Source organism: Sander lucioperca, chromosome 2 (genome assembly GCF_008315115.2).
Source record: "Sander lucioperca isolate FBNREF2018 chromosome 2, SLUC_FBN_1.2, whole genome shotgun sequence".
Classification (NCBI taxonomy): Eukaryota; Metazoa; Chordata; class Actinopteri; order Perciformes; family Percidae; genus Sander; species Sander lucioperca.
In genome coordinates this window covers 20,843,701-20,910,510 of record NC_050174.1, presented here as the reverse complement: position 1 = coordinate 20,910,510, position 66,810 = coordinate 20,843,701, and the positions used below count along the sequence as shown (strand labels likewise).

Sequence of the window (66,810 nt, the reverse complement as noted above, 5' to 3'; positions counted from 1 at the left end):
TATTTTTTTATTAATTTCCTTCAAAGGTAATCATAATCCATCAAAAATAATTACATTTATGTGATTGGATTTCACACTTTGCAGTGGAAACTGATATCTAATATCTGATTGAGTTTTTCTCTACTACTTTAGTTTTGGAATGGTTTTGTATTACATATGTCAAACTTTGCACATCTACCTTCAGTGTGTGTGTGTGTGTGTGTGTGTGTGTGTGTGTGTGTGTGTGTGTGCTTGCTTAAATAGCCCAAGGTTTTATGTTATCCCCACACAGTAATGAGAGTCATATGACAATGATGATTATTAATACCCTTCATATTAGTTATATTATGCAGATATGTGACGCCTCTTCCTATTATCACATCATTATCATATTATATAGCATCCCGATATAAAACTATGCTAACTGCACCAGCCCTTACAGCAGGTGTATATTCATGTTCTGTCTGTGTACCATAAGTCACACTGACTACGAGTTAAATGGAAGTGAAAGGATTCGTCGAATCAGCAACGCCAGCTTCAACTACCCAAAGAACTGCATACAGATGGAGGACTAAAGGGTTCGCAAATGCAGCAGCTCTGTGAGGCTGTAACAGCAGTGCTTTGATGCTAAATGCTAATCTCAGCATGCTAACATGCTTAAGTAAGTATTACAGGTATTTGGCCATACATCAAATAAATATTGGACAAATTAAAATTTGAGCTGATGATATCGGGGTTTGAGTCCTGTTAAAGAAATTAAAAAAAATACAGAACAAAGAGAGCCACCCCAACCCTGACCCAAACCACAATCTTTTTCTAAACATAACTAAGTAGTTTTTGTGCCTCAACTTAACCAAACTGCGGCCATTTCACAATGTTTACAACAGTTGTGTTCTCTGGTTTATACATATGAGGTTGAGGACCGCTAATTTATGAAACGCTCCTGTGGATTGTATTAGAGTAGGAATAGTCTATTACGAAGACGTTTAATTTCCAGGATTGTTCCGATGCCGCCCGAAAGTCCGCCGGATGGCCCTCATTTTCGGCCGGATGTCCGTCACCTTCCTCTTTCTTTGTGTTGGCGTTCTAAACTCCGGTGGATTTCTGAGGACTATGGTTAACTGCTCCTCAGATCTCTGCAGGGTAAATCCAGACAGCTAGCTAGACTATCTGTCCAATCTGAGTTTTCTGTTGGACGACTAAAACAACTTTTGAACGTACGCACACACACACTAAAACAAGTTCCTTCCCGAGGTTATTTTGGAGAGGCACTGTGGCTCCGTCTGATGCTTAGCTCCGCCCAAGACGATTGTGATTTGTGTAAAGAAATGCCAATAAACCAGAGCACGTTTTCTTCCATCCAGTAATGCTGTGTGGACTAGCCAGACCCTCCTGGCAATGCGAGACAGATAATGCCATATGGTTTGGAGAACTTCTTGGCCGGAACGCTGTTCTCAATTGTTCTGGCCCATTTAAACCCAGGGGCTTCCTGTTTCTCCCCCACAAGCCCATTGGCTTTGCTGGTATTGGGCTTCAAGTGATTGACGTTGCACCATATGACGAGGCTCTCTAGCAGTCCTCTGTAAAAACTCTCTCTAAGTGAAGACAGAATGTTTCTCACTGGAAATGGTTCACTGGAATCATACATATATATACATACAATATATTTCACCAAAAAATGCACTTCATACCTTTCATTAAATTCCTTCAAAGTCTTTGCTACAGTATACTATTTGAGTCTAGACACTCAGGGGCTTTTTCACATTGTACTTCCTCACACGTTCTTCTTTGTCCTTATCTGAGATGAAACCAGCGACATTGGTTAGGCCTAGATTAGGGCCTCTTGGTAATTTTTTAGGCCTGGATTAGAGCCTCCTGGTAATAATTTAGGCCGGGATTAGAGCCTCTTGGTAATGTTTTAGGCCTGGATTAGAGCCTCTTGTTAATGTTTTAGGCCTGGATTAGAGCCTCTTGGTAATGTTTTAGGCCTGGATTAGAGCCTCTTGGTAATGTTTTAGCCCTGGATTAGAGCCTCTTGTTAATGTTTTAGGCCTGGATTAGAGCCTCTTGGTAATGTTTTAGGCCTGGATTAGAGCCTCTTGGTAATGTTTTAGGCTGGATTAGAGCATTTTGGTAACATTTAAGGCCTGGATTAGAGCCTCTTGATAATGTTTAGAGTGAAAACCCATACAGTCCAGTATGTCCACGATGTTTGAAAACCATCACATGGGCATACAGCAATTAGCCTTTCAGCCCCACTCTGTGTCTAGCTCTCTAAACACTTTTGACTTTATTCTGTTTATATACCTCACTCCCATGTGCATTGTTTCTGTTAAGACTTAGGATCAACTTAATTGGTACAATAATTACTCCCCACTAGCTTCTATGCAGAGATGAGAATCAATATGTGTTATTGATCGATGTTCAGCTCGAGCATGTTTATCTGATTTGCCCTTTTTTCATTAGGCAAGGCAAGGCAGCTTTCTTTGTATAGCACATTTCAGCAACAGGGCAATTCAAAGTGATTTACATAAAACATTAAAGAGCATTTAAAGGTGCAGTAGATAAGACTTATAAATAGGGTTGGGTACCGAAACGCGGTGCCAATAGGGCACCGGTTCCGACCTAAACGGTAGTAATGAGACCGAATAAGAACGAAAATTTCGGTGCCTTATTTCGGTGCCTGACTTTACACTACACTCAACAGCAGCTAACGTTAGCCTACCTTTAGCTAGCAGCTGGATTAAACACGGTTAAAATGCTGACAACTAACGTTAAACAGTGCAAAGTGTGACTGTATTTCAACACCGGGAAACAACAGTCTGCTCTGCAGCGCAGCAGATGCCGACGTCGGAAAAACACAGACGTGCGTTCACTGAAACTGGTAACCTACAGCTTCGCGGTGCATTCAAAGTTATTGTAAAATACCCTTTTCCCATCTAGTGGTTGTTTTTGTCATTCAACAGCAATTTACTGGTGAAATAAGTTATTGTTTATTATAAGTTATAGTTATTACATTACTATTAAATCATTTAATTTTGACCATATGGCCGTAGTAATTCTGGCATGAAGATACACATATGGATAAATTTATCATATTTCTGTTGAAAACCTTTTGTAAACCAGATTGCTATGGGATCCCAAATGAAGAAAAGGAGACATATTTGGGATCAATGAAAATGTTCTATCCATGGTAGGGTTGACTGTTCGCTAAACCCCTCCCCTGAACAACTAATAACCAATAACAGCTTAGCAACTGTGATGGTGTCCACTTGCAACCGTCATTTCCACGCTTCCTATTCAATGTCTATGTAAGCGGCCGTGTAATGCATTCTGGTAACGTTGCAGCAACTTTCGAGGGTGCCGAGATGCCCGCTCCACATTTGCATAAAGTTGAATCCAGGCTGCTTTATGCAAATTTAGAGGCGTCCAGCTTAACTCGCTGCCTTTCAAAAACTCACGAAAATCTTTAAAACTGACCGTTGTCGATCTAAAATGAAGACAGATTCAGCGAGTAGTTAAGTCACTTTTGCCATGCCAAGTTAATGGGAAAAAAGTCTTTTTGGGCCAGAGGGCATCACATGACGAACACGGAAGTTGTAATTCAACTGTTTGGCCACTATGTTGAATTTTGCTTCAAAGCTTGGCACAGTTCCTGGGTGCCTGGCATCACTGCTCTTCCCCCCAAAGGAAAACAGTGGCACCACCAGCACAGAGCTGTTTTACCGCTAATCATGTGTGGGCTGCTTTACACATGGGTGCCCCTGTGTCTACACCCAGACCCTCTGGGGATGGCTGGCCATTTGGGAGGGATGCCATGTAACCCAAATCGGATATATTAACTTTATTTTTATTTATATAGACTTCCTTCCCGACCCCATGCTCTCAAGGAAACCCAGCAAATCTCCATAGCACCCTGGAGTTTGAGCTGAATGGTGTGACGTGGTTATTCTCAAAGTGACAAAAGTCAAATGATGCGTAAAGCCACGTAGTACACCTGTGTTTGTGTGTCAAAGCTTCGGAGAGCTGAGGCTTTGAATCACCACAACTACTTTCAATTGAAATGCCTTTATGTCTGTCTGTCTGCCTGCCTGCCTGTCTGTCTGTCTGTCTGTCTGCCTACCTGCCTGCCTGCCTGCCTGTATGTATGTTTGTCTGTCTGTCTGTCTGTCTGTCTGTCTGTCTGCCAGCCTGCCTGCCTGCCTGTCTGTCTGTCTGTCTGTCTGTCTGTCTGCCTACCTGCCTGCCTGCCTGCCTGTATGTATGTTTGTCTGTCTGTCTGTCTGTCTGTCTGTCTGTCTGCCAGCCTGCCTGCCTGCCTGTCTGTCTGTCTGTCTGTCTGTCTGTCTGCCTGCCTGCCTGTCTGTCTGTCTGCCTGCCTGCCTGCCTGCCTGTATGTATGTTTGTCTATCTGTCTGTCTGCCTGCCTGCCTGCCTGCCTGTCTGTCTGCCTGTCTGTCTGTCTGTCAGTCTGTCATTGATAGGCCTGTAATAATTATTACATAATTTAATTCTTTTCCATAATCGCTAACATTAGCTAAGGCCTTAAGGCGTATGACACAATGGTAATTGTTTATTTTGTTTACATATGCCCAACTGTTATTATATAAGTGATTATTGTGTTTTTATTATTATTATTTATATATATATATATATATATATATATATATATATATATATATATATATATAGCGGTAATATGATAAGGGGGGATACAGTTAGAAAATATGTTTTATGATAATAAAGAGGCGTTGTTTACTTCATAGGCTGTGAGACAATTATATTGTTAATTGTTTAGCAAAATTTGGAATTGTTAAGCTCTAGTCATCGAGCCTCTCTGTTGCCGAGTAAACACCGGAGCTCCGCCTGGTGGCGGGACCCAGACCAGTTCGGTTCAACAACCTGCAAATCGTCTCTGCCAAATGAAGTGGGAGCATGGCAGAGAAAGTACATTCAACTTCTATATAGTTATGTGCCATTATTTTAAATCAAATATTCAAATTCAGGCACTTTAAGTACAGAAGCTAAAGTCTCCACATCTAATCCAATGAAAATTAAATGAACAGATACTCATGAAATACTCATATTCATGTAACACAAACACTACACAGTCAAGTTGTTGCTCTATTGTTCAAATTGTCTCGAATGAGAATCCAAGGGACGCCTAAACCATAATGATAGTCTGTGGTTGAAGCTGTATTCTACATAGAAAGCAAGTCTAGAAACACGTTCAACCAGTCATATGTGCAGTATAATGTGCGCGTTTTCCAAATTATGAGTATAGTCCTCTTTACGGAGAGAAAAGCTAGCGCAACTATAAGTTATACAGGTCTTGCTTGTATATTTTCCAATACAAATACAATAGGGCATTTAGGAATATGAACATAACAGAAATGTGTTTAAAACAAGGTCCATTTTCTTTCTTCTCCATATTGAAACGTTCAACATCAATGTCCCATTGTGCAAGTATAAAGTTATACGATTGGAGATCATACATAGGGCTTATATTACACCACATAAGTTTCCAAAACGACTAGTTAAGATTAATAAAAAAAATAAAATAAAAAAAAAGATTACGGTTTGGATTAAAACACAAACACGCATTTTTACTGGGCGAAAGTCTTGCGTTTTTCAACGGGACATGAACTCCGCTCCCCCGCATGAAAGCGCTGTTACGCGGTGTTTTGCGCTCTTATACTGCGCATCAGCAGTCACTGTGGTACACCCAGCAATAAATACGTGGAATACTACGAATTACAGTGCATTACTTTTCTTAGCTACACGTATGCCCTACGAATGGTTCATGAGAACAGCCTGAACTAGTAAACGGTCTGTCATAACAACCTTACGCCACAGGATATTTCACATTTTTCTTTTCCATGTAGATACTGTTTTTTTCCTACTTTCTTATTATTAGGGAGGCCATAGGCTATCGTGCTGCTAGAGGTGGTAGGGATTTTGCAGTCTTGCTGTAAAAGGACAATTCAGCAAGTGGGCATGATGTTCGGGACCCACTTTGGGTGTTCAGGAGGAAGCAGATTGAAATCCACACTAAACTTCTTTTTTTTCCCCCCACCGCTGATGCATCTTTTGAGCGTCATATGGCCCGAAATGTCATCTGTTAACTCTATCAAACACACAGGACTGACTGTTTGATGCGTAATATCTCCATCAGCATCACCATCTGACGCATTCGGCCTCTTCACCCACCCTTTTGCTTCACACACAGACACACACACACACACACACGCGCGCAGCACCAAATAGCGCACGCGCTATGGTGTGACCCCCCCCTCCTCCGGTGCTGCTAAACTATATAAATCAGCTGTGTCGGAGTTTGAAAGCAAAAGGTGCAGCGACCTGCAGAGAAACAAGTGATCCGAGAACAGAGAAGAATAAGCACCGTCGACCTCTGCTGCTGTGAGAGAATCACTCGTGGTCCCGACTCCCACCTGTTGCCTCCAAAGTCTTCTCAAAGTAAGTCTGCACACTTCTCACTCTTATTCACGTACCCATTTTAACAATGTCTTCACTAAGGGTGAGAAAGACGCAACGCTTTCTGTACTGTATTTGTAGATAAACACATGTAGACCGAATAACGTAAGACGCGTTTTAACTTCTATGATCAATAGGCTACTTTCTAAATAAATAAAAAGGCCCTCCTGCTATGTCGACATGTTTTCCTTAGCCAAAAAAAATGTCTTTTTTCTTTCAACTTTTGCACACAATAAAATGCAGCCCGCTCTACTGTTTTAGTACCGACTTCAAAAAGTTCACATCTTTGCAGACAGACTAATGACGTTTTTGTGTCAGGATGCGCAGTTTGTCATTTAAAACTGAACCAAAAAATAGCACTTTTTTTAAAAAACTACCACTCCCAATGTTATGCTCGGCCTCGTGTTTCTTAATCCTGGCTTTACTGTAATACGCCGGTGCTAAATGGCCATTGGTTCACAGCAGCAGAGGTCGTGTTTGTGCATTCCGTTCCAAAAGTAAGATCCCTCTCCATCTCCGCGAGGCGCAGCTGGGCTGCGTTCAGCACCACGGACAGCGCCGCGCACCACATCCGCCCACACATGGCTGATAGAAGAGCAGCGGTGGAAGAAGTATTCAGATCCTTTATTTTAAGAAGAAGTACTAGAACCACACTGTAAAAAAATACTCTGTTACAAGTAAAAGTCCTGCATTGAAAATGAGTATAAGTATCCTCGGTGAAATGTACTTAAAGTATTCAAAGTAACTCAATGCAGAATAATCCTCATTTTAGAAACTGGAGACCATCCAAACAGTTCTGCCAATCAACTAAATGTTTAATCTGCTAATCATTTCAGTTGGACATGTCGGCCGTTATATTGTTGTTTAATTTATGATAAAACATCAGATTTTATAAACTACATGTGTTTTGTGTGCAAACATCTTAATTTGTAAAGTAACTAGTAACTAAAACTGTCAGATGAACGTAGTGGAGTAAAAACGTTCAATATTTCTCTCTGAAATGTAGAGTAGAAGTAGAAAGTGGCAGGAAAAGAAAAGACTCAAGTCAAGTACAAGTACCTCAACATTTGTACTTAAGTACAGTAGGCTACTTGAGTAAAGTAGTTATATTCCAGCATGGATATTTAGCAAGTCTTGATAGTCGCTCCTCCTTGTTTTATATTGTCATTAGGCTACATTATTGCATACATGTACAGTAGCTGCTCCTCTTTTTCGGTCAAACATCCATTTCGTACTTTAAACATCCCCGGCAGCAGTAGAAATACACGCAAAGTGAACGTGGAATAGCTCTGCATTAGGAGAAAGATCGTTATTGTAAGAGTTCATTGGAGCAGATAGCGATGCAGCCAAACAATGACGTAGGCCTACACCTGTTACTCATTATAATCATTTGAAATTAAAAACGCGTGCAGCAGTTTTTGTTATTGCCTGAGGGTTTGATTAATAAAATGAGGAGCTTTATCTACGCAGCGGTAGAAGTATACAGATATTCTACTTAAGACACATGCAGATATCACCATGAAACTTCCCCAGTTTATTACTGACATTAGGCCAATTCTTTTGTAATTACAAAAGATTATTTAATTAATTTAATTAATGAAAATTAATTACGTTTTCTTAAATGGTATGTTTAAATATGCAAAGATGCATTATCTTGTTAAAAACGCACTCATTTGCATTGACTTCCAGATCAGAAATGTCAACATCAGATAAAGCCGGGTTCAAAATTCTTTCTCTCTCTACTCGTTTCTTTTTGTTGACTTGTTAAACCATACGTTTTTTTTTGCCCCCAGAGATTACAGTTGTTTGATTACTACATATGTCAGAAAATAATGTCTACAGGCATATTAAAAAAAAAATCTAATTTTGCCATGTTTTTGGACATAAAATGTCCTATAAATTGAGGGCTGGGAATGATGAACAAGCCCCCTGTAAAAACCTGCGGAAGATAGATAGGAATGAAATTGGAAGGTTTGGTGTAAGTGCTGCTGAAGTAGAGATTTCTGGCTCAGAGTATGAGAAAAAACTTTGGAGATAACGGCATTTAAGATTTTGTATTGTCAGTGAAATCTACAGATGCAAAGAGACACATTTGAGGAAAAGAATGTTTTCTTTCCACTAGTCTCAAAGAAGACATGTTATGGAAGAAATATAGCAAACCTTTAACCTTATAATTGGCCAGAGCATGAAAACCCTAATTTGATGTTTTTGCAACTGCAGCGCAGTCAGCCCAGTGATTCTGAGATTATCTTTCAGTTGACTTTTATTATTGGGTGTCATGTTTTCTTATTGATTTGGAAAAAGCCTCAAATTATGGGTTTTATTGCCTCCTGCACTAAGATTTTAGCAGACAACAAAGTTTTAATCCCAAACATTATTATTCATATTTTTATTTTTATTTTTGATATGTTTTAATTTCTATTATTTCGAAAATAATATTATTATGTAGGCCTATTGTGTATATTTTTATTATTTTGTTATTTAATTGTGCTATTATTTCTATTATTAATATAATGTCTTTCATTATTTTATTATTGTTTTGATTATTATTATTTTTCATTAATTTATTATTTTAATTTTTAATCTCGTTTTATTTATTCATATTATTGTTTTTTATTATACATATGAATTTATAATAAAAATATGTTTTTTTTATTTTTTAAATGTTTACATTTTTTTCATTCTTTTGCTTTTTTAATTTTTTAATTTTTATTATTTTGTTATTATTATAATAATTACTATTAAGTAATACTGGTGGTAATTACCATTAAGGCTCACGTTAAAGAAAATATAAACTGCCAGATACACAAAGTACACTAAAAATGATAATAACAGTGTGTTTATTACTAAATGTTTTAGTAATAAAGTAATAATGCACTAGAATGTAAATCCAGCTGCAGCAGCAGGAGACAGAGTATTGTCAACACAGCTGGCATGTGCAGCATACTGCCGTAATTTATGTCTGTTTCGTGACAACCTCCCAACTCCCTGATGATGTGTGAAATGAGTTTCCTCCGCCGGAGTCGATCCATTTCCTCCATCCTCCTCAGGAACCAATCAGCACTCGTCAGTCTGCAGCCTGTAGAGGGTGATACATATCGACTTGTTTAGCTGCTTCACACACCTTTATTCAGTCGTCAGTCAACGTAAGCCTGAGCAGACATTTCCTAGTGAACCAAATCCCCCCCCAAGCGCCCTTCAGGAGACATTCGATACGCACCGATGTTTCTTTCATTAGAAAAGAAAGAGAAAATGTCTTTATGCGCCCTTTGTGCCTCCATCGCTCTCAATTTCCCTTATTCGTTTTCTAAAGGTGTAATGGATTCATTCAAGCAAACATCTGTGTGAGGAGGTGATCTTTTCTTTTAGGTATTGGTTTTTCAACAACACTTTGTCACAACTTTTCCGTCATCTTGATCAGTGATACAAATGGGAAATAGGGAAGTAACGATACACTCAACCCACGATTCGATACAATTCAACCATTTCTTGAACAGAATGAGCAGCAGATGAATGACTGAAAAACATTCCTTTATTTATATAAAACTGTGCAAAACAACCGATGTGTCCACTTATCAAAAGTGCAACTGAAATTGTATTTTATCTTAAATAACAAAATAGAAGACGTAGTGACGTCTGAAGTCAAACAAGTGAAATCAAAAGTAGATTACACAGAGGCCGTTTAAAAAACATTGCATTGCGATTCATTTTATTATCTCAACCGGATGTAATCTTTACACATTTAAATTGATTTTTCACTGATTCACGATTTATCACTACATGCCTAATGGAAAAAAATAAGCCCTTGGCACACGGCAATTACCACAAATCCTAAATGGGCGTGCTAATTGTTGTATTGGCGTTCATTCAAAACTTTGGATCTCTATCTTCCATTCCTGGGCTCCAGATGGCCGTGATGCTGAAGCCGTGGACCGTGCTGGTGGCCGTAGTGCTGTGTGTGCTGGTGTGTCTGGGAACGCTCGCAGACGCCTACCCCCCCAAACCCGAGAACCCCGGGGAGGACGCCCCCCCCGAAGAGCTGGCCAAGTACTACACCGCCCTGAGACACTACATCAATCTAATCACCAGGCAGAGGTATGGACACTCACACATGCACGCACGCACACACACACACACACACACACACACACACACACACACACACACACACAGATCACACAGGTCTTCTGTTAAGTCTTGTATTTCTGTAGTTTGGACAGCTACTGCCTACCATAAACTGGAAAAGACTTTGAAAGACTGAAAGTCTGATCCCATCTCACTTCTAAAGACAATCTGTCGTAATGTCACTAAGTTTTTAGGCACAGATAAGAAGTTTTTGCAAAGACTGGGGATCTTGCAGGGTCACTATTTGCAAGACTATTTAAATACACTACCAAGACTTAAATCAACAATATCAAACACATTTGATTTTGTCAGAACATCAAGACGGGAAAAAGACTGAGACTGGGACTGAGTTTTATGACCATCTTACACCAAACAATTGAGACGACGGGAGCGCTCCCTAACTCTAGCAAGACTCTCAGGATTTCATTCCGATATTGAGAATGTGTCTGCAGCGGAATCATTTGAACAGTCGTTTTGGTGTAAGATCGGCATAAATGACAATAGGGACAGGAGCAATTCATCCAAAATGAGAAAATTGCCGTTAAAACGGTGTAGCTCTCGGGTTAGGTTTAGGGACTGTACAAAAATAATGAGGCTACGTGGGAAGGGCTAAATCCTATTTAATGTTATATTTTAGATCTTCTTATAATATCATTATGCTATGATATTTTTGATAAAGCAAGGCAAATATGTTTGTTCTGATCCTCCAAATGTTTTGACTTACCAAATCTAAAAATGACCATGAATTTAAGATAATGTACCCCATTTTAGATCTCAGCATCTAAATGGAATCATCACTTTCACTATGGCCGCCACGGCACACATTAGAAGTGAAATTAGAAATTGCAGAATTCATGACAAACGTAACAAAATTCATTTAAAAGCTAATAAACGTGTAACAGCAGCTGAACTGAGTTAGCCTTTTGTGCTCCTTTAGTCCAGATTTCATTTTTGTTTGATTGAAGTCATTAAAGCAACTGAGCTCTATGAGTATCCCGCTTGTACTGAAGCCCAAAGCTCTGTCGATCCACCCCCTCAAACTCCTCACACGGCAGCTCAGTAGATTAGATTACAGGCCACTCTCCAAAACCTGCAGGCCTCCAAATCAAACGGGACCAGAGCAATAAAACCGGTACAGACGGACCCAAGAAGGAATCACAAATCCAGTTAGCGGGGGCCTGAGCCGAGGCCTGCTGCTCTCAGGTATAAAAGTCGCTGGAACGTAAATTGTCAGAGTGGAATATTTTTTGATTTGAAGCAGTCTGGACCAACGACCTATTTGGCTTTCATGAGTAAGAACTTCTTACTCATGAAAGCCAAATAGGTCGTTGGTATTTAGATCCTTGGTTTAAAGAAGTCTCATAATGCCATGGGAAGTCAATTGGTTCAGAGTAGAAGGTTTTTACATTTCCCTGGGGAGTTGCAGATGAAGACATATCACATGCGATAAAGGTAACTAATGGTTATATGAAGGTTTGGCTCTATCAAATCAAATGCCGGGGAATGTGATGGCTGTCAGCTTTAGGCTGTGCACTCTATTAAAACTGATGGATCTGGGCAGTCAGGTGCCTTTGGTGCATAACTATATACTGCAGTTCATAGCATTGTAGAACTGGACGAATATAACAAACAATGTCTTTACTAATGACAGGAGAATCAGAGCTGTGGCTGCCATTGAGCCATCCTCTGTATTTCTCCTAGAAGTCCGAAAACTGGGGGAGTTTACTATATATTCTACAAGTTTTTGATTTGTACATTTTTAAGCTGATTGTAGTATTTTTATTGATTTCAGTTGCTTTCAACTATAGACTGTGTATAAAGATGGACGACATGTCTCCACTCTCTCCCACTGAACAAAAGTGAAGCCAAAATATTCCAGATACCATCTTGTAAATTTTGGAGCCAGAGTCTGCGCAGTAGTGATTGGGGGGTGGAGCCGTGGTATCAAAATCCCATACACCCACCCGACCAATCACGAGTCAATCACAGCTGTCAATCACGATGTTTCACCCCGTTTTTATAGCATCAAATAACTAATAAAAACTAAACTTACAAAAAAGTGAACTACAATGACAGAAACCATCTTGGGGGGAAATGTATTTGACATTTTTTTAGTTTGGCCCATGTCCCATCTACTCACATGGAGAGGGCTGGGTTTATGACCTATACTGCAGCCAGCCACCAGGGGCAATCCAGATGTTTTGGCTTCACTTATACATACAGTCTCTATCTATGCACTAGTCTTGCATTTCCAGACCGACCTCCACAGTGCTGCGGAGGAGTGTCTGGCCAGTCCGCACAGCATTCCTTTAAACCAATCACAATCGTCTTGGGCGGTGCTAAGCGCCGGACGGAGCCACAGTGACTCTGCAAAATAGCCTCGGGAAGGAACTTGTTTTGGTGGAACACGTTTACTTTCAAAAGTAGTTTAGTCGTGCAACAGAAAACTCAGATTGAACAGATAGTCTAGCTAGCTGTCTGGATTTACCCTGCAGAGATCTGAGGAGCAGTTAACCATAGTCCTCAGAAATCCACCAGAGTTTAGAATTACAACACAAAGAAAGGAAAAGGTAACAGACATGCAGCCGAAATGAGGGAGTTTCAACTCTTACACTTACACAAAACACTTCAACTAAGACTTGATCCGCTTTAGCTCCCATCTCGCATGTAAGCAGTTTAAATTTGATGACATTTGAACCTGTATTTCGTCGCTGTCGGGTGAAAAGCTTGTATGTCCAAAATCGTTGCTTTTCAGGAAATGAAAAAAAAGATAATTTGAAAACATTAAATTGAGCTATTTACCTTCGACAAAGTCAGATGAAATTGCCTTGTCACTGTTTACTTATTTGTAAAACCCACAGACAGACATAAAAGGTGACCAATAGCATTGATTTATGAAAAAGAAAAATTTAAATGACGAAGTATGGAGATACAAGGTTTGTGCCCAACAGCCATGATTTGCTCCTGTTATTTTCAGTGTAAGCAAGCACATTTACATTTTCAGAAAACACTTTAGCCATTTCTAGTTTCCTAATCATTTTGCAGGAAGTTTTCTGCAAATACCTGTAAAATATGGTACAAAGTTCTGATACAGTTATTTTTGTTATAGTTTAATTGAGTTAATATGCAGTTGTTAATCGTTTTGCAGGAAGTTTTCTGCAAATACCTATAAAATATGGCACAAAGTTCTGATAGTTATAGTTTATCGTTAATCGTTAATCGTTGTTAATCGTTGTTAATCGTTAAATCGTTGTTAATCTTCAGAGGCAATTTCTTGAAAGAACTATGAATTTAAATGGAAATTGGCAGAAAATATGAAAACAAACATGGCCGCATGTTTATCTTTTGGAAAGTCGGGTAGCTTTGTGACTCTGATGTAATGGTAATACAGGAGAAGCACAATTTAGGTGTAATATTTCTAAAAGCAAAAGACAAGAAAAAGCAAACTGACGATTGGATAGAAAGAGCGAGAAAGAAAGACAATCAGACGAGAAAAGACGTGAACAGAAAAAGCAGATAAACAGAAACACAGGGGAAAAGACAGACAGACAGATAGAAAATAAAAGCAGGACCAACCATGGAGACTCAGGAAGATGTATTGTTGCTGACGGACCATTATCATTTACATTCTGATGTGTGGCAGTGCGAGACAGCTGAAGACGGAGTAGTTTGAGTGCCTTCCTATGGGGCAAGACACTCACACACCTCCCTATGTGTGTAACCAAGCGTAAGATTGGGCGCTGCGGGCATAGTGGGAGGTGGAACAGGTGGTTGATGGGAAAACAGAGGAACTGCAGGTCGCGCTGGCAGGGGTTGGATTAAATGGCGCTGTTTCGCGCACAAACACACACATGAACCTGCACACACATTAGGAAGTAAGCTCTCTGTTAAACGGCTCTGTGGTTTTACGTTCACGGCTTGGACCCCTGCTTTCCTTATCATGGGGATGATGAGACTCATCCAGACCTGGAAATGGCATCCTCGTACACACACACACACACACACACACACACACACACACACACACACACACACACACACACACACACTCCTACATGCACAGTCTGATTCTGTCAGACTGTCAAATTGGAGCATTGGGAACAACAGGAGTGGAAGTGAACCAATATATTAAACAGCAGACAAAGGTTCTCCCCTGAAAAACAATCACATAAGTCGTCTTTTCAAGCAGCAATTGTGACTGATGTTACCTTAACATTCATAGTGGCGGTGCCCTCTAGTGGCCGTAGTAATTATGACAGGAGTAGTCTATATTCACTACGTTCCACTTTTGGGATTGTTCCGTTGCTGCCGAAATTCCGCCAGATCCAGACACATCCAGAATAATTAAGTAAAGTACAGATACATATGTGAAAATTCTGTGTGCGCCCCATGTACTAAGGCTCAGTCCGTACTGCAGCAGCCCAAGTTAAATTCCAACCCGCTGTCCTTTGCTGCATGTCATCCCCCTCTCTCTACCCCCTTTTCTGTCCTCAGTTGTCCTATTCATTAAAGGCCAAAAAGCCCCCCCCCCCCAAAAAAAGAGTATTGGTACTTTGTTGCATTCCACCACTGGTGGCTGGGGTTGGTTTGTGTTACAAACTTGAGGTGGCGCGCAATCCACCCAATAGTTGTCAAGAAATGTGCCGCTGGCACGGCTAAAAACAGCTCTCCTTACCTCTCTCCCAGGTATGGAAAGCGTTCGACCCATGAGGATGTGGTTGCAGAGCTGCTGTTTGGTGGCGACAGCACCAGAGACCAGAGATCAAGGTAAACACATACACACACACACACACACACACACACACAGGCGTAATTTGCCTATTAAGTAAAAGTACTAACACGACACTGTAACAAATGTTACTAAAAGTCCTGCATTGATAATGTCACTAAAGTAAAAGTATGTAAGTATAATCAGGAAAATGTACTTAAAGTATTAAAAGTAAAAGTACTCAATGCTGTAAATTCCTCACATTTTAGAAACTGTTCTGTGATTGATCGGCTAATCATTTCAGCTGGACTTGAAGACCTGTATATTGTTGGGTAGTGTAATTTATAATAAAACATTGTATTTTATAAATATGTGTTTTGTGTGCAAATATCTTAATTTGTAAAGTAACCAGTAACTAAAACTGTCAGATGAACGTAGTGGAGTTAGAAGTACAATATTTCTCTATGAAATGTAACAAAGTAGAAGTAGAAAGTGGCATTAAAGGAAAGACTCGAGTAAATTACAAGAACTCACTCAAGTACTCAAGTTTGTACTTAAGTATTTTAGAGTGAATGTACTTAGTTACATGCCATCACTGCATGGGCCTGCAATGAACCTATATGAATTACACATTCTTCCTTGTGTTCTTCCACAGATACGATGACTCCTACATGTGGTGACTCCACCACCCCTCTCCCACCTCGTCATCGGGCATTCCCTCTGGGTGCGTCCCACAATGCACCTGAAGGGGCCGACATGTGCCTCTCACCTCCCGACCTCTGAACCCGACCCCAGCCGAACACAAGCTCTCTCTGTCTCTCTTGTAACTGTCTCTCATCTCTCTCATTACAACACAACTGTACATAATTTATTATTGAAATTAAAAAATATATATATATATGAGATCAGAGCTACTAATCAGAAGGTGGAACTGTGTCCGTGTGTGTGCGTGAGCATTAATGTCCCTCTACCGTCCAACACTGTATAGAGGAGGAAATTTGTGTTTTACTGTTGCTACTGTAAGAAGTAACATCAGAATAAATGAATAAAAAACTGCTCTGTGTGATTCAAATGTGTCGATGAATCGGAATGGTTTTCTTTGGGAATTTATGTAATGATGCTGTAAGTGTGTAGAGTGTAGTCATCTCATATCCTAGTCTGAACCCCTCTGGATAATAGAGCAATAAAGTTACAGCCACTCTTCAATATCAGCTGATTATTAATAATGTTTTAGTGTGTAAATGACTGATAGTAACACAAATCTTTGAAATTGGTCCAGTATTAAGTGTGAATGCTGTAACCGGCAGCCACAGACTGGGCTGCGGTGTAATCCTATTGGGCAAATGTGCATCGTGAATTTGGTCCACTAACATTTCTCTATTTTGCCAATGAAAGGCTCAGATTAATTAATTAAGTGTCTGACAACATTATGGAAAGGATCCCTACAGAGATAGGCCTTTTTAAAACCTCTTTAAGAACTTTCTGTTTAACCAGAAACAGCTCTAAGATCGTTAGCGCTAAACCCACCAGACTCCATTGAAAAAAAACAATACTTTTAGCGAGTATAGAGCCAACATATTTTCACATGTAAATCAGTAAATTATTTGTTTATTTCAACCAAAACTAGAGTTGTGATGGTTGGAAAAGTAGAAAGAAGACCCAAAACAGCTTTTCATAGTTTAATTTAGTTTCTGTCGACTTTGAATGAAGTGTGTTTTACGATGCTAAAATGACAGATTATTTACATGGAGTCTGGTGGCTTTAGCGAACGCAATTTCATGGATGTTCACAGAAAGGTTGACCTCCTTAGAAATCCTTTCCATTATGTTGTCAGACACTTAGAATATTAATCTGAGCCTGTCAGTGGCAAAACAAGCACTTTTGTGAAGGTAAATACAAGCTGGACAATTGCCCCATTAACTTACATTGTAGCTTGTTTCGCCGCTGCCGACTGCAGCGATCTTGCTTAATACTGGACCAATGTCAAAGATTGTTGTTCCCATCAGTCACTTAGACACAAAAACCCAGGAGAATATGGTCCAGGTTGAAAAAAATGAGTTACCCTTTAACGCAGTAGTTTTTAGACTATAATGTAGAGCAGTGGCTCTCAAACTTTTTTCAATATTGTACCCCCTTTGAATTGTTTTACCCCCTGACCAGCGCAAGACTTGTGTTCCTTCTTCTAGATATTGAACCACGACGTCTGGTTGGTTAGCCATCATTTTATCAGTCTGGATCTGCAAGTCCCATGTTCTTTAGTTTATATATACAGTATATATATAATCCTTTTCATGGGTTTTGTTGAGAAGAAAAACTCTGGAATATAAATGAGGACAAAAACAGTGGGTGTTACAACTTTCTCAGGATTGCTTTAAGGCATCCAGAGTTGTTGCTTTACAGAAAGTAAATGGCATTCCTCTTTGTTAAGAATTCATCACCACATTAGGGTCCCTTGAAAGGACTGGCAGCCTCTACGGGCATGTAACTTGCATTTCACATCGTGACCCATTGGGTTGCATCTACAGGAACATCTGCTGGGTTATTTTCTGGCACATAAATGAAAAGGGCCACTCTTCTGCCAGAGCAAACTGTGAGGGTTTAGGGTCAGGACAGCCAGTAGAAGGAAAGGCCGATGGAAAGATCAGTTCCAGTACGTTTAGCCTCTTCAGAGAGGAAGAGACATTTGGCGGTAATGAGAAATCAGAAACACTAGTGTTTGCTACTAGTGGGAGACAGAAACGGCCAACCTCATGGCCAATTAGACCATGGTTGAGACCATGTTCTAACTTTCTTCCAATGATTAACATAAATAGGGTTCTCTCAGCTCAAAAACATACTTCTTGTTTTATGCAAATTCCCTATAAACATGACTTTGAACAGATGACATGTTTCAGAGGGCGGAACGGTGTTGCAGTGGTTAGCACTGTCGCCTCAAAGCAAGAGGGTTCTGTGTTCGAAACCAGTTTTTAATGTATTGTAATTGATGATAGGCTTACTGGCCTATAGGCATGGTAGCCATCCACAGATACAGTTAAGCTTAAGGATTCACTGTGCCACATATCAATATGCAACTCAATTTTATACAATACATGTAGTAGGGGGTCCCTGCTCCGTCTCTTTTTTTAGTTAGGGGTCCTTGGCCTAAAAACGTTGAAGACCCCTGCTGTAAAGGGTAAGCAGTTACAGATGAAGGATGGACAGGTTTCAGGAGTCAGCTAGAGAATTTGTTGAATTTGAGCCCAAAATTCTGTTTGGGGTCTCAGAGACTCCAGCTGAACAACATGGTTGAATACATATGTGATTGGTATGGACAGTATCGTAGTAAAGATCCCTATTTCCTCTTACGCATTCTAACCGATGCCCCATGATGATAGCACTCCATCTCAGAAATTGAACCGTCCTCTTTTTTAGTACTTTTTATCCCACCGAAATTCCAAATAAATATATTGGATTCATGTTTTTGTTTTAAAACAGTTTGTTCATAAATAGTAACATCACTATAGGGCAGCACGTTGACAGCAAATGAAATAAATGTAGGCCTATTTTTTTCATGCATAGTCCATATAATATAATTTTTTTTTTTTTTCTTTTCTATTCTTTTTTTGGTTTGGATTTATTTTCTATATTAGAGTAATACTCAGCCAAATATCAGGGGAAAATCTCAATCATTTCAAAGAAAGGGCCAATATTACCCCATTATTAACATGAGTTCTGCACCATTATTACCTTGAGATGTATTTACACATTATTATCATCATATGTTGCCCCATTTTTACACTAATACAGAAAATAACCTCATGTTACCACCAGGCTACCCTAGAATTAGCCTGTTGTTCCCAAGATATTATTACTCCAATTATACCTCGTTTTTACTGAGCTGTAATAATAGACATCATAACCCATCAAATCACCATCACCACAGTGCCCTGCTACGCCATGTCCATGAACTACTACAACTACTATTTCTAGTCATAGTTCCATTATCTTTATTGTGACTATAACCGGCACTGTTCATCATACCCCCAACCGGCACCGGCAGACAACAGCCCACCAAGAGCCTGCGTCTGGGTCTGTTTGTTTTTGAACAGGCCAGTCACACAATGGCTTTTTTGGCTTTTGCAAAGATAGTCTAATCTAACCTGCTGGATGACAAGAGAGGGGATTTTAATCAATGGATCTCAATTTGTCATGTTATTGTTTTAAAACTCAGCTTTACGGGGTTGTGATTTGCCCTCTGCTGTCATTCGCTCCAGTCAAATCTGCGATTCTGTGTTATATGCCATGTTTCAGCTTTGGTTACTTTAAGGTGTGTTTTTTTTTTTTAAATAAAGAAATAATACAACAAACGAAAAATAACGCACTGGCCCTTTAATACTCCTAATACTATCAGATGGTAAGAGAATCTTTGATAAATACGTATCGCACAGTGACGGTAAAAAGAAGGTATCGCATCGATGTCAAATTCCCAGTAATATGTAGAACTTAACCGGAAATAGGTGCCTGCAAAATTAAGTTTAAATTAATAAACACCTACTACATACTACATAGTTTATGCAATAAACGTTCATTCCCGTGTATGGCATGGAAACAACAATAGTTTGACATTAGTTTTTTTATTGAAACTTCATATATGCTGCAAAAATCGATCTGCCAGAAGCGTTTTATTCTGAAAATCTGTCGGAAGTTATTATGCATTTCCCTGCTACTTTTGACACCATCCTCTATCTTGACGGCTACAAGAAGCCAGACGACAACAAGAAGCGCACGAGACATCACAGACATCCTCATTGTGTTGAAAGGTAGGTGAACGGCATTTTATTTCACACAAACGTTGCGGCTTTATTGATATCTATTACAGTTATTGTTTAGCAAATGAGCGCATTGTGCTTCTTTTTTCTCTTTCTCCGGCCACTGAGGCTCGTTTATTGTAAGATAGCAGCTAACGTTAACGTTACACTGGACTGGCTTGACAATGGTGCGTCTGAGTGCGCGCGTGAATGTTTGTAATACAATACAGCGCTCACAATCCCGATAATATTTAGTAGCCTATGTGTTGTGTTAGCATTTGTTTTTTGGGCAGCCTGTTTGTGTGTATGGCGGGGGGGGGGCGGCGTGTCGTGCTTTGTTATATGTGACCCGTGAGGCTAATTCGATGACCCTTCTGCGTAGTGTGTGTGTGTGTGTGTGTGTGTGTGTGTGTGTGTGTGTGTGTGTGTGTGTGCTTGTTTTACTATATTCGTGGGGTCCAAAAACCGGGGAATACAGTATACTTGTGGGGTCTGCACAAAATGCTGGACCCCACAAGGTTAAAGGGCTGTTTGAGGGTTGAGACTTGGTTTTAGGATTAGGGTTAGAATAAGGTTAGGGTGAGGGTAAGGGTTAAGGTTAGGCATTTAGTTGTGATGGTTAAGGTTAGGGTAAGGGGCTAGGGAATGCATTATGTCAATCACGGGTCCCCACAAAGATAGTGAAACAAACGTGTGTGTGTGTGTACGCGCGCGGTATTGTGTGCGTATGTGTACAAGGTGATGGGGGGTACACTGTGAGTAATGCTAATAATACAAAATCTGACATTTATAAAGGTTAAAAAAGAGAAGAGCGTTTGAAACACAGCCACACAGACCGTACTGATGGGGTTTATGTGGCGTCAAAAAAAACGTGACCACGCACTTACCACCTACTGCCCATTTCGACACAAACACACACCCTGCACTCATATAGGCATACAGATTATCAGGTGAAAATGTCAGAAAATAGCCTATGGTGGGGAGTAGCACTGCATTTTCAAATCAAGGCAACTTTCAGGCCTACATAAATCATTTGAAAGAAATAGTTTTATGACATGAAAGGCAACAGCACAGTTAAGTTATGTTTTCGAGACATTGCAAGAAGTCCTTTTGTTTGTGTGTGTGTGTGTGTGTGTGTGTGTGTGTGTGTGTGTGTGCACCTGGCATGATTAGTTTCTTTACATACTGGAGCAGCTGAGCAGATGGATGATGTGGGGGGACGGAGGGAGGAGGGTAGGTGATTGAGGAGGGGGGAATAAATAAGGGAGTAATGGAGGGAGAAGGAGAGGAAGGAGGGAACATTGGGGGGCACGCGTGCGTGGGGAAAAGAGAAAGGGAGAGGATGGGGCAACGGGGGAGTTGTTGATCTCGAGGATGAGAAAAAGAGGAGACAGGCAAGTGGAAAAAACAGTGAGAGATGAGAAGGAGGGAAAGAGAAAGGAGGGAAAAAGGTATGGGCGGAGGAGAAGCAAGATGACGAGGGAGAGGGTAGCAGATGGAGTTCACAGCAGTAGTAGTCAGTTACTAGTTTGTGCGTGTTTGGCTGTTTTTATAGTTCAGGTAAACAGTAGCTGAGCAAGCTTTTGTTCCTCTTATCCATTGCTCTTCTACTGTTCTGTATATCATTTATATTTTTTTTTATTATAATCAGCAATACAGTCACAATCAAATGTGCAATTATGACACGCAATAAAGAACGGAAAAGCCGCCCTGTACAGCACAGTTTTCTGTTAAGTTTTAGTACTGGGTTGTAGGGGTATAAATCACACGTTTTATCACGATATATTATATTGATTCTTTGGACAACGATACAATATTTACTGATATCACAAAGTCTGCCACGATACCATTTTGATTGGATTCATTTCAAGGCCTTGCGACCCATACGAGACGATACAAAAGAACATTTAACACAGTCAGTTACATTTATATTTATTTACAAAAACCAACGTTATTTGACAGTTTCATTACTAAGCTCTTCTAGACATTTAAGTTCAAAACAAACTTCTCTTTTTAATGAAAAGAAAAAAAAATAAAGTGGGAATTTCAAAATAAAGACGCATCTTAAAGATGACGATATGTATCGATATTTTCACTTTGTATCGATGATATTGGATCGTTGAGGATTGAATCGATACATCGATCCAGATCGAGGGATCCAGATCGATGTATCGTTACAACCCCCACTGGGTTGTAATAGTGCTTAGTAAAATGATTCTTGAGAAACTGTGGCTTTTATAGAACACACACTGTGTACCACAGAAAAACATGAATGAACAGGTCAGGACCAGACGTGGCTTCTCCAGTCTGAACTATCTGAAGCTACTGCAGATCCTTCCTTTTCCGGGCCGTATCACTTTGTACCAAAACAGAGTAGGGCTGCAACTAACGATTGCTTTCATAGTTGGTCATTTTCTCGATTTAATCGATGGGTTTGGTCTATACAATGTCAGAAAATGGTGAAAAATGTGGATCAGTGTTTCCCAAAGCCCAAAATGACGTCCTCAAAATGTCTTGTTTTGTCCACAACTCAAAGATATTCAGTTTACTGTCACAGAGGAGTGAAGAAACGTCGGAAATATTCACATTTAACAAGCTGGAATCAGAGAACAGTTTTTCATAAGAAATGACTCAAACCGATTAATCGATTATCAAAATATATGGCGATTAATTTAACAGTTGACAACTAATCGATGCATCTTTGCAGCTGTAAAACCGCGCATTGTCCAAACTGCTTTAATATTCTAACTAATAGGGCTGAACGATTTGGGGGGGAAATCTAATTGCGATTTTTCTGCCAAATATTGGGATTCAATAGCCACTGTGTAACAGATAAAACTCTATATTCTTATGCAGGGATGAGAACATAGATATGTCCTGCCAGCAATGAGTGTTATTCTTTCAATAAGCGTGGAACATTGAACAGTCAAACACAGAACATTTATCACAAAAGCTAAAGTTATAATAATGAAATAAAAAAAAAATCAGCACTTTCATGTAAACTGAAATGTCTGATGTGCCTCAGTTCAACCGCAGCATCTACATATTGCACCTTCTACCGTCATGTTGAATAGAGTAATACAAAATAAATGGAAGATCCACAGAAGATAGGACATTTCTGTAAACATCAGTATGTGATATGTAACATTATTCCAGCATTTACCTTGTGAAAAAAACAGTAAATATAATAATAGAGCAATAAAAAATGTTAAACCAAACACTCAACCAAACGATTAGCTAATCGCATTCTTTCAAATCAATTTCGATTAGAAAACGATTAATCGTTCAGCCCTACTAACTAATTATAAAACAAATTAAGTTTTCTCTTAAAGCTATAGTGCGTAGTTTCTGCCGCCGCCATGAGGAATTCTAAGTAATGACTACATTACTTAGAATCTCATTTTTAGTCCAGCTGCCGCCTCCTGCCTCTGTATCTCTTTGAAAACTGGAGAAAAAAAAAAGTTTCCTTGATCCTAAAAAATAAAAATGAACCGCATCTGTCTACAACTGGATCGGACTTTCACCTAGATTTACTGTCTCGTAGTGTTTACCACCCCACTTGCTGTCATCCACTTGCATGTAATCAGTGAAAAAGATTGATAATAGTGGGTGATATATGTAAATCCCATTTTTCAGATAACATGATTTACATGCAGTCATCCCTCCATCCTCTTCTCCTCTTCACACGTTTACATTTTTACGTCTTTAAAGATTTTCTCTTTACCTCATCTTCTCTTCCACTCCCCTGCTCTTGCCTGAGGTGTTGCATAATGCCTACTCTAGCATACGCAGCTGTGTGTGTGTGTGTGTGTGTGTGTGTGTGTGTGTGTGTGTGTGTTCTTGTTTAACTATATTCGTGGGGTCCAAGAACCGGGAATACAGTATACTTGCGGGGTCCAGACAGCTTTGTGGGGCCAAAATGCTGGACCCCACAACTTTAAAGGGCTGTTTGAGGGTTAAGACTTGGTTTTAGGATTAGGGTTAGAATTAGGTTATGGTTAGGGTAAGGGTAAAGGTTAGGTATTTAGTTGTGATGGTTAAGGTTAGGGTAAGGGGCTAGGGAACGCATTGTGTCAATGACGGGTCCCTACAAAGATGTGTGTGTGTGTGTGTGCTTGTTTAACTATATTTGTGGGGTCCAAAAACCGGGAGTCCACTATACTTGTGGGGTCCCGACGGCTTTCTGGGGCCAAAATGCTGGACCCCACAAGTTTAAAGGGCTGTTTGAGGGTTAAGACTTGGTTGTAGGATTAGGGTTAGAATAAGGTTATGGTTAGGGTAAGGGTTAAGGTTAGGCATTTAGTTGTGATGGTTAAGGTAAGGGTAAGGGGCTAGGGAATGCATTATGTCAATGACGGGTCCCCACAAAGATAGTGCCACAAACCTGTATGTGTGTGTGTGTGTGTGTGTGTGTGTGTGTGTGTCTGTGTGTGTGAAAGCAAAGCCGATGGTTTCCATGGCAGCCACGAGCTGTAGCAGCAGCATTGCCAGAAAGATAGATAGATAGTATTAAAGCTGTAGAAGGGATTTTATATGTAGTTAAATGGTGTGTGTGCCTCTGTGTTCTCCTCTCTCTACCCAAATTTGCCATTGTGTTTTCTGTTGTCATGGAAATGTATAGTATTAGTTACGCCCACATTCCCCTCTCCTTTCTCGAAGCTTCTATTGAGGTGTTCGAATCACGCTTTAAATGTCTGCCGTCCTATTTTATGACGTCACCATCCCAATAAAAAAAAAGAAATCCTCAATTTGAATAAAGGGACTCATCCAGTTAAACAAGTTAGTCTTTTCTACTTTCTTTAATGCATATAAATCGTCAGTTTCGCCAGCATAAATTCATATAGGCAGCAGGCATCCAATAAGGGCATTAATGAATGAAGAAGCCGCACGCTCAGGCTTATAGTAACGTGACGTTACGACAGAAACAACACTCTGGAGTTACTTGAATTAGTTTGGATTAGAGCCCGACCGATAAAGGATTTTTAAGGCCAATATTGATACAAATATGTGGTGATTTACAAAGCCGATAGTCCAATACATCGGCCGATATACAGTATTTTTTTTTTTTTAAATCCAGAAACGTGTAACAAAACAAATAGATTTCCCTAACATTAGTTATTTGTAGTTATTTATGAGTCCTCACTAAAATAATATGATAATGCAGTCGGGCTCTAGTTTGGATCACATGGGTCTGAAACAATCCTACACAGCAGCCACCACTGGAATCTAATTCTGGGTTGTTTGCATTTCTTTAAACCAATCACAATCGTCTTGGCCGGCGCTAAGTACATTCTTTCCTTTTGTATTTTCTTTTTTATCTGTAGTTTTTGAATATTTGTTCTAGTATTCTATCCTATTTATTATTTTTTTATATAGGCTGATATTTTGCTGCTGTAGCATTGAAATTTCCCTATTCGGGATCAATAAAGTCTAATTAATATAATCAAATCGAATCTAAACTCTGGACGCAGCCACGGTGGCTCTGCAAAATAGTCTCAGGAAGGAACTTGTTTTTGTGTTTCGTGCTTGGTTTTAGTCAGGAAATGGAACATTTGCACCCCGAAAAAGAAAACGGCACATACAATATGAAATGAAGTTAACTGTAAACAGTAACGTGAGTTATTTAAATTAGCTGGATACGTGGTTAAACCTCATTTCCTCTTACCAGTGTATCTCCGTGTGTACTTCGTCCACAGCAATCCCACCAACCGGTCCCAAAACGTCCCAGTTAGAGAGGAAACGCCGTGAACATATTCTTTGTAAATCTTTACAATCATTCTGCGAAAGAACCAAGCAGGCCTGCCTTGTTGAACCATCCAAATTAGCTTCAAACCTTGCCATTTTCAGCGTGTAGCTCGCTAGCTCGAACTTTGTTGTGTTTACCCGAAGCAAAAGGATTTTGAGCAACGGGAACACACAGAGAGCAGAAGTATTTGACTATTCTCACAATTTTATCCACACTCCCTCTCTCTCTCTCTCTCTCTCTCTCTCTCTCTCTCTCTCCTTTTATTTTATCTTTCTTTCTCTCTCAGATTGACTGAAGCTCTACCATGCCTGTGGCCTCAACCAGGACAGAGCCTGGTGAGACCAGACACCTTCCTCCTCATTAGCGCCTAAAACCATTTGACTATGTTTTCTTTGTTCATGCCCCCCCCACCACCACCACCTTCACATCTAATTTACAAAAGGATTCTTCAATGTGTAAAATAGTGCTGTGCAATTATTCGAAATTTGAATCGCGATTACGATTTCGGCTCCTAACGATCACAAAAACAGATTAATCGAGAAATACGATTATGTTGCACATTACCTTTTGCAAGTGAACTCTTATTTTGTCTTGTGTTCTGAATGGAAAAAAAAGTTGAAATGGGAAAAGTCGGCTATTAAGGGTAATTTCACAGTTCTAGGTGTTTTCACTATTCATTTCTTTCAAGTTCAATAAGTGCTACATATTTCCAGAAGTCAATGAGTAATCATGTTAAATAATTGTGATTCCAATATTGACCAAAATAATCGTGATCGTGATTGTTTTCCAAAATCGAGCAGCCCTAGTGTAAAAGCAACTGTAAGAATCTCTGACCTAAGTAAAAGTAAGAAATGTTACTGTAAGTAAAGTAGGGTTTCTGTTGAAAACTACCCATGTAATAGTAGCTGCAGATGTAACACTTAATATTATTTGGACTGTAATAACAGCATTTCAGCAGGATACTTTCTTTTTTTGCCATCTCAAAAGTATCTAGCTACAGAATACGCTCCATCTTGTACAAGGATGTGAAAAAGCTGTGAGTTACTGTTATTAGATTTAATACATAGATTCAACTTAACCCGTGGCCTAAACTCTTCTGAATACTTTTTGTTTTCAAAAAAGACAGTTACAGACAGCCTTGCACGCTGATTCCCTCCTCCTATTACCCCTACACATTCAACCTAGGGACGTTGTAAACAAAGGGCTGAAACCAACACAACTTCACACCCGGATTGCTTTAGTTTTCCACAAATAAGTAATAAAAATAAATAAGGTACTGTAGAATAGGCTTTAATCACATACACATTTTACACACCGTTGCTTTAACTTAAACTTTAAGGGGATATAGATACCTATATCTAATATAAAAAGGCTTTTCACAATTCCACAATTCTACCAATAATGACCAGAGATGTGTGTGTGTGTGTGTGTGTGTGTGTGTGTGTGTGTGTGTGTGTGTGTGTGTGTGTGTGTGTGTGTGTGTGTGTGTGTGTGTGTGTGTGTCTGTCTGTGTGTCTGTGTTATAGTGCCCCAGGTGTTGGACGCTATGAGTGACACCACCACCAGCTCCACCATGGCCAATGACCTGGACCTCATCTACCTCAAAGGCATCATGGAGAGCCCTCTGGTGTGGTACACACACACACACACACATACGTACACTTTTAATTACATCAATATTAATTTAAATAGACTTACCGGCATGTGGTTGTGCACATACATTGTAAAGACACATCCCTTTTATGTTGTTGTGTCTATGTGTATCCAAGTCTATGTGTTTTATTTTTATTTTATTGTTTATTTATCAGGGACAATACCTATAACATTATCACAACCAGATGTGGATGTCTAGCCTCCGCTAATTTGCAGAAACCTGGTCAGGCTTTTACAAAAACAACAGTTGTGTCGCTAAGGGACACCATTAGTGCTCACATCTCTGTTGTTGTTTTAACCATAATTTGGCTTTTGTGTTACACTTTTATTTATGTTTGGGATTTAAGTTCCGTGGATAAAGAATTCCATAAGTGTATACCTTTTACTGACCACGAGGATTGAGGATACAGTTGAAAATTAGCCGACTGGCTAACACTGGCGCATTTACAGAAATGTTGGTTAATGTGCATTGTCCTAATCAAATAAACTTACAAACTTAAACCAAAATTTGTTCTGCACATTGGGACTCTACACTTCTGGTTAGCTACTCCTCTTGCCGTGGTCCGGCCATTGTTTCTCCCTGTAATGAGTTTAGACACGGCGCCTTATGCGCCATATGTGTGTCGTTTGTTAGGAGCAAGAGGAGAGCCTTAATGAGCTGCGTCCGTCGCCAGTGAGGGAGAACAACGTGGAGCTCCTGCAGGAGATCCTCGGTGACCTGGACCCCTTCACACACCACTCCGACACTGCAGCAGAGCTCACCCGCATACTCACACAGCCTCACTTCAAGGTGTAGAACACACACATATACATGTAAAACTACAGTATATTCTCGGTTGTTTTGCTAAATCTGATAATAAAATAGTTTTTTTTAAAGATCTGATTCTTTTCTCAATACACAAATTGTATGTATCGTGATTGTTTTTGCGACGATTATTTTTATTTTTTTTCACTAATGATTCACTTAAATATTTCCTGTTGATAAGGTACTGCTGACTACATCATATCCGTTTCCAGCAAACAAGAGCAAAGCGAAAAATGCAGAAAATACATGTAGTTGTACTAGTAGTACTTCTTTACAAATGAAAAAAAAAAAAAAAAATGTGATGTGCATTCTTTTTAGTAAACATTTTTTTAGAAAGGTCTCTAGAAGTGTGTTATTCAACTTTTGTTTTTGTTAAAGAAGGAAAAGAAAATGTTACTACCAATACTATCAAATCGCAGAATACTTCTAGAATCGCAGTGAAGGAAAATCGCAATGCAAATCGGATCGGCACCCATGTATCGTGAAAGAATCGAGACAAATCCATATCATCCCCAGCCCTAATAGTGTAAGATATTGGGAAATGTCTTACATTGAATTTTTTCCTTTTTGGTTTGTCAGTCTCTACTGGAAACTCATGATTCAGTGGCGTCCCAGGCATGCGATAGCCCACCCCCCAGCCCATGTGATTTTGTGGATAATGAGCAGGAGGATGGCCATACACAAAACGTTCCACCGGACGCAATCCGCATGGTGGGCATACGCAAAGTGGCGGGGGAGAACCTGGTAGGTAACCTTAAAGCATAAACAGTTGACACAGTTGAGTTCATTCCATGTATGTTTTCACTTTTCTGCTCCAAGCACTCCTAATGTTTGTTATAAAAGCATTTAACCAGTAATTCAAAGATGCAGTAAAAGTACTGAATGTTGTGCTTTTAGTAAAACAGTACACAACAGTAGGTCATGCGTGGGTTTACTTCCTACTGTACTGTCGGTGCTGATTGTGTTATTATTGATGATATAAACAATAGCCTACATTCATTATTTTTCAGGGTGTGACATTTAAAGTAGAAGGGGGTGAGCTGATCATAGCCCGCATCCTCCATGGAGGGATGATAGACCAGCAAGGACTGCTGCACGTGGGAGATATAATCAAAGAGGTAAGAAAGACCACTAACTAGGGATGACCTTTACAGACCCCTTCAAGTCTTTTCACTCATGGAGGTGCCTTAAAATCCCAGTAGTTGTTTTTTGACATGACTTTGAAACCTTGGTTTTGATCTCTCCAGAAACACTATTACCCCTTTCACACCAATGGCTCAATCAGGGTTATACCCAGGTCGACTGTGTGTTTGAATGGGTTAACCCTCCTTGAGCTACTCGGCTTCGACAACCCAGTTCGCGAGGTGAGTTAGCTCAGGGTAGACAGGGGTCGATTTCAATGTGAATTGCTCACGACCTGGGTCGACACCAGCCGGGGTAGGATGAATTATGTGATTGGTTGTAAATAAGAGTGTCACAGGTCGTCGCACACTTTGAAAAAAACAACATAAATTTTGTCTCACTGTGATTTACTGGGTTTTCACCATAGACTGTATAAAATTAGGATTTTCACAGGCAGCTTCAACAACAGCAGAGCAGAGCGGTTCAATTCGATTTCCGAAAAGTCCGCTGACAGTGGGTGCCCGGGTGTTCACTAGTCTGCCTTTTGCAGAGCGGTAGCGGAGTTTTACAGGCAAGTGACAGCAAAGCCCAACTTTACTTTTAATAGAATCAAACAAAGAGAAATGTCATCCCCTCGTATTAAAATAGTCAAAACTCGATACTAGCGTAACCTACTTTCTTGTCGAGCTGCTGCATTAAATATGCAGAGGAGAAATCAGTCTGCACAAAATCATCTGATAAGTGTTTGATGGTTATTTAATTGTCCTTAAAAACGTAATCACTGTGAACACAAACCCCAAATAAACTTTAATTCTCTCTCCCTACTGTACAATGACAAATTCAAGTAGCTACAAAACATTAGTTCTGCTGGTTTACAGCTGGACTGGAGTATGTGATGTTAGCTGTTCACTGAATATGACGTGTAAAGCCCCGCCCATTTCTAGCACTTAATGTAACTGTTATGCATTGCTCCCGGGTTGTGACCTAGGTGATTTCTGAATTGTCATGACCAGGGATATACCCATGTTGACTGGCTTGGTATAAATTTCCAAAAGAAGGGTTTAACACTCATCAGACAACCCTAGCCCAACCCTGGTCAGCAGTGTGAAAGAGGTTTAGCTGTCCCCAACAGCAACAAATTAACAATTTCCTGTGCCCTGGGCAACAAGACTCCTCCTGATCACTCTCTGCCTCTGTCCCTCTCTCTGAATCTGCAGCCTCCTCTTCATCCCTCAGTCAATTCTTCCTTTCCTTCTTCTCTTTCACTTATTTCTGCATCTCCTTCTGTGGTCTTCTCCTGCTCTGACCAGCCTGGTCTCTCCAGTTTACTGCCTTCTCCTTCTTCATTTCCCTCCTTCTCTTCCTCCTGTGCATTACTCAGAATTTGAATACAAATGATCGGTCTCAGCACTGTGTAGTGTGTTGTAATGTAACGCCACCGAAACGGCAACCCTCTGTAAACGTTATGAATTCAAACATGCCAGTTTGTAATATTTTGTATTATGCTGTATTAAAGCTATGTCTTTACTAAAATCAAAACTAATCAAAGGGCAGAATGCTCTTACAAATCACGAGGGGGCGATTTGACTTTTGGCTAACGTACTAGACGTGCTGTTGTTGATGCTGACTCGCCTTTAGCATACATTACATTTATTACAAATGTAACTTTAAATTAAACGTGTGTTTAAACTTTACCTGGGGAAACTGACTTAACCTTCAGAGGCTCGGGGGCAGCTCCAGTCTTTGCCGGGATGCAGGGCCCCCACACCGCCGCAGACTCGCTGTGTGTGAACGCCGCTCTGCACGTTTGATGCAGGGCCACCCCACCGCAGCAGACTCGCTGTGACAGCTCGTCCTCGCTGCGCAGGAAGCTACAGACACTGTTTTTGACGTGATTCAACATAATATTTTGATCGAACGGGTTGCAAAAATCTGCGTATCATTAGGAAAGTGAGTACTGCGTTTATAACGTGATCTTACATAATATTTGATGATGCCCAGGGCCCCTTAGATGTCCTGTGCCCTTGGGCAAGTGACCAGTTGCCCTACTGGTTAATCTGGCCCAGTCCCCAACTAAAGTGTCTCTTAAAGAAATTGTTAGATATTTGGGGGAGAAAATGGGGAGATTGATAACACTTTTATGCCCCTACGCTAAATATGAAGCTACGGCCAAAAGCTGGTTAGCTTAGCCTAGCACAAAAGCAATGGAAATAGTGAAAATGGCTTGGGAAAACAGGGGTAAATAGCCTGGCTGTGTCAAAAGGTAATACATTAGTAAATGCGTATCCTTGTCTGATTTTAACAGTGGAGTACCTCAAGGCTCTGTCCTAGGTCCTCTAATTTACTGTTTTTGGCTCACCAAACTCTTGTGATATTTGTGAACTCCTTCGTAACCTGTCACCATCCATTACAAGTGCTGCAAATGTGGTTATTAATGTGTCAGTTCAGCAACTTTCTTTTATCCAATGTGTTGGCAGGTGAATGGACGAGAGGTGGGCCGGGATGCCAGGGTGCTGCAGGAGGAGCTGCAAGCAGCCAGTGTGAGCGTAGTTCTGAAGATACTGCCCAGCTACCATGAGGCCATACCGCCTAGAAAGGTGACAGAACACACTACACACAGAGTGGACACACGTGGTCATGGTACTATGCACCATAACCTATTGCTGGCGACAGTGAATTATGAAATGGCCAGAAATAAAATTAAATAAATAGCATGCGTTGTCAAATGCACAATTGAGGACATATAGGTCTGTATCTGTTTCTCCAGGTGTTCTTTAAGTGTCACTATGACTACGACCCGGCCAACGACAACCTGATTCCCTGTAAGGAGGCAGGCTTAAAGTTTGAGACAGGAGACATCCTGCAGATAGTCAACCAGGATGACGTCAACTGGTGGCAGGTGGAGTACAAAAAACATGTGTACACATTTTCACTTTTTTGTGTTCTGTTGGCTCTACTAATGTATATACTGTGTGTGTGTGTGTGTGTGTGTGTGTGTGTGTGTGTGTTACAGGGCCGTCATGTGGAGGGTGGTAGCACGGGGCTGATACCCAGTCAGATGCTGGAGGAGAAGAGGAAAGCGTTTGTCAAGAGAGACGTGGAACTGGCGCCAGCAGGTAACTGGAAAGAAAGAATAATGAGAACAAAGAAAAACATAGTGATGATCAATAATGTGTACTTTGTGTGTTATTGTTCCCATCTTCAGTCTTTTGCTGTCTTACACTGCCATCTGGTGGTGCAATGAAATGTCTGCATATAAATGTCATTTACAGTTCAAGCACCAATGATCGGGGGAGATTTTGGCTACATCTACACGACTGCGCTTTCATTTTTAAGCAGCGTTTTGAGACAAAAACAATCACCGTTCACACGAGTTTTAGCTCCAGTAGCAGAACTAATCTCTGTCCATATTAACATGACAATGCATATCACATGACCATTTGCATACACTGGGCACGCGTGTGCCGGTGTAAACAGAAAGAAAGAAAGTTTTTCTGACATTACTCTGTGATTGAAAATCATGGATGTATGAGTTGAAAATACAGAAAATACTTTGGAGAAAGAACAACAATGGCGAAAAGTAAGAGCAGGGATTTATTAGCTTGGAGGTGGAACTGTTACTGAAAGGTAGCATCATCATTTCCAAAGGTCTCTGTTTGTGCCCATATAGCTTACAAAGCAACCTCAGAGTTTTCGAACCAAATTGGGGTCAGCAGCGTTTCCAAATTTCTCCATATCAGGGGCTCGGAAACACCGTAGTAGTGTGAACGCGAGGCGTAAAAGTAGCACAAGATATGCAGTGTAAATGTAGCCTTAATAAACCCAAGGTTTATAGAAATTTCAAAATCCGCCTTATAGTCTAAGAATAATATCATGTCTAAAGAAGCTGTCGACTTGAAAGAATATCAAGTTGATAGTAGGCTGGAGAAGATGACAGCAAAGCCCCAGAGATGTGAGAGTCATGTTTTTCCAATTCATCCTGCTAATAATAACCACCCACCCTTGAAGGGAAAGTTAGATGAGAGGTCCAGTAACTTCCTCTTCGCTGGTTGCCGTGCAAATTGTCCTGACCAAGAAATAGTTTGGCACAAATCCCCGCTATATGAGCCAGTGATTGGGAGGCATGAATGATGATAATCCGCTAATGTCTGACTTCAGTTAACTAATGCTATGCCCCATTTATGTGACAGGGAATCTTTGTACTGGTGTCGGAGGGAAAAAGAAGAAGAAAATGATGTATGTGACCACCAAAAATGCAGGTAACAAAGCCAACGTGGTTTTATTTGTTTGGCCCTGTTTGTAAATTATGTCCTACTATTTAATGTTTCCCTGTATAACAGTGAAACTTCTTTTTTCCAACTCTTCTACTCTTCTTTCACATTGGTCTTTCCCTCTACCCTACTTTCCGTCACTTAAACCTTCCTCTCTTTCTTCCTGTCTCAGAGTTCGACAGACATGAGATATTGCTCTACGAGGAGGTGGCCAAGGTCCCGCCTTTCAAGAGGAAAACTCTGATTTTGATTGGTGCCCAGGGTGTGGGGCGGCGGAGACTGAAGAACAAGCTTCTACTGAGGGATCCACTGCTGTTTGGCACCACCATTCCATGTATGAAATTGAATATATATTGAAGTAGTCTATTGCTAGGCACATTAAGGTTGTAATCCTTAAGATCTCTGTAGATCTCTGTCATAGAGCAGGAACAAGCTGATACTCATATTAGATGTGATTTTGACAGAAATTGATTTTAACAAACTAAAAGCTTCTTAAGATGAGGGGAAATGCCTGTGGTTGCATACATAACATGACTGGGTATTGGTTTCTGTCCAGACACCTCCAGAAAGCCCAAAAAGGAAGATCGCGAGAGTCGGATGTACGCCTTCACCAGCCGCAGCAAGATGGAGGCCGACATCAAGAACGGGCGCTATCTCGAACATGGAGAGTACGACGGCAGCCTGTATGGCATCAAGATCGACTCCATACATGAGGTGGTGGAGGCAGGACGCATCTGCATACTGGACGTCAACCCTCAGGTATGCATATGTACCAGCACAAACACATTAAGAAGCAACTTAACACTTTACTTTAGCATGGAAATGTCCCGTATACACTAATAAAATACATTCAAAGCAGGACTTAACATCCCTATCCCCTGCTGTTACCTCACAACCGCACACTACCACAGTAGTATTTCTACTACTACTCCATAATGTCCACACTTATGATTTCTGTTTGTATGTCATGGGGTGAGGATTGATGGGGGTGAGTAGAACGTGGCCCTAACTCTTTTACCAATTTTGGATCACTAGTATGGTGATGTGGGTGGATAAATAGTCTGCAACTTCATATAGCTTTGTAGAAAATGTTGTCTGTGTTTTTGCTTCATTGGCGTCATTGGAAAGAATGTGAATGCTGTCTTTTTGGGCCAAAAAAAAGGGTGTCTGCCACCACTGTTTTTAAATACAACCACCGGCGTGTGTGTTTTTTACCACCTACTATAAACACAACATGGACATAATATTAGCACATCTAGTTGTTATGGTGGATTTGCTTGACAAACATTTTACACATCCAGCAGTTACAGCGCAACATTACCATTTATTCATTTAGCATTTCTGTTCACATAGTAAATCTTAGTCCATATATTCCTCTCTTTTAGCTCTGTTTTTGGTTTCCACCAGCTCCTGAGGGAAATATTTATCTCTTTAGCTGCTAAATGCTCCACTTTGGTCACCAGCTAGTCTCTGTGTCTGTTTGCCGTTTGGTTCTGAGCAGGTAGCGTACAGTGTAACTGTGTGAATGTGACAGGTCGTCGTTGCAAATGAGAATTTGTTCTCAATCGGCTTACCTGGTTAAATAAAGGTTAAATTAAAAAAATAATGAAGATACAATTCAGTCAGTTAAGGGGCATGTGCCTGCTCAAAAGCACCAATTGACATTGTAGGAGAGTACATAGTTAGTCATTCAGTGTCACCAGCTGGGGATCTCCAATTGTTTGAACTCTCTAAGACACTGTTCCAAATCAAATGTGTTTGTGTGTTCCTGTTGTATTCCAGTCCCTCAAAGTGCTGAGGACCTCGGAGTTCTTGCCCTACGTGGTGTTCCTTCAGTCTCCAGAGTTTGAGGTGCTCAAGGCGATGAACCACTCGGCCGCTGAGGCAGGGGTGGTTCCTAAGATGCTGACGGTAAGAAACACTTGTATGTTCTTTCTGTCTGTCTTTCTTTCTTTTTATTTTGAACCAAAAATAACAGTAACATCAAAATATAAAAGCACAATAAGTGCGTAGCAACACACCAAAAGGAAAAACAATACCTATAAAGATTATAAACAATACCTTCAATATAAGCCGAAGCTTGTTATTTTTCACACCCCTCATTCAACTCTACATAGTTCCTGTATATTTTGTACACATATATGTATCATTAAATATTTTATATTAAATATTCATAGCGAGATAACACATATACAGTGATTGTTAAACACTTACCAACAGGGCTGGGCAATAATTCAATATGATAATTTATCGTCTTTCAATGGAATCATATCGTGATGAAATCATATATCGAGATATTGTGATATACAATTACGTTGTCTAAATTGATAATGAAAAGCACATACTAACCCAATTTTCTAAGAAAATCTGTTGTGAAACATTTTGAGGGAATATTTGAAGAATTGCAGATTTGTTTTAACATCAGACTATTTTTGTGCACACATGTAAACATAGTCAGTACATAGCTGGAAAAATCATTTATTTTTTCTCTATAATTTTACTTAAAAGTGTTTACCACATTATTGAGGATTGTTTATCTAAAATCTCCTTTCATTTTCTTTTTTTTTTGTGAAAGCACCAATTTTCAACCTTCCAATATCGCCGCAATATCGACATTGATATATTTGGTCAAGAATATCGTGATATCTGATATTTTTCCATTTTGCAGCGAACAAGCCATCACCCTATAATCACCCGCCCCAGTACAGTCAGTATAATAACCCACCGTCACAATCATCTCTCTTCATCCTCATATACTTTCAATAAAGTGTTTTTATACAACTTTTTAAACTTTATAATGTTTTAGCACCTGCTCCAAACCATTCTACAAACTCCCCCCACAGATAGTGCTGCACATCATTTTTAGAGTTGTTCAAACACATGTAGAGACAACTAACACATTTTAAGCTAAAGAAGCAGTGAAGCACTAAATATAAACTGGAAATAGATCGGCGAAACGGTCCTGTGATTACAATAACAATCCAATAAGAACACGCAAAACCGAGTCACATGTCTTTCCGTTTCAGGATGAAGAGCTGCAGAGGACGTGCGATGAGAGCGCTAAGATCCAGGCGGACTGCGGCCACTACTTTGACCTCAGCATCGTCAACGACGACTTGGATGAGACCTACCGCACCGTCAAGGTCGCCCTGGAAACGGTTTCTAAAAACCCCCAGTGGGTCCCTGTCACCTGGGTTTTCTAGGTGGAGGCTGCGGAGGGCAGAGGAGGGAGGGAACATACTGTAAGGAAGAAAACAATGGCACTGGAAATGTGCCACTGTGAAATGAATGGAAGTTCTTATTTCGATTAATCTAAAGTTTCAACAGAGATCAAATCTGACCATTGCAGGCGCTTAGCATCGGGAAACCTGTTATCTTGCTAAAGTAACTGCTTTGTAGTATGTAGTATAAATAACAGGATTTCTTTTTTTCAAAGTGTGTCCGTTATTTAAACAGGATTATCATTTTCTGTGTAGGGAGGATAGAAAAGAGGGAATAAAAAGACACAAGAATGAGGAGGAAAATGCGGCGAAAAAGAAAGATGAAATTGTGAATGTCAGAAATTCGCAGATTTTACCTGAACACATCAGCTGTGTGTGTGTGTGTGTGTGTGTGTGTGTGTGTGTGTGTGTGTGTGTGTGTGTGTGTGTGTATATTTTAGAGACTTTTTGTATGTTTTTACATGATTTGTGCCATTACTGATGATGACCATCAGCAGACATTATCATTGTTTATATTTTATGATTGGAGAGATCATTACTGATGGTTACACTTAATCTCCAAGCTACGAGGGCTAGTGAAAGTTATAAACTAAACCTGATCTATTGATCATGTTTTAACGCCCATCAGGACTTAGAACAGACCACAAAGATATCTTCAAATTGCTCATCAGCAGTCCAGAAACCCAAAGGTCTTCAATATACAACAGCATGAAATGAAAAAAGGTCAGCGATTTCTATTATTTTTTCAACTAACACATTTTTATGACCGCTTATTTGACTAATCTTTTTAGCCATGAGTTGTAAGTGATCATAAGAACAACACATGCAACGCCTCAGTTGCTGTGTAAAGCGCAGTGATGCAGAAGCCTCAGATTTCCTCATGTCAAATTAGTTTTTATTAGAGAATGTTATACTGGCCAAATTATGTTTAACTACAACAAAAACCTCAGTGTCCATCCATTCTCTGTCCTTGGTGCGAGCATAGGCCACATTTCTTATCCTTTATATAATGTAGTCACACAAACACTCATTCCACTCTAAGAACACACACAACTATACAAGTAATGAAAAGGCAAAAGCCTACAATACACATCACTATATTAAAGTCAGTTGTCATCTAGTAGTTAGAGAAAGAAAAAAGCCACATCTAGAATCATCTTGGGGGTCACATAGAAAATTGGTTGTAAGTACTGTACTGTCATCACATGTAACAACCAGGTCACAGTAGAAGACCTGATAAGTCCGTGTGAAAGTCCACTCAGGCAGAGTTATGGCCAGACTTATTGTCAGTTTTCTTTAACAGAATACTGGAAGGGCTCAAGGTCTACTGCATCTCACTTAACCAAGTGTCTATTTCTGGCATTGTTAGCTAGCTAGCTAAAAACAACTGTGAACTTATTGTCCCATTACCGACCGAGCTAGGCTAACAAGCTAGACCAGGAGTTTGGTAACTGACCCTTGGCAAGCTTGTTGGCTCTGACAACTTTATTTCATCTTTTTATTGAATTAAATGGTGTACAATCGTGAACAGCATAGCATGGGGGGGAACAGAACAGTACAGAATCTTAGTGGTTAGCTCACCGGTTCACCAATTAGTGATTCATATTTTGTAAAGATGTGCAAATGAACCTTGCTGTACCCCTTTCTGGTGTGACCAGGCATGTATTGGCAGATGCACCTTATCACCCACATAATAGCTTAAAAAACTTGTTTAAAGTATATCGGAGTGTATCTCATGTCACAGAAAGATCACACACAGCCATTCACGGTTATCATGAAGCAATCAACAACAACAAAAGATGTGATCAGATCAGATGTGAAACAGTTGAGTTATGTAGCAACGTAACAAGCTGAATACCTAAACACAAAAACAGTCACATCATGAACACAGTCAGCGTAACCCAAAATATAAAGGCCCCTAGTATGCTTGAGAAGGCATTACATAGTTTGAACCCCACATAATACACACACACACACACACCGAAAACGATGTACATGAGCTCCAGTTTACTACAACATTGTATTTTGTAAGAATGGGTAATTCAACACGCATTCTTATGGGGCACTAAATGTAAAAATTCAGATACAATTTTATAGCTGATATATTTTGATTACTTAGCTCAATTTCCTCACATTTGAGACAGAAATTTGCGTTAAACAACATGTTATATGCAATTGTCAACAATATGTTTAGAAAAAGTAAAATGTAAATGTAAATGCAAATCTAAATGTAAATCGAAATATTAAATCTAAATCTAAACATAAATGTTAAATCTAAACGTTGAATCTAAATCTAAATGTTAACACTAAAACTAAATGTAAAGCTAAATAAACATTTAGAAAATATGGGAATAGCCTATTCTATTCGTTTCACCTGCTGATCCACAGTCAGCGGTGTGGGCGGGGACACTGCAAGGGGCGTGGTCTATTTGCATTTTTCTAAACCTTTAACATTTGGATTTAGATTGAACATTTAGATTTACTATTAAGATTCAGAGTTAACATTTAACATTTAGATTTAACATATAGATTTAATATTTAGATTTAGATTTAATATATAGATTTAACATTTTGATTTAACATTTAGATTTAGATTTGACATTTAGGTTTAGATTTAATATTTATATTTAACATTTAGATTTCATATTTAGATTTAACATTTTGATTTAAGATTTAGATTTAATATTTAACTTTTTATTTTACTTTAATGAACATATTGTTCACAATTGCAAAGAACATGTTTTACACAAATTTATGTCTTAAATGAAGAAAAAAAAAATGAAAAATTAGCTAAATGTGAGGAAAGTGAGCTAAATAACCAAAATATATCAGCTATAAAATTGTATCTGAATTTTTACATTTGGCGCCCCATACATTCTATCATTCCTAATTTGCATTTTTTTTTTTATTTTGTAGTATGTTTAATTTATAATTTAAAATAAAACCTATTGGTTGTCTTTTTAACTAAGTTTGTAGATAACATGTAGAGACACAAAGATACACTACCAGTCAAAAGTTTGGGGTCACTTAGAAATTTCCATTCCACTCCATGACAGACAGAATACCAGCTGAGATCATTTGCATTGTTTGTTTTTAATCAGGGCAGCAGTTTTCAGATTACATTATGTGCTTACATAATTGTAAAAGGGTTGTTGACTGTCGTAGAAAGAAGTGGCTGATCTGTAATGCAATATCTACATTGCCCATTATCAGCAATCATTCATCCAATGTTCCAAAGGCACATTCTGTTTACTAATCTGATATCATTTTAAAAGGCTAACTGAGAAAACATTGGAGAACCCTTTTGCAAATATGTAAGCACATAATGTAATCTGAAAACTGCTGCCCTGGTTGAAAAAACAATGCAACTGATCTCAGCTGGTATTCTGTCTGGAATGGAGTGGAATGGAAATTTCTAAATGTAGTATATATAGATACTTATTTAGTAGGTGTGAGATTCCTGCTTAGCATTTACAGTATGTGACACTTTAGTGAAAACTTTCAGAATGTCATCAGTAAAGACATGTATACAGTTACCTACGAGTGAACAACACAACAACAAAATGGCAGAACCCATATAAAACTGAAGCAATTCAAAATAAAAGTGTGAAAGTATGAAGACAATTTAAATTTCAACAAATTTGTGTCATCTTTTTTCTTCTTAAAGGTCCTATGACATGCTGCTTTTTGGATGCTTTTATATAGGCCTTAGTGGTCCCCTAATACTGTATCTGAAGTCTCTTTTATATAGGCCTTAGTGGTCCCCTAATACTGTATCTGAAGTCTCTTTTATATAGACCTTAGTGGTCCCCTAATACTGTATCTGAAGTCTCTTTTATATAGACCTTAGTGGTCCCCTAATACTGTATCTGAAGTCTCTTTTATATAGGCCTTAGTGGTCCCCTAATACTGTATCTGAAGTCTCTTTTATATAGGCCTTAGTGGTCCCCTAATACTGTATCTGAAGTCTCTTTTATATAGGCCTTAGTGGTCCCCTAATACTGTATCTGAAGTCTCTTTTATATAGGCCTTAGTGGTCCCCTAATACTGTATCTGAAGTCTCTTTTATATAGACCTTAGTGGTCCCCTAATACTGTATCTGTAAGTCTCTTTCCCGAAATTCAGCCTTGGTGCAGAATTACAGCCACTAGAGCCAGTCCCACAATGAGCTTTCCTTAGGATGTGCCATTTCTGTGTCTGTAGCTTTAAATGCTATTGAGGAGCAGAGAGGGGGGGGGGGGCAAGGTGGAGGGTGGGGGTGTGGCCTTGACCAACTGCCATGCTTCGCTCGTTTGCAAGCCATGATATCTCTCTCTTTCTCATGGGTGGGCCAAATTCTCTGGGTGGGCAAAGCAGAGAAATGGGAGGTAACCTTTCCCCTTATGACGTCATAAAGGGAAGATTCCAGATCGGCCCATCTAAGCTTTCATTTTCTCAAAGGCAGAGCAGGATACCCAGGGCTCGGTTTACACCTATCACCATTTCTAGCTACTGGGGGACCATAGGCAGGCTGGGGGAACTCATATTAATGTTAAAAAAAACTCATAAGGTGAAATTTTCATGCCATGGGACCTTTAAGCTTTTCAAATGTGTTGTGAACTCGTGGGCCACTGTACATGTAACACTGTCCATGGTGCCAACTGCAGAATACGAGCAGCTTGTTTGTACTCTTGTACTTTTATTGTGGCAGCTACTGAATATTTTTGATGCACAAGAGAGATGAAAAAATGTGTTTGTCAAGTACAAATACTGACAAAAAAGCGACCCTCAGACCAGTTGTTTTCAGCCGTATTAGGAGACATTTTGAGTGGCTCGTTCTTTGTAAAATTACCTAAATGACATTTATATTTATGCTCTAGTTTTGAAAAGTGGCTTGAAAAATAGATATTTGTCTGGCAGCTATATTTGGATCTCTGGAGTGTTTGATCTCCTGGAGAAACACATTTGTTTGTTGCTCTCTCAAAGACATTCCAAAACCTCGCTGTCCTTTTTCTATGAAATCTCACGAACGCAATAAAACCATTTTTGTTACGGTATCTTTACTTAAAGCTATAGTGCGCGACTATTTTATATTAACGAACGTCTGTTACATTCAAGCCATTGCCAAGTGAGTTGCTACAAAGCTAATTAAGATGATCAGCTCCACACAACTCTCTCTGTATTTCTCAATATGGCTGTGTTTACAAAATGGTGTAGTCCGGCGATTCACGCCCAGAAGCTCGAGTGATGCGTTTTACGTCGCCGCTGAAAAAGGGAAACGACAACGGTCGGCTTTGGAGACGAAGAGGACATGACAAGATAATTACCTCTTCTGAAGAGTCCATCGTGTTTTGTTTTTTTTCATACTCCGTGTTAGCAACTGCGTGGAGGAGGGGGAGGTGGGGGGGGGAGGGGTGATCACCGGCAGCTTGTATCATGTGTATGCGCCGACAGCGTTGTTGTCATTACTTAGAATGCGACAGAAACTACGCACTATAGCTTGAATGATACATCTTCATTAAATGTACACATTTATGTACAGCCGTAAGTCATTTGGGTTTACCAATTTTTATTCAGCTTCTTAACAACATGGCTCACTGACAATTATCTGTTTGAATAAATGAAATATGAAGTGGCTTGAAGTATAGGTTTGCTGTGCACGACTTTATATGTGCCAAATGTACTTTTGAAGGGGTTCATTCCAAAATGCTACATATCAAGAGCATTCAAGATTAAAAAAGGGACCTTAAAGGGATGCTCCAGTGATTTAGTACTGCGATTCCAAAAAGTTGGGGAACTCATAAGAGCCAGATTAAAAAAGCAATGGTCACAATTGAAGCAGCAGAGGCGGAGATATCCTGACTTTTATTATGGGTCAAGCTATTTTTTTTTAGGTTTTAGAAATTTCTCTCAGAGCAAAAATTACTACACATTTGACAGGCCAAGAAATACTCCCCATGATGTTGATGTGTAAATCAGTGGAGTGCTCCTTTAAGTTCAATAGTCTGCATTTCAAATAAAATCCTTACACACATGGCTCTAAAAACAGACAGTGAATCGTGCTTGAACCTTGTCATTTTGTTGTCGGACTGATGATTGTTCATGCTTCTGTCTATACTGAATAAATAATTGATTCTGATTGATTCGCAATTTATGTCTTTCTTTTCTCATTGTGCTTAAAATTTTCAGACACTATGTAATATAAGAATGCATCGTTATACACATTACAAAACAACAAGATGGCCCGACTGGCAGAACTCAGGTGCTCAGGGTGGGCAGCACAGGTGGAAAACATATTCAGATCCTTTACTTAAAGGTATAGTAAGTGATGTTAATCCAATACACCTTTCGTCAAACTGAGAGAATATCTCCTCATGGTCACCTAGTTCTATATTTTCTGTGTGCGCTGGAATAAACATCCGTTGTTAATACACAGCCCTGGCTCTGTGTAAATGGAAAACGCACCAGCCACAAAACACTATTCCAGCCAGTCAGCAACAGGCAGCGTCAGTTGATGGTAGGGGCGGGGAGGGGGGGAGGCGGCATTTGAATGTGCCAGCCAGTAGTTATCTGTCCATGAATCTGGGGGGGTAGCCTCTGAATGGGGGGTTAGTATTTGTTTGGCAGTTGAGTTCAAATAACAATCTTTGGGCAGAATCACTTAATACACCTTCAAATAAAAGTACAAAATAATACAACACTGTAAAAATACTCTGTTACAAGTAAAAGTCTTGCATTGAAAGTGTTTGCTTAAGTAAAAGTATGTAAGTATCATCAGGAAAATGTACTTAAAAGTATTAAAAGTAAAAGTACTCAATGCAGAAATCCTCACATTTTAGAAACTGGAAACGATCCAAAAAAAATCAACTAAGTGTTTAATGGTCTAATCATTTCAGCTGGACTTGTAGGCCGTTATATTGTTGGGTAGTTTTATCTATAATAAAAACATCATATTTTATAAACTACATATGTTTTGTGTACAAAAATCTTAATGTGTAAAAGTAACTAAAGCTGTCAGATGGATGTAGTGGAGTAAAAAGTACAGTATTTCTCTCTGAAATGTAGCGGAGTAGAAGTAGAAAGTGGCAGGAAAAGAGAAGACTCAAGTACCACAACATTTGTACTCAAGTACAGTACTTAGTAAATGTACTTAGTTACATTCCACCACTGGTGGGCAGTCAAACCTCCAGACCTCACATTGGGCGGACTGAAACAATAATTCAGGCCGGAAATTTCAGGCCACGTAAACCATTAATTTTGAGGGCTAATCCTATTTGTTGATGTAGCAGGTAGGCTATACCGGTTTTCTCACTTTTCTGGATGTATATCATAGGCATACTTGTTTAGTTCAATATTGAATAAAATGGCATTCCATACACTCCAGCCACATTCCCAATTCCCCAAACCTATACATTGCCATTCTCTTTCTGTCCACCAGATGCCCTTTAGACTTCCCCACCTGCTGCAGTCACCTGACCTCCTTATCCACCTGCTCATATGTTTCCACTTCCCTCATTAGCCCCCAGGAAGTGGGGAATGTTTTTATCAAGGATTGACGTGATACTTGGCTCAGGTATTTTGAGATTTGTTTCCCCTTTTTGATACGTTGTCAGAGCCTGTGGCTTTAGTTCAAAGATGTTGCTTCTCGTTGGGAATTTGATGTCCAATGATGTCTCAAACCTTTTGTTCCACAACTGTTTTTAATTTGATTTTCCACGTAAACTGGACAGACAGCTCAAGGCGCATGAGTACGCAGAGATACATAAACTAAAGATAAAACTAAAATAATACCAATAAGGGGAGAGGGGACAGGAGGGAGGGTGTATTAATGCTTAATTTAGTCAGACTGGTACAGGGGAATTTGTTAACCCTGTGAGGTCAAAGGCCATTTCTACACATCTTTTTAAATTCACCTTTTAAGGGTATTTGCATATAACTGAACCCCGTGTGTTTCATATCAAAATGTTGAGATGGGTCTGGTATCATTTTATTAAATCGGAATCAGACCTAACAGGATGTGTGTCTATCTGTGACTTCTATTTTTGTCACCGCCCCCGGCTACTGCCGCCTGCTCTCGTCTACTTTACAGGCGACGCGCAGCTCATCTCGAACGAGCCTATTGACTTCAGGGGAGACGCTGCACGCAAAACATCATTTTTAAATTTTGAGTTTTGGGGCTTTTTTTGCTTTTGTAACATGTCTTCTTGGGGGAAAAACGTCCAAAATACACATTTAGATGTTTATTTTACTACACTTTCTCTATTTGTGCCTGTAGATTACTCCTAAATTAACCATAAGTTAGCATTAGATAATGCCTCATTTGCATATTTAAACATCATCTGGGGAAGTTTCATGTTATCTCTTAGTTAAAATGTTTTGCCATTTTCAACTGTAGCGTCCTGCAATATTTTACAATCCAGCTGTTTTCTCATAAAATAAGTTTTTCTCAGACTCTCCAGAAAACTCCACTTCAGTAGCACTTCCCCACACCAAACTTTGCACTTCCATTCCTATCTATATCGATTCTTAAGATTTTTACGGAGCGCTTTGTTCATGTCATTCATAGCCTGATTTATGGGACATTTTATTCATAAAAACATGGCGAAAATGGATTTCTTTTTTATTTATTTATGGAGTGATGAAAATATATATCTAAAACTCCCTTTGTAAAAACCTGTGCCTCTAATATGTCAACAAACAAAACAAGAATTTTGAACCTGGCTTTCTTTCTGTTCTGGAATCAAACGCAAATTAGCGCATATTAAGCAAGATAATGCCTCATTTGCTAATTTAAACATAACAATTTCAGAAAACTTGTAATACAAAGCAATATTGTCTTAATGTAAGCAATCAACTGGGGAAGTTTTATGGTGATATCTATTAGTTCAAACGTTTTCCCTATTCACCTGCAGTGTCTCCCCTTAAAAGCCAAGAAGATATTAAAGGATTTTTAACCATTACCCTCATGAGTGTCCCTCAGATTCCTTCAACCTTTTTAAACTAGTAGATCCCCCATTTGTGTGAATATATGTCCTGTGACTTCACATTCAGAACACAAGTGTGTGATATTTTCTGAGTGCAAATATCAACATAGAAGTTCAGATTGGTGTTCTACAAGTTCTCACATTGTTTTCTACAAGTGCTTACATCAAGTCTACAAACACTTGCATATTGCACCGTATTCACCTTCATTCACCCCCTCTGGAGCTAGCCTACTCCAAACACAGCAGTTATGGGGTTTGTGGGTACGTTTTGGCTGTACATCTGTACATCTGCTGCAAAAACCTTAGCCAAATTACCCAGAAAGCCAAGTGGGCCAAACATATCCCATTCACAGCATCTCAGCTTTGAAAGCATCTTTGTTCACAGTCATGCTTTGGAAATTACGATGATTTCAGCTATACAGTGCGATCCCTACAAATGATATCCTAAGGCAATTGGGAAGGAGCAACAAATTGGTGCTGGGTGCTGTACATGAGTCAGAGGGGAGTCTGTAGAGATGATGAACAAGCAGCTCTCTCTTCTCTGCCAGTCTCATGTCATGGCGTGGAAAATGTATCTGCTTTGCTCTTTGTGGAGTCAGAATTTCCAAAATGTCATGTGTTACAAGTCCTCCACAGTGGAAGAATGGGAAGACAGTGGGATCCTGACACTGACCTAACTTCATGCCTTATGTTATGTGTGCAGGCTGAAACGCCATCAAAGTGCCTGTAGCTAGCTAAAAACATTAGCAAGTCCAAGGATTATTTAGCAGCTTGCTGTTAGTAAGCTTATGTTAGTTATGTGTTAGCAAGCTAAGGCACTTGCAAACATAATACTATAGCTTTTCTTATTTACATTCCACTTTGTTGCATACTGTGCACAAAATGCAGGTTTAGCTTAACTTACAAAATGACTTACGTATTACTTGTTTACTAGGGGTGGGGGAAAAAAATCGATTCACTTATGGATCATAGGGGTAGGTTTTTTTTAAATAGATTCTCACCCCAATCAATACTTTTTCTTTTTTTATTAATGATTTACCTAAATATTATCTCTTTATATGGTACCGCAGACAGCAACTACATCATATCCGTTTCCAGCAAAACAGACTGAAAGCAGAAAATGCAGAAAATCCATCTTATGTTCTTAACAAATATGATAAGTGTCAGACCGACTGACTGGTATGTGACAGTGGTGTGCATTTTTTTTTAGAAAACAATTACTTTTTAGAAATGTCTCATGATATATTGTCTCTAGAAGTGTAGTAATAGTATTATCCAACTTTTGTTTTGCTAAAGAAGGAAAAGAAAATCGAAATCGTAATACTTCTAGAATGGCAGTGAATGGAAATTGCAATACAAATCAAATCGGCACCCATGTATCGTGAAACAATCCAATCAAGACAAAAGCATATTGTCCCATTGTTTACCATGCCTATTCAAGGGATCTTGGTGACACCCATGCTCAACCTTTAGCCATCTTGCCATGAAGAGCCAGTCAGTTATCTTAATTACTCAGCTACGTGGCAGTATTAGGGGCTGGTATGTAAATATTTCAAATGGGAGTGCAAGGACGGTTGGTGTCTGGTGGGCTGATTTTTTTTTTTTTTACCCCAATCCTGCCCGGCCTCCACCCCTCACTTTAACCAGCTCCTCCTCTGCAGTTTAGTGGTCTTATTGAGAGAAAAGCCTTCTCTTCTAAACTTTTCTCTCCATCCTTCACTCCTACCTCATCTCTCTCTCTCTCTCTCTCTCTCTCTCTCTCTTTTTGGATTATTCTCTACCTCAGTATTTTCTTTAGTTTGCTGCTTTCCTCCGTTCCCCTCTTCTCCATCCTGCTCAGTTCTGTACAGTGGACCCCCAGTTCTCCTCTGCTATGTGGTGGTGGCTGCTTGGTGTTTTGAGCTGTGTGCTGCTGCTGGCGGTGGTCGGTATGTTCTTCCTGACCACCGCGAAACGCTACAAGGTGTTCAGCGAGAAGTGCGTGAGGCCTCCAGGACGCTTGGTCACCGACAGCAAGCAGAGGGACCACAGGCTGAAGAGAGGTAAAAAAGCTTGTTTCTTGAGTCTTGAATCTTGATCATTGGCAGACACTGTATTGTCCTGTCTACCAGAGCTTTGTATTAAGCGTGAATTATGCTTCTGCGTTAAATCTACAGGGTGGCTACGTACGTAGGTACGTGGAGACACAGACCCTACACCATAGCCTGACGTGCACCTCTCGAAAAATGTAACTACACGCTTCAGTAGATCTCTCAGTGCTTCAGGCATGTTGGCATCACTTTCGGCCAGACTAAAACATCTCTACAGCTATGTGTATCACATGAAAGTTGAATCATTTTTCATTCAACTCTCATGTGGTACAGACTGGACTATTAAATGAAATGTTTAAGATATTTATGGTCCCCCGAGGACCTTGCTCATCCTTTTCTTCTCAAAGTTTTCACTTATTCAGTTAAATAACTTGAAATCTAAGCAGATGGATTGGCACAAAACATTCATGGTCCCCAGATGATGTATTCAAATGACTTTGGCAATCCCCTGACATTTCCTCTAGCACTATAAGTTAACAACTATTGAGTGGATTGTTTGTGAAATTAAGGTCAGACATTCATGTCATCAAAGACAATGAATTTGAAATTACTTTGCTGATCCTGAGTTTTCCCATAACACAGCTGCACAGAAAAATACTACATACTAGTTCAGAAGTTGGTTAAAATTGTGCTTCTGGGGAAAGTCGTGCTGCTGAGTAGGAGTGGGGGCTTCTACATGTCTGTGCCTTTCAGAATACAGATTTACAGGCTGATATGACCTGGACTCATTTGTGTCCACACGTTTTCTAGTGGATACATTTTACTGCAGATGCAGTCTGTAAAGGTTGTGATGCAAAACCTCGATGTTCAAGACGTCAAGAAAGTTCTCAGGACCCGCCTAACATCTGTGCTCCCCTGCAGGGTTTCTTGCGGACCGTGTTCCCCCTGCTCTGGATGCGGTGGTGATAGGCAGCGGGATCGGAGGTTTGACAGCAGCAGCGCTTTTGTCTAAAGCCGGGAAGAGGGTTGTAGTTCTGGAGCAACATGATCAGGCTGGAGGCTGCACACACACCTTTCAGAATAAGGGATTTGAGTTTGACGTGGGTAAGAATGTCAAGTACTTTGTATATGGAGAGAGAAACAGAGAGAAATGACCTTCTAAGAAAGAAATGTTTTACATCAATACACTACAGCACTGTAATAAATTCTCGCCACACACACACACACACGCACACACACACACACACACACACACACACAAACACACACACACACACACACACACAGTGGCGACCCGTCATTAACATAATGCATTCCCTAGCCCCTTACCCTAACCTTAACCATCACAACTAAATGCCTAACCTTAACCCTTACCCTCACCCTAACCATAACCTAATTCTATCCCTAATCCTAAAACCAAGTCTTAACCATCAAACAGCCCTTTAAAGTTGTGGGGTCCAGCATTTTGGCCCCACACAGCTGTCCCGACCCCACAAGTATACTGTATTCCCGGTTTTTGGACCCCACGAATATAGTTAAACAAGAACACACACACACACACACACACACACACCCCAGCACATAAAGTTTTTTCTCTGCACCTGTAGCTTTGTATTGGAAAAGAATCCAGCTAAATAAATTGATTGATGATTAACTTACATACAGTATATGGTATGGTGAACACTCCAATCATTCTAATACATTTGCATTTAGCCTATTTCCTTTAAGCATAATTAACTAAGACTACTAAGACAACTGAACACATACATCATTGTGGTGAGTTATAGCCGCGCATAATGGACCACAGCGCAGTTGTTAATACAAAGATCATGCCACAAATGTGCTCCCACTATAATCATGTCCTATGATTTCATGCTCTTTCATCTATTTGTAATGCCAAAACTAACGCTGTCAAACAGACTGTCTTCCTGTCTGAACCAAATCCCACTGAACTGCAATAGCAACACAGAGCCACGTTTGTTGAAACATGAGCACAGCTTTGAGTTGATTGGGTGTGGATATGTATACAATTCATTGATCTACATTAATACATATCAGATATCATATCAGATAACATATCAGACAAATTACAAATTTGTGCTCTTAAAGTACATAATTTGTCTTCACAAATGAACACAAGATGATGATATTTCACGTTAGAGACATGTCAAAGGTGCATTGTTTAGTAAGCAAACTATTTATGCAATTTTGCATACGTACATGACTACTAACAATACTGCATTATATCCAAGCGGCTCACTTAGATTATTAAACTGGCCATAGCTATTTTGCACTTTTATTAGCTTGTATTAAAGTTATTAGCCAACACCGGTATCAAGCATCCACCTTTCGAGTTAATTATATATTTTATAGTGTTGAACACATAATTTAAACATGTAAATATCTGTCAAATATATAGTGGATATACTGTTACCTACCTCAGATATACAGTATAAGCACCCTGTTCTATCACTAATTTTTGTATTTATTACAGCACCATATCTAGTAAGTATATGGAGTTCTGCTTCATTTGTTATCTGAAGTGCTATTAAACGCTATTTATGTTATCCAGCTGTGCTTTTTTCTTTGGTCTAAAAAAAATGTTTGTGTTCTGTTTCTAAAATTCTTGTATTTCTGCTAAAATTATTTAGGGATGTTAGTAAAAATGGACAACAAACAAAGTATTTAATATTACTAAAATACTGTAAGATTACTGCCATATGAGACATTAAAAGGGGAAACTATAATACAATATGATTATCTCAATACTAAAGGACTGATTTAGCTTCACTTTAAATACTATTTTGCAATGACTGAATGAAGACCGTGTAAGAAAACGATCAATTCTAAAGCCTTGTACAAATGAAGTGGATTTAACCCCACCACTGCCACCGCCAGGTATCCATTACCTGGGCCAGCTTCACGAGAACAGCCTGCTGAGGGTTGCTCTGGATCAGATTACAGAGGGACAGTTGCAGTTCACACGGCTGGAGCAGCACTTTGACACACTGGTCCTAGGTCAGCCTGACCAGCGCAGGTAGGCTGCATAATGACATCATGATTCTTGTACAGTTAAATTATGTCTTTCTTTCAATGGGTGTCTTCATTTGCTCTCTTCACCAGGAGTAATCAACTACAACAAACAAAATCTGACCATGACATTAATTATATTTCTTACTAATACTTCTCAAGGCTCCTATGTCCTCCATGTTTAAATGTTTTTTTTATATATATATCCAGACTTTTGAGAGTATCTACACGGGGCTATGAATCCTACCCAGCTTCGAACTAATCAAAACATTTCCAGCCACCTCTGGCCTGCACTACCTAACTTTTATGTCTTTCTCAGGGAGTACCATATCCATGCCGGGAAGACTGAGATGGCAGATAGCCTGAAGCAGCAGTTCCCAGGAGAGGAGGGGGCCATTGATGAGTTCATGAGATTGATGAAGGTAGGGTGGTAATGGCGATCATGATGGAATGATGGATGAGAAAGTCAAGAAGGGATGAAAGGAGGAAGTAGGCAGAGTTTGTGTAAACAAGATTATTCGTTGCCAAACTTTTCTTTGACACAATGAACATTTGGTGTGCCACAAGGCTCAAGCTTGAGTCCGCTACTTTTCTGTCTTTATATGCTACCAGTAGTGGTCATCTTTTGCATTTTACTGGGAAAACTTTTAGCACCCATCTTTCTTTTTGTTTAACTCTACAGGGTCATGTACATATACAATTCTTCACTTTTTTTGTGAATTTAGAAGTTGTTTCCCCTTAAAGTGTTTTCAGACATGGCTACCGCCTGGCAATGTTGATGTTCTGTGTGTCACCTAGTATAATCCCATCAAGCAGCTAAAAAGAGCTAGAAAATGTAGTTTGAAATATATTAAATGGTTAGCAATGTGACAGGTTTTGCAAACTTGTATAATAAACATTTGTTGTCCCTTATCAGATAATCAGATTTTAAAGCTGAAGTAATTCTGGTGAAGAGGTGTGTCATTTAGGGCAGTGATTCTCAAATGGGGGTATGCATACTACCCTAGTGGTAGTTTGGGGTACTGCAGGGGGTACATGTTTATACCAAGCCCCCAGGAAGAGCGCCGAGTCTAAAAGCCACCATGGGCTTAGCGGATAACGGTGGTACTGCACCCCATGGCCCAGAAAGACTTTTTACAAAGACTTTGCATGGCGAAAGAAACGTCTGCGGATAATTTGTTTCTGGGTATATCAACTTACCAGCCCGAACACTGAAAGGGTCCTTGTTTAAAACGTTACATTTTTAACATTTTTAACATTCACTAGAAGCGAATCCAGAATTATTAAATTTGGCATGATGAACGCGCATAGTGGACGCGAGCAGAGCCGTGGGACTGCGCCCGCCCGCTCACATGACTGTTCTCCCTAGCTCATGTAGCTAGCTGTAATAATGGATATAGCTAATGGTTGTAATCAAAGCCCGTCTACGGAAAGCCGTTCCACTCCCTATTAAGCCCCATTGTACCTACTTTGGTTGCAGTTCCACCAGAGTTCCACTGGGGGTGATCACGGTCCAGTGCAAAATGAATGGGACCCTATGGAGCTAGACGGCTAAATTTGTCTCTTTTGCCTGATTGTCGATGAGAAATCTCAGATTGGATTGTAGTTTTTGCAAGTTCAACATGGATTATAGGTCGAAAGTTGAATGAACAAGTACTTATGCCCTTTCGATTTGTTACAGGTTGAGTCGTTGTTGCCCATAACACGCTAGCATTCTGCTAATGAATGCTGATTGGTCAGTGAAGGACAGATTACGATCGGAGATCCCGCTTGACGGCATCCGAAGCAGAACCAGAATGCCAGAGTGAATATTTCGGCGTGGTCTTTAAAACATTAGCAAACCTCTTTCTAGCACGTGTATTGACAGGGAGAGTCTAACCTGTCAGCTGTGTTGTCGATGCCTCAAGAGAAAAAAGGAAGCGACTCAAAGCTTGCCGTAAAGCAGAATCTCTGGCCGTATATGTGTATGACGTCAATGACATTTTAAAAGGCTTTTTAGAACAAAAAAGCCACTTTAAAAAAATCTAACACCCAGCAGTGTGTATTTTCTTAGCCTCCCCTTTCAAATGCAACATTCAAATTACTAGACAAAAAATTATATCCTGAGAAAAGTGGATTTTGAGGGGTATAGCTCCATAGAGTCCCATTCATTCTGCACTGGCCTGTGAGCGCCCCCTATTTGGAACTCTGGTGGAACTGCAACCAGTTCAGAAGCCGGAAGTAACGAGAGAGTGGAACTTCTTCCCTTATTAGAAATTCTTTGGTTGTAATTCACCATGTGTTCTATGAATACGACCATGATATTATCTTATGAAGTCATTATACATCCCAGGGATGTATGTAGCTGCTGTAAAGCCTGTTAGCTACGTGGATGTAACGTCATTAGCGTTTCCTAAACTGGCGGGCTATCGGCTAGCTAGCTAGTTGCTAACATCAGGGGTAGCTAGCATGGATATGCCTACATAACGTTACTACAGACATAGTGATTACATCGCCTTGGTTCTCTCTTATGATACATCCGAGGGCTGTATGCTGTAAAGCTTGTAACGTGGATGAGAGCTGAAGCCATGGATGAGCTTTGTTCACGAAACTGCAGGCTAACAGCTAGCTAGCGCTAGTTAGTAGGTAACTAGCTAGTAGCACAACATAATTATTAAATCTCCTTGGTTGTCTAGCTAAATACATCTATCGTTTATTTAGCTAAGCATGTAAACGATAGGGAACAACAAAAACACAGTGTTTAACGTTAGTGAATATTTTAGACAATGAAAACAGCGAGTTCATGAGTTCATGTAAGAGACACGAGAGAGAAGCTCATGAACACGCATGTTGCTACCGATTGCTACGACAACGCAAACAAATTTTTGCTAGTGCGCATGCCCATCGTGAGCCAACCAGCGTTATGGGCCAACAATGCGGAAGAGCCGAGCTCCATGTTTGCTTTATGCGCTTTTGAGCACTCTCATTGGAATGCACGGGGCTTCCCGCCGAACACTGTATCCAGTTCTCTTAATACATCCATGGTTTATACACTATAATACACTATAATGATAAATTAATTTAGTGATTATAAAAATTTGAATGTAGCATTTAAGTGTTTTTCAGTAAAAATATTGTTAAGTAAATCAGACACATGGCGCAGCGCTGTGTTGTGCTTCTTTATATAGCTAGGCCTTTTTTTTGCTGGTCAGGGGGTTTTTGGATGGAAAAAAATTCTACGGGGCTACATTACACATTACTTTACTGACAAAAGTTTGAGAACTACTAATTTAGGGAACTCAGATTCTCCCAAGTGTTTAAATTGAAAACAGTAAAGGCAGCTTGCTGTCTAAAAGGACCTTAGTTGCAGTTTATGTGCAAAACACTTAAACTGCATTTCTCACATTGAGTGTATTGTTGATTCTGATTGATTAATGGGCTTGTATGTCTTCCTCTCATAGTTAGCCTCACGGCGGACGCCACTTATCGCCATCTTGAAGATCATACCTTATTGGCTGGCGAACTTCCTGGCTCGAACCGGCCTATTAGATCACATATCTTCAGTGTTCCGCCTAGCAGCAACCAGCCATTCCGAAATAATGTCCGGCCTCACACAGAACAAGGACCTGCAGGCCCTGTCTGCCTACCTGTTCTATGGTGATGGACCTACGCACTCACATGCATCACAGATCACACACATGCTGTACATCCCTCTAAATGTTGTGTTTTACATCACTTTAGGTGTCCCTCCTAAAGAGTCCAGCTTTCTCATCAACGCTCTCCTTCTTCACCACTACAAGCGTGGTGCGTACTACCCACGGGGGGGTGCCAGTGAGTTTGCCTTTCACATCATCCCTGTCATTCAGAAGGCTGGCGGTGCTGTGCTGGTCAGGGCTCCTGTGCAACGCATCCTGCTCAACCAGCAAGGGAAGGCCTATGGTGAGAAAGGGAGAGGGGAGACAGATTCTGTGTCATGAAAGTGTCCACAGCTCGCTCTGTTCATGGAGGTCCCTATCTAGCTTTTCAAACAGAGCTATTCCTTGAGTCTTTTGGGGTCCAAGTCAGAAGCCTTCATAAGCACATTGCAAGACAGTTGCATGACTTCCAGGTCTCTAAAAACTGACCAATAAAAGGACACAGTATTTGAACATTTCCCTTTCAAACCTTTGTGACGGCACATATATCACACAATCACAATTTTTTGGGCAGAGCTAAGCTCTGGATGCAGCGACGGTGGCTCTGCAAAATAGTCTCGGGAAGGAACTTGTTTTGGTGGAACATGAAGTTAACTGTCCACACAACACAGTTATGTGAGCTATTTAAATTAGCTGGATACATGGTTAAACATAATTTCATCTTACCAGTGTATCGCCGTGTGTACTTTGTCCACAGCAATCCCCACCAATCCATCCCAGTTAGAGAGTAAATGGTGTAAACATATTCTTCGGAAATCTGTACAATCATTCCCCAAAAGAACCAAGCAGGCCTGCCTTGTTGCACGATCCAAATGTTCTTCAAAACTTGCCATTATCAGTGTGTAGCTTGCTAGCTCGAAGGTTGTTTCCTGAAGCGAACAGAATGAGAGAATGCCAACACACAGAGAGCAGAAAGTGAGGGACATGCGCCGGATGTCAGGCAATTATCCTGGAAATGTACTTCTGTTGATTCAGACTAAGTATAGGGGAATCAACTACCACTAAGCTACCAAAAGGCTACAACATGCAATCCCGAATATTTCTATTGGGATTAACACTGTGTGTGTGTGTGTGTGTGTGTGTGTGTGTGTGTGTGTGTGTGTGTGTGTGTGTGTGTGTGTGTGTGTGTCAGGTGTGACAGTACTTAAAGGACACGAAGAGTTTGAGGTCCATGCCCCTGTTGTCATTTCCAACGCTGGAATCTTCAACACCTTCCAGAAGTTTCTGCCTCAGCCCATACAGGACAAACCAGGTAACACAGTATGCAGACTTGATCACTTGACTGTAGCCACTAAATTGTACATTGCACTTGTTTCTCATTTGCTATCTTTTGCACTGCATATTTCCTGTAATGTGTGTGTAGAGATCCAGTCGCTGTTGGGTTTGGTGCGTCACGGTATGGGTTCCTTCTTGGTCTTTGTTGGTCTGGATGGAACCAAAGAGGAGCTGGGCATTGTTTCCACCAACTTCTGGATGTATAAAGACAATGACTTGGACTCACTGTAGGTTTTTATATATTTTTTTATATAAAAATAATTTTTGCTATTTGCTATTTTGCTTATATTTTAGTTAACATATCCCATTTTTTAACCCATTCCTGTCGTGTGTGTGTGTGTGTGTGTGTGTGTGTGTGTGTGTGTGTGTGTGTGTGTGTGTGTGTGTGTGTAGTATGAAGCGTTACTCTTCTCTGAGCAAAGATCAGGTATTGGGAAACATTCCCATGATGTTCATCACCTTCCCATCCGCTAAAGATCCTACATCCAACATCAGACAACCAGGTGACACACATTCACTTGTGCACAAATGTGTGCTTATTGGCCATTAAATCTGATACCGCCTGCCACTTCTTTTGAAGTCTGTCTTCGCCTCCTCAACCCTGTGTACTTATTTCTGACAGTAATCCAATCATGTGTTTGCTAACAGTGAATTCCAAGTTGTTTGGTGGGATGTTATATTTGTTAAACATGGTTTCCTGCCATCTGCTAAATGCCTACAGTGGGCCATTAGCACGACATATGTACAGTTCACAATGGTAGCTTTAGCAGATTTACCACTTGAAATTCAGTCTTTTCTTAATCGTTGGGTCTTTAAACGCACACAAGTTCATTCCTAGCTGGCAACCGTCCAACTTATTTAAAAGAACCCGGAAAAGGGGTCTTAAATGATGGCTACATACATGATATAATACTGAAAGTGTAAGAATAAAGCTGGATGTCCCAGGCATATTTCACCTGGTATGTAATGCAGTGTGTTACCAGTACGGTGCAAAGTTTGCTGTACCAACAATCACCTACTTTTCAACGTAGGTCATTCATTCAAGAAGATCGAAAGTTAAATGAAGTGAAAAATTTGTATCACTCTTTCGGGCCCCCAGGAAGTGCGCTGGGCTTTGAAGCAAATTGAACATAGCGGCCAAACAGTGGAATTGCAACTCCCGGTCCATCACGGTATGCCCTCTGGGCCAAAAATACTTTTTCCATAGGCTTACATGGCACAAGAGATGTCTGTATATCAGTGGATACATTTTTTGAGCATCACAACCCTCTCTTTGTACATATCTCTATCTGTGCTGAATTATTTTTTATCATCCCCTTAAAATTATCAATGCTACTTCACCAAATGCTCATATATCATATACCTAAAATAGAAGTATTTTAAACACAGTAAAGCGCTGTAACTTGAACAGTCCATAGTGCCATAGAACGATAAAATCAGAGTGGCCGTTGCCGGTTGTATTTAGCCGCTCCAGAGTTCCGGGACGCCGGCTACCAGCGGCAGTTGTTTAGCTGCCAATAGGTGACTGTGAGCTGGCTACAGGCACCGCCAGATGATGGTGATTTCAGGGGCTGTGGAAGTTGAGTTTAGCCAGAAAAAGTGTGCGTCATGCGGCGATGGCGGTTATGTTTAGGCACCAAAACGACTCGTTACGTTTAGGAAAAAGATCGTGGTTAAAACACTCCCGAAGAACGAAGAAGCGTTTCCTGGGTGAAAGTATTTTGTTTTCGTCGTGAAGTGAACTCCGCTCTCCGGCTTGAAAGCACTGTGTTTTATGTTGACACCACGTTGTGCTATTTCATTTAGAGATTATTTTCAATTGGATATTGAAGTTCATAAATAAGTGTTTGGCATGGCTAGCCGAGTGGCATCATCTGTGGTATTGAAAGGGGGATTTCATTCTTGCATGTTTTGTCATGCATGATCAAAAAACATTCCCCCCTCTGCTTTTTTTTACAAATCGCACCCTGTATATCCCCCTTGTGATCTTTCCGTAGGTAAGTCCTGTATGACGTTGCTAACCATGGCTCGCTATGAGTGGTTTGAGGAGTGGGAGGAGACAAAGCTTGGCAAGAGGGGCCAGGACTACCTGGATTTGAAAAATAGCATGGCCCAAGAGATGCTGGACTGGGCACTAACAATCTTCCCTCAACTGCGAGACAAGGTAATATATTCCAAACTCAAGTTCAACTCAAAAAACAGCATTTGACCAAGCTCGCTGTTCGGCTCACTTTCTGTAACCAATGCAGCATGAAAGCACAGCGGAACCAGCAAGCCAGCGGACAACTGGCTACTTAGCTAGCTTGCTAACTCAACCATGCCCCCACGACACACCGGTCACAGTAGACGTTCCGAACAAAGTTTTTACTCATCTGGCGATAGCAAAGGGATTTGTGTGGATGAAGCATTAAAATGACAAATATGACTCATTTAGCGGCTGGCTTCTTTAAAAATCTTACGACTCCATATCCACGTCTCGTTTGGCCTCACCTCCTGACTTGCTGCGTGTCAGTTTATACAGAAGTTAGTCCATTACCATGGCAAAGGTACACATAAGAATGGCTGCCGCTCTGACCATTCTTCTACATTGATTTGAATTGGAATGGCCTTTCTATGCATTTTATTTCTATGGGGGTCACCATTTCATTTACTGTAGAAGGCAACAGGATTTGGTTATATTAGTATTTAGTCACATTTCTAATACAAATATTACTGTTTATTTCTTACTGTCTATTTCTCCCTGACTCTAATCTAAGCCTGTATTGTATTTGTACATAGTCAGTCCAAAATATGGCTGTCTCCAAAAGATTTTGCAAAGACGTTGAATTGGCAACTATTCTATGTACTGTATATCTACTAAAACTACTAACAGCATGTGTGTTTCTGTTCAGGTGGTGATGGTGGATGCTGCCACTCCTCTAACTAATGTCCACTATTTGGGCGCTCCGAGAGGTGAGATGTACGGAGCTGAACACAACTTGGAGCGCTTCACCCCGGACACGGTTGCTAGGATGCGACCACAGACACCGATCAACGGACTCTACCTAACAGGTGACCTGACTGACGGACAGTCTCTTTTGGTCTAGATTCCACAGTGACACATCTGCTTAAAGGTGCTGTAGGTAAGATTGTGAAGATCCAGGACTTAGCCAAAAAATTTTGAACATCAACAACTTCTCAGTCCCTCCCCCCTTTCTGCTAAAGCCCAAAACGTTTTCCTAAGCCCCTCCCCCCACGAGGGAGAATGAATGCGTGTCCATGAGCATTGATTGACACGCAGTTAGACACCCCCCCCCTGGCCCTGATTGGTGCATCTGGGAGGGAGCTGTGGATTTTTGCAAATCGCAAAAGTAGGTGTAGGTGGTGCCAGATAAGTTAAGTTAAATAAGATATAAGTCTTACCTACTGCACCTTTAATGTTTCTGTGTGTGTGTGTGTGTGTGTGTGTGTGTGTGTGTGTGTGTGTGTGCGTGTGCGTGTGCGTGTGCGCAGGTCAGGACGTATTCTGTAACGGCATGGCTGGGGCGCTGCATGGCGGCCTGCTCTGCGCCTCGGCCATCCTCGATCAGATCCTCTACATCGACCTTCTAGCCCTGAAGAGCCGCATCAAAAAACAGGCCAATCAGAAGAAGCAAAAGATGACGTAGCAGCTGATTCCAGATGTACAGAAAAAAAGACAAAGGAGGAAAAGAGAGAAACAGATTCGGACCAACCAGTGTTATGCTAATGTAGCATGCAATGCAATGCATTGTACAACTTTTTTCACATAGCAGTAGTACTCCCCAACACCTGTAAACAGACTGTGAAGGTTGAGCTATACTTAATAAATGCTATAAAATATTGGGGTTCTATTGTTAATTGTTCTTGGTACATGGAGTATAGTCCCACCCTTTTAACAATCATTTTTGTATTGGCTTGTATATAAGAGCTAAACTGTCCTTCAGTCTTTGTTCTTTGCTTAGTAGCCACACGTTTTATATTTTTTTTTTGCCGATGAGTAGCTTACAGCTACATGACTGTGAATTTAATTTTTTTTTTTAAACATATTTTGCTTTTCTAATCTGATATCAACCCTTGTACGCCATCAGGTAAGAACAGTTCATTATTTGTTTGTGGAAACGAAGAAAAGCGTAACAGTCTAAACGAGAAAGAAAAAATAAATGTGGCAAAAGAAAGAAATCAGTAGACTCTTAAGTTATGTTTGAGTGCTTCGACCCAGGCGTATTCCAAAGGAAACAAATAGGCCTACATTCATTGTTTGAAAGTTGCTGCTTTTAAAATGGAATAGAAGGTTGAGTTGAAAATGGACATGTATATTTGTTTCATGTCTGTGACATATTCTACAGACATGAGCTGGAGTGATCACCGGGAATGAACACTTCAAAAGAGCTGCAAGCTTAACCTGTCAGACCTTTAGGTTTTTCTGAATAAAATAAATGGTGGACTTATAGAAAAGGCCCTGCTTTTTATAGCCTACATTCAAACTCTTGTCACGCCCTTTTTACCTGCAGTGAGAATGCAAGTTATGTCACCTAGAGTCTGCATCCACGACTTTCCACTTCTGGGATTGCTCCGTTGCCGCAGGAAATTCCACTGTAAGTCCTTCTTTTTGGCTGCAATTCCGTTACCTGTTGTAATTCTAAACTCTGGTGGATTTCTGAGGACTATGGTTAACTGTTCCTCAGATCTCTGCAGGGTAAATCCAGACAGCTAGCTAGACTATCTGTCCAATCTGAGTTTTCTGTTGCACGACTAAACAACTTTTGAACGTACACGTTCCACCAAAACAAGTTCCTTCCCGAGGCTATTTTCCAGAGGCACCGTTGCTCCGTCCGGTGCTTAGCCCCGCCCAAGACGATTGTGATTGGTTTAAAGAAATGCCACTAAACCAGAACACGTTTTTCTACCATCCCAAAATGTTGTGTGGAGTAGCCAGACTCTCCTCCGTGGTGCTGTGGAGGAGTGTCTGACAATGGGAGACTGCAGGTAACTTTTACCTATCAGAGGATCGGGCAGTAACTAAAATACACAAATGCAAACAGTAGAGGTCAGAATTCATCCATTCAACAAGCTGTACGTTTTTGGGTCAACATGAATTCATCAAACAAAAGTGTTTCTTAAGGGTTTGAGGACACTGAGGCACTCAGGAGGGTACAGTTTAAAAAGTCTTTATTTTATTTTTTGGCTAAATCATTAAAGCAAGGCATGGAAAAAGTGGTTTATAATAGGTTTCTTTACTTCTGTGCATGAAAGTGTTGTCATCTTCCTCTTTGTTTCACAATTATAATCCTCACATGTAGTCAGGAGACGTCGTTCTCAGTCTGAAACCCCTTTCCCTTCTTTTTCATTTCTTTAATTAACTGCTTCCTTTTTTTACACTATAGAGGGAAGTTTCATGGAGGAACTGAACCTTTTGCAACATCAGTGAACATCAGTCAGAGACACTTTTTATGTCAGTCTTTATTCCTCACAAATACCATAAAAATGCCAACACAACTTCACAAAAAAATAGATAAATAAGTTGTAGTACAATGAAGAAGAAAGTAAGTCAAAATAATGCACCACCATCTTGACCCCCTTATTCAGCTTCTCTTTCTGTTGCTCTACTTTTTAAGTATTAGCTTAGTCCCTATCTCTCTCTATATCTCTCGGTAAGTCACGTCACATATGTCAGAACATGTTACTGCAAGCTATAGAACTAATGCTAATGTTTACCAGCTCTTGTGTTGACCTTGTTCACCACTATGCTAATGATATAAATTAAAATGTAGGTGCCACTATACGTAATGGTGCATTTGCTGGCTTCAAACGCTGGTTATAGCAGTCTTAGTCTCGCTTTGCCAGACCTTCTACCACAGCGCTGCGGTGGAGGGTCTGGCTAGTCCACACAGAATTCTGGGATGGGAGAAAAATGTGCTCTGGTTTATCTGGTTTACTGCTTTAAACCAATCACAATCGTCTTGGGCGGTGCTAAGCGCCGGACGGGTCCACAGTGCTTCTGCAAAATAGCCTCGGGAAGGAACTTGTTTTGGTGGAACGTGGAAGTTCAAAAGTTGTTTTAGTCGTGCAACAGAAAACTCAGATTGGACAGATAGTCTAGCTAGCTGTCTGGATTTACCCTGCAGAGATCTGAGGAGCAGTTAACCATAGTCCTCGGAAATCCACCGGAGTTTAGAACACCAACACAAACGAAGCGTTAGGTAACAGAAATCTGGTCAAAAAAAAGGACATACGGCGGAATTTCCGGCAGCAACGGGGCAATTCCAGGAGTGGAAAGTCGTGGATATAGACTATAGCAGTCTCAACTAAACGTCAGAACGCATACAGCCAGATCACGACCATGATGGTGACTTGATCACCCTTATAAGTGAGTTTGGGATCCTTTGCTTCACTTCTGACAAAGGTGGTTTGTGTGTTGTAGTACATCAGATGATAAAGATGATTACACTCTTTGCTCTTATTAAATATTCCCACTGCATACCGGTTACAGAACAGGTTGAAGTCAAAGGGCACAGAGAACATGACAGCTATTTTCTCAGTGAAGTCCTTTGTACATTTGTGGAGGAGATCATAAGTGAAGACGCCAGCTCCTGTAGCAGTGAAGGGAACCTTGCTGAACAGTGCATTTCCAAATGAAGATCAACATGACATAATGACTTCGTGTAAACATACACGTCCACTTTCTTAAGCCAAGTGGGGTGTTATCTGTACGCATTTTGAGCTATCTGCGTGTATGTCTACGCTGTATACAGTGGACGTAAACATACACACCACTTTCTAAAGCCAAGTGGCGTGTTATCTGTACGCATTTGAGTGCCGTATACAGCGGATGGGTTGGGTTAGGAAAAGAAGAACCGGTTGGATTTAGAAAAAGAAGAAAGCTACGGTTGGGTTTAGGAAACGTGACACGCGGATTGGGTTTAGGAAAACAAGAACGGGGTTGGGTTTAGGAAAACAAGACGCAGGACACAAAGGAAACATGACAGTGGGACACGATCCCTGGTCTCCTGGTGAAAGTCCTGTGTTTGACCCATCCACCACCCCGACCAACCTCCCTGTGCGGATTTTCGCCCTTTCATACTACTCGCTTCAGCGTAAATTCACACACAATCGCAAGGTAATGTAAGTCAATGGAGGCCAAATGGCGTTGATAAACACGCCAAAAAACGAGTATGCATCTTGATAACGAATTGGCGTGTCATACATACGCCACTTAATGAGATCAGTCTGTGAAGACGGGTCAATCTGCGTTACCAGAGCTTTCTCGCAGACACCACTTTGCATGTACACATTAGAGTAGAAAAATATTGGTAACACTTTATAATAAGGTCAAGGTCAAGGAGTCTTTATTATCCCCGAGGGGCAATTCGTTGTGCAGCAATAGAATGCAACATAAACAACACATAAGCCATACAAACAACAGACACTATCAATAGAGGGCACAAAAAATACATACTACACAGAAGTCCTCATTTCACATTGAATTATTAACAAAGCCTATAGCAGCGGGGACAAAGGAGTTTTTGTGTCTGTTTGTCCTGCATTTAGGCAGACAGAATCTGCGGCCAGACGGCAACAACATGAAGTAGCCGTTCAGGGGGTGGCTTATATCAGCCAAGACTGACTGGGCCTTCTTCAAGGTCTTTGACTCATATAGCGATTTTAAGTCAGTCAGGGTGTTGTCGGAAATTTTGCCACACACTTTAGTTATGTATTGCAGCCTGTTTTTGTTTTTAAGAGTGAGGGACCCAAACCAGCTCACAAAGGCAAAAGAAAGAATAGTTTCAATAAAACAACAATAAAACATCCTCATAAAAGTCTTATCAACATTAAAATTGCGAAGTTTACGATAAAAAAACATGCGCTGGTGTGACTTTTTACATACAGCGTCAACTTGAGGCTCGAAGGTGAGTTTGTCGTCTATTATATTACCGAGGTATTTGTATTGCTTCACTACTTCGATAGCCTGATCGTTAATAAGGGTGGGAGAGGGGTGGGGGGGATTCTTCCTAAAGTCAATCAGCATTTCTTTAGTTTTTTCCGCGTTAATGTTCATAAAAGACGATTTGCACCACTCTGTAAAATCATTTAAGGTAGCGCCATACTTGGGGTCGCTGTGCGTCAGCAGCGACACTATTACTGAGTCGTCAGCGAACTTAATGATATGACGCCTGGTGTGTTGGCTTTTGCATTCATTTGTATATAAAATAAAGGGTTTATTAATTATCACAAATTCTTGCATGACTTCGTGAAAGGTGAAAAGAGGCTTGGATCACTTAGGGAATGAACTTTAATAAGCAGGCATAAGTCTGCCATCTTATACGCTTATGCTGATACAACCAATTCAACTATCTCTTTCAGGTCCACCAAGATCTCTGGAGAGAGGCTTCATTCTGTAGCACAAGATTAGCAATCATTAATCAGTAATCGCAGCAAAACCCAATGCTCATCATGCCCATTCCCACCTATTGTTGCTTTCTAAAAGCTGGACTGAGATTTTTTAGGGGCCTGGACTCTGTATTGGAAGTTACTAATTTGACTGTTCAGGGTATCAAGTCATAAGTATTTCTTTGAGATCAGCAAATGGATAACTCAAATGGGATAATTCCTTCAAATACGTCATGAAGAAGATCCGACGAGAACCCAGTTATAGGATTAAAGTATGCCGGACACCTTCGCTTTAAACATCAGGTACGCCTTGACTCAATCTCTCATAACTCGGCTACAATAGTTGTGTTGTTCAACAGTTCTCGACCCAAAATGGCTAGAATCTATGTCCCCTTTGCTGGCTAAGCAAAAGCGGCAATACAATTGCACTTGAAAGCTTTCTTTGAAGCCAGCTAGAGCATTAACCCCGAGAGTATCAGCACACTCAGCAGGTTGTTCCCCTCAAATGTGAATCAAGTGCTTCGACAAATACACCTTGCTGCTCCGAACAGCTTAAATCTTTAAGTAGTGGATTGAAAAACATTTCAAAGCATTATGTAAAACAGGGAACATTAACTGATAGCATATGAGCTAAGCCCAATTAAATGTGGTGTAAAAGCCTTTAATATTTAGTTTGACATAGTAAATTTGGAGTTGGGTTGGGAGCCGGAGGGATGCTGGTTCAATTCCCTGTACGGACCGAAGTTAGGTTGATGGACTGGTAGCTGCAAAGGTGCCAGTTCACCACCTCACCTACACTGTCAAGGTGGTCTTGAGCAAGGCACCGAAACTCCCAACTGCTCTGGGCGCCTGTCCATCAACCGATGCAGCCTCCTCACTCTGACATCTCTCCATTTGTACATGTATAGGTACTGAGCATGTGTGTGTATTTCAGGCCTGTGTGTAGTGTGTTCTAACAACAGAGTGAACACATTGTAATCTCCCTTGCGGGATTAATAAAGTATAATTTTTATTTTTATTTTTATTTTACACTCTGAATTTAACATGTTAATTAGCAAGCTTTAGAGGTGCTAGTAAGTGGAATTTATTACCTTGGACAGAGCCAGGGTAGCTGGCTGTGTCCCCCGTTTCAAGTCTATAAGTAACCAGTCTGTAAATAACTTACAGTCCAAAAAACAGGCTGGTAACAAAGGTCTATCCAAAAACCATTAACATGACACAATAAAAACCCAGCAAACAGAAAACCCCAAAACCAGACCTTTGATAACTAAAATGCATTTAAGGAAGCAACACAGCCCAGTCTCAACACATGTCAGAAGACATACAGCCACACTGTGACAGTGTGATTTGAACGACGTGATTTTGAAGACGGATTTTGCAGATTTATTAAATGCTTGAGATTTGAACCAAAGTGATGTTGAAAGCCGTGTATAAGACAGTTTACATAATCTTATAAAGCCAAAAAGTCAATAAATGTTACAGGTGAAATCACAACACACGTACAATAAGTAATCCATCAAATGCATCATCTGCTCTACTACAGTTATTACATATTACAGTTTTTCTAACACAAAAGCAGTGGATTGTGTTATATTGTAAAGCAATATAGACATCTTAAAGCATGTATTTCTAATTCTTAATGCTTGGGAAAGAAATTACCATACATTAAGATTAACTATGTATTAGCCATTGGCACAGAATGCCTTATAAATTCTACAAAAAAAAACAAGCAGAATAGGCTGCAGGAGAAACTACTTTCTTCCCGACTCTCTTATTTCAGTTGTCTTTCACTTCCACATCTATGACAGCTTCAAAAAGGTCTGCCATTGTTGCCACAATGGTGACTCGATCCCCCTTATAAGTGAGACTGGGGGGGCACTTAGCTTCACCTCTGACAAAGGTGGTTGGTGGGTCGTAGTACATCTGATAATAAAGATCATAATTACACTCTTGGCTCTTGTCAAAGATTCCCACTGCATACATGTTAGAGAACAGGTTATAGTCGTAGGGAACAGAGAACATGACAGCTATTTTGTCAGTGGAGTCCTGGAGGTCATAAGTGAAGACGCCAACAGATCCTTGAGCAGTGAAGGGAGTCTTGGTGAACAGTGCACTGCCAGATGAATGCGGGCCAATCTGCGGTGGTGGAGTCTGAGTGCAGCGACCACTCTGCGTGTATTGACTAGAAACAGCAGAATAAATATTAAAGAGTTGTGTGTATTTATTGAAAACGTATTAATGAAATGGCCAAAAAATAAAATAGTAAATTGCATTTACCAGGGGTTACAGAGGGTGTATTCAGAGCCGTAATTTATAACGGTAATATAACACTGACGCCAGGTACTGCTTCCAATGGCGTCATCGCCAACTGAAATCACTGCATCAGCATCAGTTGAGGCTGTCTCCACATGGGCCAGCCTCTCTTCTGAATCAGACATGATGGCTGTACAGTGTGCAACAAGACGGCCTGTTCGGACAGAAAGACACAAAACAAACCCTTCATTTGTGTTCATAAAAGTTTCTGCTATTGGATGCAAA

General features: G+C 40.3%; 4 protein-coding genes and 1 long non-coding RNA gene across 7 annotated transcripts in view; 3 read left to right on the top strand and 2 right to left on the bottom strand.

Annotated features, from left to right (window-relative positions):
* The first annotated feature begins 6,285 nt into the window (after positions 1-6,285).
* Positions 6,286-16,373, top strand: pyya (peptide YYa). The gene is made up of 4 exons (XM_031318513.2): positions 6,286-6,456; positions 10,382-10,569; positions 15,286-15,366; positions 15,963-16,373. The coding sequence occupies exons 2-4, from the start codon at positions 10,382-10,384 to the stop codon at positions 15,985-15,987; spliced, it is 294 nt and encodes a 97-aa protein (XP_031174373.1). The 5' UTR covers positions 6,286-6,456; the 3' UTR covers positions 15,988-16,373.
* A 3,654-nt stretch (positions 16,374-20,027) lies between these two features.
* On the top strand, positions 20,028-38,603 carry mpp2a (membrane protein, palmitoylated 2a (MAGUK p55 subfamily member 2)). Of its 2 annotated transcripts, XR_004896715.1 has the most exons (15): positions 20,028-20,106; positions 26,127-26,175; positions 27,367-27,467; positions 28,128-28,283; positions 28,878-29,042; positions 29,309-29,416; positions 31,898-32,017; positions 32,188-32,319; positions 32,434-32,536; positions 33,611-33,679; positions 33,864-34,025; positions 34,248-34,450; positions 35,474-35,602; positions 36,718-36,950; positions 36,997-38,603. XR_004896715.1 is itself a non-coding variant. In XM_031318503.2 (14 exons), exons 2-14 carry the CDS (start codon positions 26,145-26,147, stop codon positions 36,892-36,894), a joined length of 1,656 nt encoding a protein of 551 aa, XP_031174363.1. In that variant the 5' UTR covers positions 20,028-20,106; positions 26,127-26,144; the 3' UTR covers positions 36,895-38,603. The 2 variants fall into 2 exon arrangements, 1 of the variants encoding a protein (XP_031174363.1); XM_031318503.2 differs by having other exon boundaries at positions 36,718-38,603.
* An 8,947-nt stretch (positions 38,604-47,550) lies between these two features.
* LOC116063447 (all-trans-retinol 13,14-reductase-like) lies at positions 47,551-60,003 on the top strand. Its single transcript, XM_031318442.2, has 12 exons — positions 47,551-47,917; positions 48,827-49,009; positions 50,804-50,942; positions 51,255-51,357; positions 54,376-54,571; positions 54,656-54,853; positions 55,742-55,861; positions 55,973-56,111; positions 56,278-56,387; positions 57,882-58,048; positions 58,776-58,935; positions 59,377-60,003. Exons 1-12 carry the CDS (start codon positions 47,749-47,751, stop codon positions 59,529-59,531), a joined length of 1,839 nt encoding a protein of 612 aa, XP_031174302.1. The 5' UTR covers positions 47,551-47,748; the 3' UTR covers positions 59,532-60,003.
* LOC118494608 overlaps positions 55,142-66,810 on the bottom strand; it is a 24,340-nt gene continuing 12,671 nt past the window's right edge. The window contains exons 5-6 of the long non-coding RNA XR_004896719.1: positions 62,879-62,883; positions 55,142-55,153 (exon numbers count right to left, since the gene is read on the bottom strand). This is a non-coding gene — a long non-coding RNA (uncharacterized LOC118494608). The remainder of the gene's footprint in view (positions 55,154-62,878; positions 62,884-66,810) is intronic.
* The window catches only part of LOC116063466 (DELTA-sagatoxin-Srs1a-like), a 7,470-nt gene continuing 6,303 nt past the window's right edge, over positions 65,644-66,810 (bottom strand). For both annotated transcript variants that reach the window (XM_035998972.1, XM_031318465.2), the window contains exons 2-3: positions 66,550-66,739; positions 65,644-66,454 (exon numbers count right to left, since the gene is read on the bottom strand). In XM_035998972.1, the coding sequence (XP_035854865.1) occupies positions 66,049-66,454; positions 66,550-66,710 (567 nt within the window). In that variant the 5' untranslated portion in view covers positions 66,711-66,739 and the 3' untranslated portion in view covers positions 65,644-66,048. The remainder of the gene's footprint in view (positions 66,455-66,549; positions 66,740-66,810) is intronic.

What these genes read in the sequence shown, in the direction of transcription:
- pyya (XM_031318513.2), top strand. Translation starts at nt 10,382, where the DNA reads ATGGCCGTGATGCTGAAGCCGTGGACCGTGCTGGTGGCCGTAGTGCTG. An exon ending in AATCTAATCACCAGGCAGAG is followed by an intron (nt 10,570 to 15,285) that starts GTATGGACACTC and finishes CCTCTCTCCCAG; the next exon opens with GTATGGAAAGCGTTCGACCC. An exon ending in ACCAGAGACCAGAGATCAAG is followed by an intron (nt 15,367 to 15,962) that starts GTAAACACATAC and finishes GTTCTTCCACAG; the next exon opens with ATACGATGACTCCTACATGT.
- mpp2a (XM_031318503.2), top strand. Translation starts at nt 26,145, where the DNA reads ATGCCTGTGGCCTCAACCAGGACAGAGCCTG. An exon ending in CTCAACCAGGACAGAGCCTG is followed by an intron (nt 26,176 to 27,366) that starts GTGAGACCAGAC and finishes TCTGTGTTATAG; the next exon opens with TGCCCCAGGTGTTGGACGCT. An exon ending in AGGCCATACCGCCTAGAAAG is followed by an intron (nt 32,018 to 32,187) that starts GTGACAGAACAC and finishes CTGTTTCTCCAG; the next exon opens with GTGTTCTTTAAGTGTCACTA.
- LOC116063447 (XM_031318442.2), top strand. Translation starts at nt 47,749, where the DNA reads ATGTGGTGGTGGCTGCTTGGTGTTTTGAGCTGTGTGCTGCTGCTGGCG. An exon ending in GGACCACAGGCTGAAGAGAG is followed by an intron (nt 47,918 to 48,826) that starts GTAAAAAAGCTT and finishes GCTCCCCTGCAG; the next exon opens with GGTTTCTTGCGGACCGTGTT. An exon ending in GACAATGACTTGGACTCACT is followed by an intron (nt 56,112 to 56,277) that starts GTAGGTTTTTAT and finishes GTGTGTGTGTAG; the next exon opens with TATGAAGCGTTACTCTTCTC.